The sequence below is a fragment of the Psittacula echo genome, assembly GCF_963264785.1.
Source record: "Psittacula echo genome assembly, chromosome: 1".
NCBI lineage: Eukaryota > Metazoa > Chordata > Aves > Psittaciformes > Psittacidae > Psittacula > Psittacula echo.
In genome coordinates this window covers 45,695,288-45,767,376 of record NC_137735.1, presented here as the reverse complement: position 1 = coordinate 45,767,376, position 72,089 = coordinate 45,695,288, and the positions used below count along the sequence as shown (strand labels likewise).

The 72,089-nt window shown below is 38.7% G+C and overlaps 2 protein-coding genes across 2 annotated transcripts; one reads left to right on the top strand and one right to left on the bottom strand.

Annotated features, from left to right (window-relative positions):
* Positions 1-30,212: 30,212 nt before the first annotated feature.
* On the bottom strand, positions 30,213-43,917 carry GASK1B (golgi associated kinase 1B; the record flags this gene model as incomplete). Its single annotated transcript, XM_080610782.1, has 4 exons — positions 30,213-30,420; positions 30,715-30,941; positions 34,387-34,601; positions 42,924-43,917. 4 exons carry the CDS (start codon positions 43,915-43,917, stop codon positions 30,213-30,215), a joined length of 1,644 nt encoding a protein of 547 aa, XP_080466908.1.
* Positions 43,918-54,634: 10,717 nt separating this feature from the next.
* On the top strand, positions 54,635-66,980 carry TMEM144 (transmembrane protein 144; the record flags this gene model as incomplete). Its single annotated transcript, XM_080626359.1, has 11 exons — positions 54,635-54,773; positions 55,943-56,065; positions 56,456-56,555; positions 57,091-57,171; positions 59,091-59,172; positions 60,272-60,345; positions 61,258-61,376; positions 62,866-62,985; positions 63,477-63,574; positions 65,716-65,769; positions 66,897-66,980. The coding sequence occupies 11 exons, from the start codon at positions 54,635-54,637 to the stop codon at positions 66,978-66,980; spliced, it is 1,074 nt and encodes a 357-aa protein (XP_080482485.1).
* Between the last annotated feature and the right edge of the window lie 5,109 nt (positions 66,981-72,089).

The window sequence follows — 72,089 nt, the reverse complement described above, 5'->3', positions numbered from 1 at the left end:
TAAAAAGGGACCATCAGTACCCTGTGAACTGGGATAAATAGGGAGATTTTGCATAGCTACCTTGTATTTCATGTTAAGATGGTCAAAAAAACCCTATTCTGCAAGCAGAACTTGAGCATCCCTGTAATAACCAACTTTTCAATCTGTACCATTTCTATAATCTCAAGTGTGTTAACATTTGTTGGTAAATTTGTTTTCCACTTGGTAAAAATCAAAGGTAGAAGTAGGTGACAGAACATTACCAATGTCAGAAAGATTCCTCTGTGTCAATTCTGTAGTAGCATTTCTCATTCTTATTCCTCCCTCGTCTTTAAAATTTTTCCACCAAGTAATCAAGCTTCTTAAAAGTGCCAGGAGCTAAGCAGAGATTTGAAAGCCACAAACACAAGGCACCACTGTAGATGTTTGTATAGATTAATGCAGAGGTAGTGACTCTGAATGTTGAAGACATATCTTTCACTATGTGAATATAGATTATATGCATTTTTTGAGAGATCTGAGAGTGCTCAGTTTTTTGTCTTCAACGATTTACGAAACGTGTTCAGCCACATGCAGGAAAAGTTTGACTTGAGGAATGTGTTTGCATTTTGATCTTTTTTTTAATGGTCCATACTTTTGCATTCTGAATATGACCACTGTATGAAGAGTTGCTCATATCTGTCTTTTAAATGCAGTTTTGACTGAAGCTTTCAATACCACAAACCATTATACATTTTGGTAGAATACAAGAACAGCAAAGGAATTACTGGATTTGATGCAGACATTTCAAAGAAAAAAAAATCCTTGTTTGGAGAGGGGACTTGAGGTTAAAGCTACAAGTTTTACATTGTTTTCTGCTCTGCCCTGTCAGCTCTTTGCTCTGCTGACCTAGTGGCAGCCTTCACCCTTTGACATTTACCAAATGCTTGCTAAATTAGCCAAAAATCTTAAAGGCTTCCAACTGGACATCTTCAGAAAACCATCACTGATGTAAATTATAAAGATACACTTGGGGAACATCACTCAAAGTTAAACTTATTTGCTAACAGGAGCTTCAAAAATCTCAGATCAAGGAACTAATAAAACATTTTGATTTCTGTGTAATGTTTGCTCAGATGAAGAACCTTATATTGCATATGCTTAATCCAGCTCTTTAATTAAGGAAAAAATGATACTGTATTTTAACTCATGTTAAAACATCAGTAAATTTCAAAGGTTGAAGTCACAAAAGCCTTAATCTTGTGGTAACCATGGCAACACATGGCTGCAACTAAATGAGTCCTGGACTGCATGAGACCTGAAACCCAGGGCATTTTACACAGGCAGAAACCCTTCCAGGTATCCTAGAGTTCCTGCAATTGTACATTAGAGATCATCAGAAAACAATTTCCCATGCTCAGCAGTTTTCCTTGGTGAGGAGAACAGAAGGTCCATAGGCAGATTACAATGTTACATTAGTGAGGGTTTAGGGAATTAGTGAGAGAATAGAATAGCTGACAAGTCACAGACATAACCTTCAGAAGGTACAAGAACCTCATTATTGTTCACTGTGAGAAAAGAAGTTATTCTTTTTCAGCAGTTACAGGGCGAAACCTGTCTTACTGATCTGGTATCTCCATTTTTTTTTTGGGGTGCCTGAAAGGAACTCTAAGCCACACAAGGTTTGCTTGAGCAAGTTGGGAAAACAAAAACATATATAAGACCTCCAGGCTTTTTCCATGAGATCAATTGTCAGCTAAAGGCAGTCTTCCCTGTGCATGCCATTTTTCAGATTTAAGAACGGCCCTAATTTTCTCTTTTAAACAAACTGTCTTGCTATGCCTTAAGTTGTTTGCTACTGAGGTACTTTTTCTGTGTAGGGTAATCACATGAACTTCCAACACAAAAGGACATCTTCAGCAATATTAGCTGTAACTGCCTACGCTAGAAATATTAAGTGAATGTCATTGTGTTCTACTGCTTTTGTCCCAAGTATATTTCTAAGTCCGTGAGAGACTTTAGCAAAGGGCTGTGCCTGCAATCTTCATAGAAAAGTATCTTTAAGCCTCTTTTTTCCAAGGTTAGGTTTCCTAATGTGCCAGAAGTTCTATTTCTAGCCCCAGGGCAGCACTGGCTTTGTCAGTCAAGTATTAACTGAAAATCTACTAGTGAAGACAGTCGAAATGCAGCACCCTTTTACAGCCATCCAAGTCCTGTTCACAGTTACATCTATTGCTTCAGGACATTTCACTCAAGCCCAGGAGAACAACTGCACAGGTTTACTAGAGACCCCCAGGCATTACAGGCAGACTTACATGATGTGCATATAAATATAAATATATTTTAGAGCGGGCATTGGAGTAAGACATAAGGAATTAACTGAAACTGAGCCAGTGTGTCATGAACATGAATACAGTGCTGTGTCTGATGTGAGGCATGACTGTTGCAGAAGTTCACACACAATCGTTTACTATGTTTCTTAAAGCTTAACATGTTGCCCCATGTCACAACAAGGGAAGAAAATGCATACCACAACTACATCAGACTTTCATTTAAATATCAGTTGACTAACACAAAGAAATCAGTGATGGAGGAATGGCATTATGGAGCATGAAAAAGTCACTGGTGTAGAAGGTGAATATCTATGCATCCTGTCCAGAGAACTGTTTTAGAAATAAAGATATGCTAGAAGCAACAAGAAAGGGAGGTACACATGCAAAAAAGATTCTACACAAAATGTTTCATGGCAGTGACTGAACTAAATAGTTTTAAGAGAAAGATACACTGTGGATTATAATGGTTTGGTTAAAGTAGTAGGTAGAGTTTTTTTCATTACATAACTAAGTAATTTCACACTAAATCTAACAGAGAATGTGAATGTTTGTCACCTCTTTCTGTTTGTATTATACTACCCTGTGCTGTTTATTGTCTTGACACAGGGTGCCTGATACTGAAATGAAGGTGACAAAAGTAAAGCAGAAACACATAGTTTCTCTCCATCTCTCTTTGATATAAGTTCTGTCTTGTGATTCCAATAAAAATAGATTAGAGAATTTAGCACCTATTCAGACAAATACGAAACTAATAAAAAAATCAAAACCAATTAGAAAATCTGATGGGCACATTCACAGGAAAAAGAAGGCTGAAGTGAGAGCAGAGTGGACTAAAAATATTTGTCTTTGATCTGTGTTTTCAAGATGAAGCTCTGATAGGAGTTTGGAAACTTTAATTTTCACCCACTGCGAGTCTGAAAATGACATTACTATTAAATTGCACAGCATATTTCAGGTGTGTTTATTTTGAAGATGCTGGAATTTTCTGTTCTAGCCTTCTTTCGTGGCACATCCTTACATGACTGAGGGAGAAGGGTCCACTCCTTTTCTTTCCCTCTGTCAAAGATAGGAGGTTTTAACCTTCATGAATGGGCGTATGTGCTGACAAATCCTATGCCAAACTGTTCAGCCCTAAATATTGAACCAGTGACATTATGAAAATCGCATAATTTGACTAAACTATTTCTAATTTATATGAGCCACAGACAAGAATTCAGTGTCTTGATTTCACTGTTTCTTTCCTGATTTCAGTTCTCTTGAAGTACAAAAATCCAAGCACAATCAAAGTAATCCTACCCCGACATGTGTCCTATATGTCCACAAGTCTAGATCCTCCTTGTCTATGTGGAAGTGATATAAAAAATCATTATGGTAGAGTAAATCAAGGAATGTAGCACACATAGCAAATGAACTGTACAAAAAAGGACATTAAAAAAAAAATTGCAAGTTTTATTTAGCCAATTATCTGCAGGTCAGTATTGTACTTTGTAAGATTAAGAGAGAGGAGGATGATAGTGGTGAATTCATGCTAACTTTCAGGCTCACTTTAACAGAGTGAGCTGTTCAAAACTAAAAACTGCCTTACTAAATTCAGTATGGATTTAACAGATAGCAAATTCTTACTCCTCCCTCCAGTTTTCTTTTCTCATAGTTAGAAGTGATATTCTGAAGTGTGCTTTCTGCACAGATCATTCCTTTCACACACTGTGACCACTGCCATGCTTATAAAAATATTATCCTTGTGATTTTAGCCTGATAAAGGCTAATGAAGATTTGACATACAATCTCCCTCTGAAAGCATCATAAATTTTTATCTCAGACACTCAATTCTGTTTAATCAAAACCTGGAAAACAAAAGGTTTTTCTCAACTTGAAATTGGCACTTCCTAGTCATTCCTCAAAAATGGCATCATTTTGCCTTTCTTCCTGCAGATTACCTTGAGGTTACATTAGAATGATAACAGAAACAGCTAAGCAGTTTTTTATAAAACAAATAAGATAAATAGGAAGCATATGGCAAGAGTGGCTCTAGATAAAAAAAGCACTAATAAGTGCCTATAAAGTCACTGGATCCTCGCTTGACCTGCTCTAAAAATATTTACTAACATTAAAAGCTATTTCCACTTTTGTAAAGGGACAGCTCAGTGTAACAAAAATAACTTGCTATTCATAGGAGCAGGGCCAGAGAAGTAGCCACTTTGTCCAGTTATATGCAGAACTGAATGGGGAAAAAAGGCTTTTCACACAACAGGTAAAGGTTCTACTAATCTAAATCTGCTAATGTTTTGGATAACCCCATTAGCTCTAGTTTTCCTCATCCCTCCAGTGTTTCTTTACTGGCAGGTATAGACTTTGAGTAACAGGTCATTCTTATTTTCTCTTGGGACTTCTTTGTCTAGGGCTGTTCCTACCGCGGCCAGGGCTGTCTGACAGACAGAGCCCCACCTTCAGCATCTACCATCCAGTTCCATACCAGATCCTTTGGTTCATCTCACTTTATAACTTTTTCAACCAAAAGCAAGATTGCATAGTTCAATGCAGTTAAATTTCAAACTGTCTTTCATAGCATATGATAACACTTGGTTTACTTGAGAAGGCTATCCTTTGTCCAATGTTTACAGCAGTAAATTTATAAAGAAGTATTTAGAAAATGGAATTCTTATATGCAGTCAGATGACGACTTCAGCAAATGCTAGTTTTTTCCACAGAAGAATCCAGAATTAGAATGGAAATAGACATAATCTCCTAATAGGGTCTCATTTCTACATATTCCAGAAGAATTCAGTAAGCTCTTAGCTAGAAGCTTTGAAGAAAACACTGCTAAACACAAATACTTCTATTGTAATATTCCAGCTATTCTAATCGGAGGAACTAACAAAGCTTTTGTGTTTCCTGTGCAACCACCCAGTTCATAGGTTGTGCAGATAATTCACTTTTGGAAATATTGCTTGATTTCAGGAGTTACAAAGATGCACGAAGATCCAAAATTTATTAAGAAATCCTGTCTTCATGGCTGTAAAAGGGTTAACAACATTTAAACACTTGATCTCAAAAAACTAGAAATCTTTCTTAACATAGTCTCAAATGCTTCTCTGTAATAATTAGTACAGTAGGTTTTCTTCTGGGTGTGGATATGGAGCTGAGCCAGCTTTCCTCTTTTGTTAGCTTTTAAGGTCCAGTTATGACTGAACTCATAACCTATATTTAGTGTTCTAATTTAAGAAGTCAGATTTCTGGAACACTGAAAAATATAGAAACTTTTCAGTTCAAGGGAAAAAACCCGAAGAAGGATCAGTGGGAGCTATAGAATGCTTAGAAAAAAAAAAAAAAGAGAAGCCATGTAGCTAGGTGTCTGAAAATAATTTAGGAGACTAACTTAGGCCGCTCAGGTTTTTTAAGTTTATTTTAGGCCTTTTTTAAAAAAAAAAGGCCATAATCATGGCCAATAAATCCCTCAGTCAGGGCAGATATTTCCCAAACATCCAGTCTTATAGCAAGAATATATTTCATTAACCTAACTTCAAAATTTTCTTTTATCCTTAACCTTCATTCAATGTTGATGAGTAATATTTATTGGTTTTTTTAAGATTGTTGTTGTTGCTTTAAGTGACTTTTTAGGATACACTTCTACCAGACATTGCACTCTAAAGCAATGGACTTTAAACTGCTTAAAGAACTGTTGTGGTTTAAGCCCAGCCAGTAACTCAGAACCACGCAGCCGCTCGCTCACTCCCCTCCTTTTTCCTCACCCCACTCTTGATACTATGAAAACCTACCTAACAAGAAGACTGAGACATTTGTGGATGTAGTAAAATAAACCATGAGCAAATAGATTCCCTCTCTGGTTTACATGGTAATTTTTCTCTTAATGAGTAGGAGTTATTTCAGATATATGTTATTCAGAACCTAGGGACTTATAAATTCAAATATCTTAAAAACTGTAGTGACAGAAAAAGCATTGAGACATCTTTCCTCTACACAGAGTGAACAAAAAACAGATTTCTAACTCTGCGGCTTCCTAATATCCCAGGAGATTTTTTCTTCATTAGCAGTGACATTAATTTTCCAGCAGCTGTAGTAGGATAGGTAAAGTGCCCATTTGTCTTCAAAACCTCATCACTGTGGTTCTAGTGAAGCATTCTCTGATGGCCATTTGTTTGAACCTCTAGTACATGATTGGTCATGACAAGTAGCTCTTTAATCAGAAGCAAATTATAACAGTGACACCACTTAGCTCTTGTGTGTCACTGCTGCCCCTTTCACCTCTTCCCACAGCTACCACTATTCCCGTAGTTTTCTTTGGCATTCACAAGAGACATTTCATTACTTTCTGTTCTGTAGTCCCTAGTCTGGGAAACACTTTCTTTTCCGTTGCATGGGTATAGAACAAATTACCAGCAGACAGGCAGGTATCATTAGCAACATTTACAGGTTGAAATTTATACTTTTATATGGATTGTGCAATGGTTTAAGGTCAAAAGAATATTATTTTGGCAATTCTTACTGCCAAGGAAAAGTTTGTATTCTAGATTCTCAGAGCACCTTTCATTAAATCACATAAAAATTCCTTAATTCGGCAAAACTGCAGTTGCTACAATGGTATTTTTTCAATCCAAGAGATGTGTGCAACAAATAGATGAATGAGTTTATAGAAAAAAAAAAGAATTTTTCCTGTTTCTTTTAAGCCTGTTCATTTAATATACGCTAGGTAATTCACATCAGCCATAGACCACACATGCAAAATCTGAGCTGATATGCAGAAATATAGCATATGTATACCAAACTTGGTGATAATCCCTTAAAAATTTATTTGGAAGACAGCTACGTTTTTCAACTAACTATTCTAAGAAATTTAGGGGAGTTACTGTCATTTCAGAAGTTCTTTAAAATATATTCCCTATAAAAACTGCCTTACTGATCCATGATATATATCCACCTAATGTAATGCCACAACTTCACTCGTCTGTACTTGATGTTTGGAGAAAAAGCATAGAAACCCATTATATTTAAAATAATCTTGGTATACCCTTCTGTTTTCAAAATGGCAGCGATTTAAGGGCTTCTTGAGTGAGAGGCAGCATACAGAACACTGTTTCCCAAAGAGCCCACCCTACTACACAAACACATCTAACCCTTCAGCCATTTGTGTCTACCACCCGGGCATAGAAGAGGAGAAGGATAGTGATAGGAAAAGTGAGGGAAACACAGGGCAGCTTCACAGCGAGATAGAGCTGGAGAGACACAGGAGCACTTCACTGATGAGAATCAGCAGCTATGTAAACTCTCCTTAGCCTTTAGTCTTTGCACCCTGCTAGCCTGACTTCACAGCTGGTCTATCTCCTGTACATGTGTGGTATGTTGCGGTCATAGAGGAGCTATCAAAGCCCACTGAGTCAAGGGTTATGCTGCTATAAACACACAAACAACAGGATTTAGGGCTCCTGCTGAGGTGCACACAGGTCAGATGAAAGCATGCAGGAAGAAAAATCCTAATGGAACAGGATGTGGGTGCTAGTTAATCACCAAGTCCCCATGTTACAGTTTATCACTAGACTTTGACCCATTGCTTGTCATTTTTAGGGCTGTGGCATCTTGTTAGAGAGTCTCATTTTCAGGCCCATAAACCTGTAAAAATTTAGACCTTTCTAGTGTCACAAGTAAGCCCAGTCAGTGGCTTGTATCAGTCAGTTGTATCTGAGTCAGCTGATCTAATTATTTCTTGTGGTTTAGCAGGGATTTCAGACATTCATAGTTGCTTAGACAAGGCATCACCTTTTTAGTGTGCTAAAATTTCACATGATTATTACAGCTCAGGCTGAAATGTTGCCGGTTTATATTTGTCATCACATATTTGCGATTCATCTAACACTTCTGTGCTCCTGCCCTCCTCATCCTAATTACTACTTTTATAATTTACGTTACTGTTCTCCCTAAGGCTCAAAACACATCCAGCTCTATGGTCAGTACATCTGTGAGATGACTGTCATGACAGTTAGAGATGAAATATATACACAGTTCATCTATTGTCTTTGACAGTTTTAGATCTGTTTTATGAGAATTTAGGGTTTATTGTGTGCCCACATAACCTGCAGCAGTTACAGAAATGGTGCCCACAGGTTCAACAGCTTCTGTAGTCCCTTCTGACTCTGTCCCTGACCATGTTCTTATGCAGGAAATAAAATGGTGCCTGTTTTTCCCTCCTCTACCGTACAATGTAGAGGTAAGATTTAATACTGTAATGAATAAACACCAATTGGAATTGCTGTCCCATATCTTTCTCAAATGAAATTCTTGCTCTGAACAAAAGTTTTCTGTGATGGAAAGAAAGCAAAGGGAATACTATGGGGTTCACCACGGGTGCCACATGGATGCCACCTGCCTCCACCTGGACATGCATATCATGGGACCCAAAAGCCAGGTCGCAGCTCCCAGCCCTGATGGGGCCTGGAAATATTGTGAATTAGCTCCCAGCCACAATCTTGGCACTTGGCAGAGGCCAGTACTGGCTCCTGCCTCAGCTTTGCTTAGGCAGTGACAGAAACTGGGACCTGGACAAGTTTCTGTCAACTACCAAGCTAACGTGGTAGGTGTGCTGTGATATGAGAAGCACTGTCTTTCACTGTCAGGTATTGTTTTATTTGCTCCACACTACCACTGCTGCCATGCTGTTCTCCCTAGTTACATTCTTATGAGCATACTGGTTCACCATCTCCCAGAGTTCATAGGCTGTGACCAGTTATCCTGTCCTCATTATACTTAGCTAAGGAATGCGCTCTGGGATTTTTTGTTTTTTTCCTTTTAATTTTCTCTTACTTCACATCCTAACCCTCCACTCAGTTTTGCTGCTTCTTCCTGAAACCTTTCCAACTTATCAGTGCCATTCCTCTAATGTAATGCCCTGAACTCCGTGTGATTCTTTAAATTTAAATATAGTCAAATAGATTAACACAGAGAAACGCAGACCCTTTCTTGTTTAATCAGCTGGAATTCTGATATAAGCACCTCAGCAAGGATGTGCAACTATCTTTTGCAGCAGCTGTAGTGTTTTGAAAAATCAGTTCAACTTTGGTATTCTCTCTCAGATTTAGGCTCTGTTCGTCGCTTCTCATTAACATAATTCTTTTCTTGAGAAATCTTAAAATCCATGCAAAACTCCCATTTCTTCTAGAGATTTTGACTTTAAAAATTCATAACTTTCATAAATATGTGGGCCTAATTCTTTTCCATATAGCAGCATTATTTTCTGTGAATGCTTGTTGGTCTTAGATTTTGTGATTTTTCCCTCTCTTCATTTCTATTTCATTGCTTCCAATAGTAATTCACATTTTTATTAATTAGTTTTATTTTATATCTTAATTTAGATCACCCATTACAAAATCCATTCCATGTGAGAATTAACATTAAATTACTGAATAGAAACATCTGGGAAGAATATAAAGCACGTGTAAATTATCTCTTCCTTTGCCTTGCAGTTTTCAAAAGGGAAAAACTGAGGAAGGAATTCTTGAAATAAGGACTTTTAAGAACAGGATTACACTTCACTCTAAATATATTATTTCTGGATTTGTTCTTGAGATATTTAGGATTTGTGAAAAAAAAAAAAAAACCAAACCAGAAGATTAAACAATACAATTATCAGTCTTTCCCTATGCTCCAATAGCAACCAATCAGCTGTTTTTTGAAATTGTAACAACTCTAAAGCCATAGCAGAAAATGGAAGTGAATATTCCAGGTGAGCAGCTAGAAGGGGAATGAGATTCAGTAAAAGATGCTTGCTTTCTTGGCAGCAGCACTGCTCCATGTAAGTACCAGCAGTAGGAAATACAGAATTGAGTACAATGAAAATGGTAGAGATTCATATGTATTTATTGTTTCCCTTGGCTCAAAAGGACACTCAAAGGTGGGGAACCAATGCTGAGATATTCCACCAACTCAGCACCCCAACATTTACATTACAAAAAAAATGCTGAAGTGAGCATGTTATGAACAACTGTAGGTCACTAAAGGCATTAGTAAGTATTGACATATTTATTTTAATTAGAAAATAATGAATAGCTTGGGTATCCCAGCAGAATTTTTCATGTCTTGAATCTATCCATAGAGGTGGAAAAGCTAAAATACATTTGGTCTTGCCTGTGTGGGAAATTTTTTTCAGTGTAAATTATATGACTTTATGTCAAAAATTAAGGCAGAAAAAACATGTGGCTTTAACTGCCATATTTTGTTCTAGCTTACCCTGTGACATTTCAATAGGAGTTTTAGTATGCACAGCTGTGCACCTTGGCTCCAGTGGTAATCATGCTTGTATAATCGACAAACTCTCTCTTGCAGGCAAAACCTTGGTTTGCCTAGATTTGGTGCAAGGCCAATATCCTGAAACCGTGACCCTAACAAATCTTGCCTAAACAGTGTTTTAAACTATCTACTGGGACACATTAAATGACGTGCATTAACACATTAAATAATGGGACATTCTTATCATTCCAATCAAACCAAAATACTTAAGTGACTAGCCTTCCAATTTTGCAGCTGTACCCTTCTTACAAGCACCAAAAGATCCGTGCCTGCTTGAATGAGCAGTGACAAAGAAAAAAACCTCTCTTCATTTTCTCTGGAAAATGAAAGCCTCTATGTACTCTTGCTATAGTTTTGATATACATCCTTCAGCTTATCTGGGATTTCCAGTGTATTATACATATTTCACTAGACCAGCCACTGCCCCATAGCTTTTAAAATTCCATCATAAAGAAAATGTTAATCATCAGTCTTAACTTTCCCATAATTTTTTCTTCCCTGTAAGCAAGCCATTACATTATGTCTGATTATTAGGAACAAGGAACAAACATTTCCTCTCTGTGAAGAACAGGAAACAATGTTTGGAGAACAATCAAGTCAATTCTCAAAGGAAAATAAAATGTAGCAGCAGGGGAGAAGCTTGACCCTTTTACAATTAGAAAAAAGAAATACATTTTCATCTGAAGAAGAAGAAATCAGCTTATGTATTCACCCAATCTGACCTCTTTTCTAAAGACGTATTTAATCGTAAAGTATATTTAAATAATCATGCATAACCATGAAAAGAAGCCAAAACACTAGGAGTTTTAGACTAAGTATTTGCTTTCATCTTGTGAAGTTCTTGTTTGCATCTGCCTGCCATTGTAAATTATGTTTTCAGCTGAACATGAAAAAAAATGCAAGATACATGGAGCACACATGAACATGCACTGCCACCTGCTTGCAGCTGTAGTTTGTATGGGGGAGTTAGCCTGGGAAATAGCATTGGCAAAGGCAAAGCAACTGCTCTGCCTGCAGTCCAGCTGAGGTCTTGTAAACATCAACAGTTCTCTTCTCTGATTGGAGTTTTTGATTTGGTTCTGTATTTTGTCCAATGTTTATTAAAAATCAGGAAAAAAAAAGAAGAAACAAATGTGCATGGTGCTGGCACATGCAGTGGTGCATTGACTTCCTTAATTTGATAACAGTTTAGGTCATACATGTATGCATGCCTCCTATCACCTGTCTCATCCTATCGCATTGCGTACTCCAGATTTCTGCATCATTGTATACTTCTTCTCTTTGGACTAATAATTAATTCTTCAGTGTGGGGCAGTATGTAATTTTGTTGCCACAGCAGCTAAGGCGTCACTATACGGTTCCCAGTTTGGCCCAAAGGGTGGAAGTAATTGATGCCAATTTTTAGCTGATGAACAATACTTGCCTGTGTGTCAGCTCAGACATGTGGTTTGTGCATCTGGGAATTAAACACAAGGTTTAAATGTTCCCATTTGCTCCCCACACAGCAGAAATGCGATGGAAATTTTTCTCCTTGCAGTGCTGTGCAACAGCTGCACCGACTGCCTCAATACTGCCATTAAATCCCTGAGTCGGCACTCCATCTCTGGCCCCACAAGTGTCATGAGAACACTGACACCTCAGTGCAGATTTACCAGTCTTATGCAGCAATGCCACTGCCAGAGATTATGGTTTTAATATTAATTTTGTCCTGTTGAGCAGTATTTCCCAATTTGCTGACCAGCAACAGAACCTCAGGGAAGGAAGACTTTTTTTCCCTCTTTTAAAGCACATTTCTAGATGTTTTGGCTAGCAAAAGAAAAAAAAAAAAGAGCTTGAAAACATGAAAAATACGTAGTTGCTGGGGCACAAAAAACAGAAGGCCAGAGGAAAGAAGCTGATGTTAATTTGTCATATTTTTTAATTCACTGTTTCTCATCAGAACTCATTTCCATAGAAGAAATCACTGTTTTTTAGACACGTTGAGTCCTGTGTCACTGAAATAGCAAATGCTCCTTGCAGTCCCTCTGTGCACTGTAAACTTACACATTTCTACCACCGAGCTCCCAGCCTTCATGTCTAAAGCCAGGACAATGAAAAAGGGCAACAAGATCAGAACTGCTTATCCTAAGGAAGAAAAACACATTGCAAAGGAAAATGCAATGAGTGGTGCCTGTCAGGTACAATTTTCTACTTGGAGTTCTCAGGAGACTGAGGAAACAATGTTCTTTAAAAGGCTGCACACTTAAAAGTTGCCATGAGCTTATAACCTGTGAAACTCATTGCCATTAGACATTACAGAGCTTAGAACACACCAAGAAAAAGACTAGTTCATATAAATGAGTTCAAACACTGACATGCACACAGACATGAAGAAGCTGGGGAGAATTTGACCTAGTGAGCAGGAGCGTATGAAGCAGTACCTGCAGTATGTAATGATTATTGGGGATTTTTCCCACAGAAAATAATGCTCCATTGGTGCTTGCCAAAGCACTCAGCCACCATCTGACATCAGGCTGAGAGCTTGTTAATTAATATGTATAGGATAACCTTTCTGGCACATTTCTTTGAAATTACCAGTTGCATTGTAGTTGTGTTTCAGATTTTACTCCCTCTAGAACCAGTCTGTCAAACACATTCAGCAAATAATATATTTACTGAATTTCGTGATGTATTAGAAAGCTATGATTCAAAAGAATGTTTTCAATGGTTCATTCAGGTCTGGTCAAGGCTCTGCCATATGGGCTGTTGTTGATTGAATTTGCAAATCCTCCTACACATGCAGCAAAATACTAAGGCATCACAAGAACAAGTTAACTTTATAAATCTCAATCACCTTTTCCCCTTGATTAAAACAATGCTTCTATTGTTTTATTTGCAAAATTCCTCATGGTATATAATGATCTTTAGTCCCAACATATCACTGTACTACCACAGAGATCCTAACTTTTGCAGTTCGCTGGCAAAATTAAGCAATTCATCTTGCAAACCCAGAACTTCCCAAAACATTTTTCATCTCAGAAATCTGGTGTCTGGGGGCTACTTTATAAAACATAAAGAGCAAATTCTGTTGGTAGTTGTGTCACATTGAGCACAGAGCAAAAGACTGATAGCCGTATCTTAGAGATTTAGCTATACATTTATTGTAAACTGTGGGAATATTCTGGCAAGTTATAAACAGTATTCATTAATCACAAAACCGGATTAATTTCCCTTTTTGCATTCCATCCAGGTTTTAATGCATATTATGGACTGAATTCCACATACTTTTTTGGTCTTTTCCATTTTAACTCATTCAATTTGTACAGTTAGACTTAAAAAACAAAACACAAGTTGGAAATTGTACACTCCTTCATATCTCTGTACTCATACTAAAGAAATTATATATCATCTTGAAAGTTAACTTTCATTTCCCCCAGTACAGGAAAAGCATTTCTAAATTAGCCTCACAGTAAAATAATCACCGTCACTCTGTTTTATGCTGTGAGGATTTACTGCTGGCTTTGTAACCCCTTCCAAACATTATAAGACTTGAATACTCCTGGTAAGTGTCAAATATATTTTGCCTTTTTGTACATTACAAAATTAGGGCTATCTATGGACCTGTATAAGAGGCAAGCCCCAGCCAAAACAATAGTAAAATGCTTGTGACACCAGTTCTAGTCTGCAATGAGCCTGGCACCACAGGCTGGTCAGAGCCTGTTGAATTTGGCATCAATTCACAACAGAATTTGTCATAGGATCATGCCAGAAAAGTTCTTAAAAGGAGAAACAATGTTTGCATTTGGTGTGCTAGAGAATTGAAGGCCAAGTGACATTAGTAAAATTCAAAAAGAGAGCTGCTTTGGTCACAGCCTTTGCTAGTACTGTTATGAATGGCTGCATATATGGCAACATTGCAATTAGCAAGCATACCCCAGAGACTAGTGCGCTTCAGGACTCCAGGCATAATGTAAAAGCTTGTACAAAACTCTCAGTTGTGGTTGGAGGAGAGAAGGTTGTATTCTACAGAAGCTGCACAGAACTGCAAAGCTGAATTTAACAGCAAAGTCACAGGCCTGAGTGACAAGCTGGCTACTGATGTTGTCCACAGTGACAGAGGAGCTGTCTGGAGCATTTGAGGAAAAAGATTAAAATCTTCATTAAACTTTAGCTGCTGGCAAGAAATCCATGAGATGGTATCAGGCAGAGGCCAGTCAAAACAAACTGGAGGCTTGGTATTTCAAGGCAGTTTAAAAAATACAGACAATGAGGAACTGTTTGAAACAATGGTAATGTTTCAAATTCTTTTTATAGTTTGTCTTGAATTTTTCCCAGAAGAGCACTATCTTGGTGTGAAAAGTGGCATGCAAAAGTGAAAACCTCACACATTTCTGCATTTTCAAAGAATATAAAAGGATACTGAATTAATGTATATTTGGTGCAAACTTCTCAGAATAACCATCTCTATAAGGTTTATATTAAACATATATTGATTGCTTCAGAAATCTATCATTTAAACCATTAAGCTGTTTACTATTTACTCATTGTCATAACTGAAAATCCTTCTATAGCAAGAGCATGACTTCACCTTAAAAGCCTTTTAGTTACAGTTTCTTGTAGTATTTTTTTGGCTTTTCCTGTCTTTCCCCAGTTTAGCTTTACCTCATCCCACATCCCAGCCCTTCAGTGACAGAACATGGGAGGAAAACTTTATACAGGGCGGTTGGAGAGGAAGTGGAGATGGAGACAGTAAGGCGCAACTAAAAGGGTACGAGCAGAAACAGAACTTTGTCTTCTAAACCCTTTTGCCTTAAAAAAATTGCACCTTAGATTTACCTTAAAGGAATTGCACTTCCAAGTCCATAGGTAGCCATGACTGCCAAACACAAGCTGCTGTACCCCCTCTTGCACCAGTGCACACACCCTTGGGCCTCCCGTCTGCTCCTCTTCAATGAACCTTAGTGCCCCTCCATTTTTCTGTCATCTCCCAACAGAAACCTTGAAACAGAAATGTTTTATGTTCTCTCTCCCTTCCATTGGAGAAAATTTGACTTTAAGCTATCCTGTACATATGCTATACTGTATAAATTCTGTGCCTGTCCTTGCACCTGTCTTGTGACCAAGAGGACTTGCCTCATGGTCAGCATGCTGTTGGCTGAAGTTGGTTTCACAGGACCTGTTCTGTCCCTCCTGGCTAGGGATGGGGGGGACTGCACTCACCCCTGGGGCCAGCCTCAGCTGCCAGCTTGCCTCCACTCCCTCAGGCCCCTGAGATAAATGGCTAGGGACAACCTAATCCTCTAGTGTCACTCCTCACCACTTTCCCCACTCTCAGGTAAACAGTTATTTCTCTATGGCTATACTAGGGACCTGACTTTCAACGCGATGCATTCAGCTGTCTTGTGTTGAAATACTCTTAATCTTGTTCCTATCTTTTGTTCCATTTTTGAGCTAGCTCTATGACAAGCAGCCCAGCCTGGATAAACAATCCCATACATCATCTTCATCCTAAAAAAGACAATTGTTTCCCAGTTCCTCTGTTGCTGTATGGTTACACAGATGGTGTGAACACCCTTCTGCATGAAGATTCTGGCTCTGGCATAGTTTGTCTCACAACTGCATGCTCACTGTCCCACGATGTCTCCTTCATTTACACTAAATTGTTCAGTGGCTTCACAAAGTCTTGCCTACAGTGCCTCCTTCAATTCCCAGAAGAGCAAGAGGCTCAGAGGAAGCTTTTTCAAGGAGATGCTTTATGGTACTCATTTTCCAGTGGCAGACTTGGCTTTCCTTCTCCATTAAGACAGCCTTGTATACTAAGAAAGCCTCAGAAATGGAAAATTGTGTCTTACAGTAATTTAGAAACCAGCACCCCCAAAAAACAAGATTAATTCCTATAGGATATGTGCTGGCACAGCTCCAAGCAGCTGGGCTTGCATAAAGCAGCTCTTTTTTCTTTAATAGATTCTGGTGAAGTTTTGTCCCTGTCTGTAAAAATTGCCTGTATTATCCTGAAAAGAGAAGCAATTGAGCTTTCCCTGACTTAGTCTGGAGGAAACATAAAAAAGCTCATTGTGTTACAAAACCTAATTAATTTATTCTCTCAAAGTTCATCAAAAAAACTTCTTTTTTGAAAATAATTTGGGAAAGCAAATGAGCCCGCTGTTACTTAGCATCCATTGCGTGGCTGTCACCCATTCTGCTTCCCAGGGAGTATTCTGGAAGTTTACTACGTGTGACAATTGCACAATAGTATCCAAACCAGACACAGGATTTCCTAATGTTCTCCAGTTTCATACTGGAGAACTACTAAAACCAACTATTTGTATGGCTTTCTGGGGTACAAGGCTAGGTTCCACAGCACCATCACATTGCTTTTGCAACTGCTAGTATATATGCAGGGCTGTCATGTACCCTAAACAGGAATGCTCATCTTGCATGAGAGTTTTATTTTACACCAAGCATTAAAGTGCTCTGTATTTTTCCCATCCATTGTATTTCATAAATTCTGCGCTATGTAACAAAAATGTCTTGGATGTGTGAGAAATTTTACACAATTGAATTTCTGAACTCAATCAAAGCTCCAGGAAACAGGCCCATGTAAAAGGAGATAGTTCTGTGTATCTGTAGATAAACCACCTGACAGAAAAAATGCCTGCAACTATGATGCTGGGCCTTAAAGCTGGAAGTGCTGGCTCCTGAAACACACTTTTGTCTGTTCTCAGAGCTACAATAAAAATAATCACTACAAGAAAGCAGCTGCCCATAGAGATACAGGAGAAGAAACCCACAGAAAAGTAAGAGACAAAGGGAAATGTGTATTAACAAGAGCCAGTGGAAGCACACAGGGCTTCATTAACAGCCTTCTGGTCCCTTAGGGGCACTGCTTTGCAACTCAACACCCATGCCTGAGACAACCAGCTGGCAAGTGTCACCCATTCCAGACTTAGTTCCAAATAAGAATGGCCTAATTAAAGATTGATGCTTTTTAATTAATAACTGCTTTACATATCTGAGAGAATGAATCAAAGTATTTTCATATTTTTACAAGTAAATTAGAGGTGTCTAATTGGATTGAAGTTTCAGGGGTTGCAGGTCTGGACACCCTGTGATGACAGTTTCAAAGCTGATTTGAAGCTGTATTGTCAGACACAGGGCTATTGTCATCACCCAGCTGATCAGCTTTCAAAGCTGTTTTCAGATTCTAAGTCATCTGTAACTCAAAGAAATTTAGGAAATATTTTTCAATAGTAACTTTATGCTTATGCAAAATCTTCCAATTTGAGTTTAAAAAAAATGTATCACCCTCACAAGGTGAGAAGTCAAAGGGAATCCAACTGGTTTAGTATGTCTTACTTTAAAATATATGTAAAATGGTAAGTAATGGATGTTCATTTCAAGAACTGTTTCATTGCAGTATTTTGTAACTAATTCATTAATTTGATGTGGCATCTGAAACTATGTCTTCAATGAAAGAGAAATCAAGCAACTATATGAATGAGCCCAGAAAAAGGTATTATGAGGAGGCAGCATCAGGGTCAGGGCTCACTTTTGCCCCTTGCTACATTTTTCCTCTGTTGTACCAGGCAGAAATAACTCCCATTTTATGACTAAGAGAAGTTCTGCTCTCAGGATTCATTGTGATGCTCACACACACACTCTCAGTATGGCTTTTGTAACAAACAGGAAGATAGCTTTTACTTTTCAGATCCTTTTTGACCACTCTGAAAAATGTTGAGTTCAGAGTTTCCCAACATCTCTGTGTTGTAGGAAAATTCACCCACAGAAAACTGAGCTTTCGCCAAGAAAACTGCCTAGTTTCTAAATCTGTTTTATTCATTCATCTTTTTCATTATTATATTTAGACTCAGTTTGCTGCATTATTTTAAACTTTTTTTGGCTTTGGCTTTGGCTTTGATTGACTGGAGCAAATTTCCTAATGATCTTACTCTACTTTGGAAATCAGAGATCAAACACACTATGCTGGGGAGCACAGATTAGCCTGACTCTCAAGTGAGCATTCGCTATCACAAGTCTGAGCCAATGGTTACCACATTCCCTGGGACTACTGCCATTGGTCTTCAGGGAATGTTCTCCCAGATTTTAAAAGGGGAATGACCTTAAGATAAAATGGCAGCATCCAAAGAGTTTAGATATCCTGTTTTAGCTGGAAATGTATTTTGTATTTCTGACATAAATATTCTGCTATGCTTGATTCATACTATTTCACACCTAAAAACTGCAGCATTATGTGAAATGTAGCACGTACAGTTTAGCAGCTTTTGACTTGATTATGAAACCTGAAAAAGCAGAGACCTTTCCTTAGACAAAAAATTATATTACATATTTATATAAACTCAAAGGTGAATGATTTGCCAGAAAGCATTAATGTCCTTCCTCATGAACCATATTAGCAATTTTTACTTTATCGTATCCTTCTACACAGGAGGCTGCTAAATTGGTTTAGATGAAAAACAATTCCAAATTGTATATGCAAAATGTGTGGAATAATATTTGTATTCTTTGTTAAATGAAAAGTATCATTAATATAACATGAACCACAAGTGAAAACTTCATGTATGGATAAGAATATAAGGTGTTTATTTGCTTGTGTTCTTGCAAGACCCTCAGAGAGCATTCACAGGATGTCTGAGGGGTACATTCTGTATCTGGAGTTAATGGAAAGATGTGTCACACCATGTCAAATCTAGCAATTCACTGTTATCTGTTGTGCTTCTGAGAAATTATTACTTATTTTAGCAAGTATAGAATATATCTTGGGATCATTAAACATGCTGAAAAACCTTACGCTAATGTTACTGTAAAGAACTCTCTACTAAAAAGCACCAGTATAAAAGAGAATCAAAACCCCATTAGGGACACATAAAGAACTAATGTGGATCATTCAAAGTTTCCATTCCTGTGAAGTTATGCCCAGGGGTTTATTTAAATGTTGTTAGTATTTAGGAAGGAGCTGGGTAAACTGAGTGAGAACCTGGATACAACTTCAAATTACCTAATCTTCCATTAGCTATCTTCTTTCCAAATTACACGGCTAGCCTCTTCTTTGTCTGTGATTCACAATGTGAGAAATTGCCACAAAACACAGCATGCTGACTGGGCAATCTCTTAATGTTTCCAGAAGAAAATGCTGAAAGGTGGAGGAAATCACCTGTTTTTATGGGAATTAACAGCTGCAAGCTTGGTCAAAGTGGTCCTTTTCCAAAGGATCCTAATGGTTAGAGCACACTTGTGAATTGAGAAGTACCTGGACTGAAATCCTTCACTGTTAAATAGTGTTTGAATGTAGGTAACCTTTCTACAGGGCAATAAACCGTTACAGTTGGGAAGGAACCATTACAATAGCCTTTTTGAAATGGATATTTCTGAATTTCTTCTGTGGAGCCCATTCCAACTAGCACTCAGAAAATTCAGACTTTTCAGGTCAGAGCAGATCTCTGAAATCTGGAGGAACCAAGCTCTGATATGAGCAATGTTCATCATCCCTAGGAAAGAGGTGCACTACTTTCATTGGGCTTTAAGCACAACTCATTATGAAGAGCAACGGTTTAGGTTTACAAGAATTTCTGTAAATAGGAATAGGTATTTTAATCCAATGAAGTTGTATAATACATGCTTCATTTCTGTCCAGAATGCTTGAACAGATCTTGGTGATATCTGTATGCCAAGTGAGAAACACTTGAAAAGCTTGGGAATATGACATGTAATTACAGAAGTTTCCCTGGAGCTGGAGGTTCAGGTTTGAACCTTACAGGACACAACCTTTGCTTCCATTAATGTCAATAAGGACTTTGTTAAGGAGGTGAAATATACACAGGAGTGGAACAAAATCTAGCAAAACTAACCATAGACTGTGTTGCAACACAATCCTATGGTTGCTTCAAGAACTGAGGCTGCTAGAGTGGCCCTCAGGGAGGTAGTCTGGGGGAGATGAGATTAGAGCTGGCTGAGAAAGTGTGGCCTCCCTTTGTCTAGATCCCACAGTGAAAGTCATCCAAAGTGCAGGACTTTTCCAGGATTTTGTCATCAGACATTGGCAGGGAGGATGGCAACTTACAAAAACCTTCGTTCAAGGAAATTCACTCTCTTAAACACTCATCCAGTCCTTAAAAGTAGGCTAGCCATGATATTGAGCTCCATAAGTTGTTTTTGCAAAACTGAATGAATATCAGATCATTTTTTCAGACCTCCACTTCTGGCATATGCTCTTCTCTGATGATTTGCAGTCCCTCCTTACCAGGCCTATTTACACAGGTTTTGGCAGGACTTCTTCCCCATCCAAGAGGGAAAATGGTTTATTTGTCCCTGCTAATTACACTATTACCTATAGTTAAAATCAGGGAAAGTGCATAGGCTGAAAATTTGACCCTAAACTATACGTAGGAGGCAGGGTGCCAAGAACTACTGAGACACATGTAAGTTCTGTTTTCGTAGCAGGAAAGGCAGCAATTGTGAAAGCTCGAGTAAATCGATACTGGGTGGTAAAGCTGACAGCAGAAAATCAAAGAAATCTTAGCACTAAGGCAACAGTGTAACAAAAAAATATGCATCAGCTCTCCATGGCCATGCAGATTATCACTCAGATAAGACTGACAGAGGTGAAGAATTCTTTTCCAGTATGCTGTTGACACTGCATAAGCTTTACTCTGTTGTTCTTTGCCTTTCGGATCTCTTGCTTCGGAACACAAACACTAACAAGTTGACAAAAGCTGTATTTGCACATTATAGCTACTTGCAAACTAGCATTTCAAGTTCAAGTTTAGACATGAGCATGTAAAGCAAAATGAAGTGGAAAGCTGTGATTTTAATGGGGATTTAATCTCTTGTGTTCTTTGAGCTTTTGTGGCTCTCAGAATACATCAACACTTCTGTCGCATGAGTTGCCTTATTGGCTTAGTTCATGCTGATAACAACCAAGCAAGCATTCAAGTATGACTAGGGCTGGGGCGTCTCTCCTAAGAAGACAGGCTGAGAGAGTTGGGCTTGCTCAACTTGGAGAAGGCTCCAGGGAGTCCAAGGAGCAACCTTCCAGTACCTAAAGGGGGCCTACAAGAAATCTGGAGAGGGACTTTTTACAAGGGATGGAGTAATAAGACAAGGGTGAATGGCTTTAAACTGAAAGATGGAAAATTCAAACTAGATATAAGGACGAACTTCTTTACTGTCAGGGTGGTGAGACATTGAAACAAAATACTCAGAGAAGCTGTGGATGCCCCATCCCTGGAAGTGTTCAAGGCCAGGCTGGATGGGGCTTTGAGCAATCTGGTCTTGTGGAAGGTGTCCCTGCCCATGGCAGAGGATCTTTAAGGTCCCTTTCAACCTCAACCGTTATATGGTTCTATGATTCTATGAGTAGAAGCATAGGTTTTGATGGTATTTTGCAATCCTTCTAGCAGCAAGTACTGTAACACTATGCAACAGGGTATAAATCCTATGAAGCAGCCCAGGCCCCAGCTGCCATCCCAAGTGCAGTGACTTCTGCAGCTGGACAGAAAAATCCTCACACCTCACTTAGAAAGCAGCTCTAGAAAGCAGCTGCTCAGGTAGCTGGCAGTGCACTGAGTATGGAGGAATCACCCAGTCTGCTGAGCATTTTCTCTCAAGAAGGCCAGAAAAAGGCAGAACAGCACTTGAACAGAACTATAACTTCTCATAATCCAACTTTTTCAAGTCTGATTATTAAGAAAATGACACACTGCATTTTTAGTGTATGTAATAGGAATTTTTAATTTCCCCTTCCCTTTTATGCTACAAAGCCTCCTGTAATGGAAGTCTTGTAGTTAAAAGTGAACAGGAACTGAATAACTGCAAAAGAAACAGACAGCAGAAAAGGAACCCACAGCAGGAGGAATGGGCTAGCTGGGGTCCTCTGCAATTGTGATCAGTCAAGATGGAGCCAGCAGTAATTTGTGGATTACCCATGAGATAACAGGTTTCATATTCTCTTACAGCCCACTCACCACAGGTTATCTCTGACCTGTGCTCTCCTTTCAAAAATTCAGCTAGATACACTCTAATAATGATACACATGAAATAAATTAGGAGATTCCCTCCAGGCATTTATGTAGCCAAGCTGCAACTGCAATTCTAGATAGTAGCAGTGTCTGCTATAATAGGAATATTATATGGAAGGAAAAGATACGGAAAGAAAAAAAGATGTTGCTTTCGTATTTGTAATCTGAGAGGCGACTGGTGCTGATGCTTCACATCACTAAAGATCATCAAGAGAAAAAAAAATATTTATTGGCTGTAGAAGAGGCTTGCATCCTGTAGGGACCAGGTGTAAAATAAAAACTGCAGGTGCAGCATTAGCAGTTTTCATCTAAGTGGTTCAGCCCCAGAAGGAGGAAAGGTTAAGCATATTACATCAGCAAGATTTGAGTATCCTGGGTATTCAAACTTAGAGAGCTGTCTTAAGTTCAGTAACCTTCATATTATAGGCCAGTGACACCTGTGATTATAGGATTGTCCATGTGATCATAAAAAAAGGTAGCAGAATGAGTGAATGGGAGTTTGGGGAGAGATCTGTTACAGCTATGCAGGCCTGAGCACCCTATCTAAGATAAAGAATCTCAGATGCTTTTCTCACACAGTGAGGGTTTTTTAAAGCTAGGTCTTGTCATATTTAACAAGATGAATCTTTTTGTCTTCCGTCAGCGTGATGTTTTTTATAAGGCAGGTCTAGCTTCTGTTTGAGTATCAGCTGTTTACTGTGACTATGTCACAGCTGCCTACAGAGTATGCTTCAGTCAGTTTCATCTTTAACATTTTGACTGCACATTTCTTTCTCAGGAGACCTAAGGTAGGAAAAACCCTAGGTTACCAGAAAAGACCATGTCTTAGGTATGTAATATATCCATGTATATCTGAAAATTAAGATGTATGACCTGCAGTTGTTTCAGAATTCCCAGCGCAGAGCATCTCACTGGACTGCCAGCTTTTACCATCTGTCAGACACAGTTCTCACACTTCATAAGGCTGGCTTTCATACTGGTGCTATTTTCCTTAACAGTTAATAAATTCCATCCAAATCTCAAAGTGTTTCACATAGCCAGCTGAAGAATACCTCTGATAAGCCGTGCTTGTACAGCTTAACAGACCTCCATGGAATGCCATGCCAGCTTTTCCATGGAAGGAAATACAGATAATGTTCCTGAACAGTGAACACTGAAACCAAATGATTAAATAAGAAGTTAACGTACTGCAGAAGGCTAAAAGGAAAATAACACAGGAAATAGCTACTGGAACCGAACTAATTTTTAGAGAAAGCCACTTATTTCAAGATCTGATTCAGTTAAATAATGGCATTGGTAAACCCAGTGCCAAATACAGACAGAACAATGCATCGCACTGGACAAAAAATGTTTATGCATTTTGTCTGCATTTTGTCTTTTACAAAAGAACAAAATCCAATTAACTGCTTTTGGAAAACCGTCCTTAGGCATTAGATTGTTGCCATCTGCTTTCTTTATTTTCTTTCATTGATGACAAAGCAGACTCACCATACCAAGCATCTCTGTTCTTACAAGTAATTATATATATTCTTATAACTAGTGAAGAAGTCTAAACAGCTTACAACATTGTAACTGGTTGAACAGCCTTCAGATACAAGAATACATGGAATTCCCCTCTGGGTCTCACCAATGAGCTACTTAGCCAACTAGTACTGTGGCAACTTGAGGTGAGCAGGTGAGCTTGGAGCAACATATGTGGCCCCTTCCCCTTATATTCCCCAGCATCTAGAATTGTTGTACTAAGAATTTTAGAGGATGAAAGCTTACCTAATTCTTACAAAATCCATATGTAAACTTTCTGTCCTTCAATCTAATTCCCTTTGAACCTCCCGGTGCTATCAGTTTCCACAGTTCCTCATGGCAGCAACTTCCAGAAGCTCAATACCTGCTATGTGAAGAACTTTCTTTTATCCGCTTAAAAGTGATACTAGTTTCACTGGGTGCTCCACACCTCTGTTATTGCAGGATTTGCTGAATAACACTTTGTGTATTCACCTCATCCATCATCTTCATGATTTTGTAAACCTAAACTATTGGCCCCTCCAGCTTTCTCACCTTCAGACTGAAGAAATCTCTTCTCAAGACAGCTGTTTCAGAACACTTCAGCTGCTCTTCTCTCTACTGACTCCAGCTTCAGTTCATACGTCTTGAGATGTAGAGACCAGGCTCCACATACAATCCAAGATTTAAAACCTCTCCAAGGTTTTAAACAGCAACAAAGTAAAGCCTTTATATTAATCCATACTGAAGCTCATCTGCTGGGTTGGACCTACTCCGTTTCATGAGGTTCTTGCATGCCAAGTTCTATACCCCTGCTATATCTCAGGCAACTCTTCTTATTTGTCCCTCTCCTAAGGTCACCTTTTGGTCTTAGGGTTCATTCTCTGATCCCTCTGCATATGGATTAACCTAACTGACTTAAACTGTATTATTTGGAAAGGGGATAATTCAGTGGAATTGTAATGAATTTACACAAATATATCTGATAGAATTTAGCCTGAAGTATTCAGTAATGTGCAAAAATAAATAATGTTTTTAATAAAACAAACCAAATTACTTTGTGTGGGAAAAAGAATGTTGAAAAATGTTTCAACATTTCTGTGTTTCCCATTAGTCTCTCTTGGATCATGGAAAAAATGTAAACTTCAGAAACCAAAAGTTCTTGGGCTACTTTAACTCTGTGTTTCTATTTGACGCGGAGTTCAGTGTCATTCTCCTATTTCTGTACTTGCTCATGGTCTAACATTTACCAGTCATTAACCAATACTTCTGTTCTGGCATCATAAATGGGCATGGCCTTTTCTGCTCAATGTTTGTGTAAGCAGGCATTGTCAGAATGGCTAAAGAAGGCAATAAATGCTAGTGCTGCTATAACCAGAAGCTCCATGGCTACAGTGAATCAGTTTAGTAAGAAAGAGTTACAAGTCTTGTGAGTAAACAGCTAGAGAATATTTCCACAGGAAGAGCTTCATAATCTGGTTTGGACTGTGTCTCTGAGAAGCAGTTTCTAGGCCATAGCTCTTTCTAAACAATATCTAATGACTCACATATTACATTAGTATGTATTACAGTTTTATTAAAGCAACTTACAGATCTGAACTGACAATCTGGTGAAGATAACTATTTTATTTTATATATCCCTGGACATTATATGGCAATAGCAGCAGAGATTCGAACAATTAACTACTTGTGATAATACTTTACTGTTACTCGTAAAAAAGACAAATAAATTGACTTCAAAATTCCAAAAGACAGTGGAAATTCAGTATCTAATATAAAAAACAATAAAAATATCTGAGTTGGTATCACTCTGGCAGTTTAACTCAGATAAAAACATATTGCTGTTTTTCTCTACAATCGCTAAGTAGAAAACTTTCAAGATTATATAAATATCTTAGCAAGGAAAGAGTTAATTCTTTCAGAACAAAAGTTTCATTCATAATAATGTTGTGTTTAAACTTCAACTTGTGTACATTCAAAATTGGACTTACAAATACAATTCTACAAGTAAACAGCAAATTGTATGAACAACTTTTTATTAGCTGAACTGACCATTTTATAGAAACAAGCCAAGGTATATATACATATAGATGTATGTTTGTGTTCACATACATGCACTTACATTAAAGTGTTCCCAGAATTGCTACTGGAATCTTGTCCCTTAATGTACCCTAAATCTGTATTTGCTCATTTGAAACCATGGAATTTATCTTTTCTAACATATTGCGTTATAGAACACACACCAAAAAAAAAAAAAAAAAGAAAAAAAGAAACAGAAAAGAATAAAGAAGGAGACTGCTCTCACAGTGCTCCACGAAAGTTTTCATGTCCTCAGCTTCTGAAACATTTAAGATTATTAAATTGTTGGCAGGCTCCTGAGGAATTTTAAAGCATCTGAGCCTGTGCTACTTATTTTAAGTTCTGTCTTCCACTGTTATGAAATCAGCAAACTCTCTTGACTTTCTTAGTAATTCCATTTCATGTGGTTCTGGCTTTCAGGCAGACTCAAGAATGACCTAACTGTCTTTTCCTACCCACAGGTTTTGGGCTGTTGCCGTTGGTTACACCCTTCTGAGTAATATGCAACATGAATCTTTGTCTGATCCCTTATGCCCATAAATGGAAGACAGCCCAGCAAAGATGACTAAAACACAGTTTCTTGGCTTTCTGTCAGTCACCACTATAGGTAGAGTAAGGCTTCTTCAGGTTTTTTTCCTGTCAATTAATATTACTTAGGCTACAGTGCAGGAATGTCAGTCCAACATCACACTGTTTTAAAAGGAAGTGGACTGATTTCCCAATGAACTTTACTCCTGTTACTGCAGGGAGAGCAGATATCTTTAATGTAGTAGCAGCAAAGTGTTTCTTTTGTATTTTTTTCACACTGGAGCATTTATACAAATGCTCTCAAAATTTACAAAATTCTTCATTTTTGTAAAAAACAACAGAACTTGGCTAGTATGAACCCATAAGCACTATCGCAATCACACTGGATTCAAGTACCAAGCTTCACGGCAACAGGATAAACACTATGGAGAAAAGGCACTTTCTGGAGTCTGTTATCAATGCTAGAGAATTAGAAGCAATTTACAGTCCAATTCCACTGCCCAATCTCACAAAGCCTCTCTTGACTTCCCTGAAGACTAAAAGAGTGTTTGTATGCATAAGAAATACAGCACGTTAACACAGCACAGAAAGCAGAGCCTCCAGCTGCACACAGAGCAACACTAAGATGCCATTGTAAGGTGAAAGAAGGATACAGAACTCTCTGCCCTAGACCCAAATTCAGACACTCAGAGAAAGTATTCCCTCACCCTTGGAAAGTGTCATGTGTGCAGCGCAGTCTGCCTTGGCCATTTGCTCTGGACTCACTGGTGCCTGCAGCAGCTCTGAGAAGATGATGCCTTTATGTGCCTTTCTGATCCATATTTGGCAGCACAGGGAAATGCACCTATCCTTCTCCTTGTACTTTTTATGTAAGTCTAGATATTGTTTTGCCCTGTAAATTAGCTTTAACGAGAACTTGATCTGTATGCCTCTGCCACCAAAAATGTCTAGTAAAAATTACCATTCATTCCCTAAGGACATTCATTTGCAGGATTTGTCTCCACAATATCTTCTCTTTACAGTTATGCTTTTCATGCTTGGTCAAATTTTCAAGTACTGCACAGCATCATGGCTATTTGAACCTCTTAAAATCAGGACTACCAGGAGACATTGCTCCAGGTCAGCTTCAGGGCAATTACTTACTAGCTGGCAATTACATTGCTGCTTTAAGAGCTGGCACTGAACTGCCAGGCAAATAAAAAAGGATGTATCATGCTCAAGGAAACAATAGTCCATGTCCAGAAGAAATGGAGAAGAATGCATCAAGTTATCACCATAAAAATAAATTACCTAACCTGAAAAGATAAAAAAGTCCTGATTTCTTTCTCTTCTTGGGCAATGAGTCAATTCTGGAAAAAAATACAACTGGGCAGTGTGAGGCAATGACTTGGCATCAAGATGTGCAGTCTAAAGATAGAAAGGGAGAATCTAGAAGTCAAAGCTCTCATGGCACTTTTTTCATGATCAGGTGCATTCTTGTATCTTCACTTAGCCCTCATCAAAGTTCAAAGCATCTGAGAGTCATGTCTTTCTTTTACTCCCAGCAGCATATAATAATCCATTTGAACAGGTATCTAGCAGGAAGAAAACTGATAGGCTAAAGAATGAGATAAATTGATCATAATGAACATCAAAAAGTGAAATTTACTGAACAGGAATTCCATGTGAAATGGATCCAGCTGATTATTTCATTCTCTAGGCTCTGTTCACAGTGCAAGCTAAAGTAATACTTTTGTTTCTGTGATAGAAATTGCCTGGCTAATAAATTACAATATTTTAAGAAAGGGATAACATGAAAATCCTATAAAATTGTACTTTGGTGCTCTTAAGAAGTCCAAGGACTCTAAAATATGTCCTCTCAAGGCAATAGTTAAGTTCCAGGAATTTTTTACAAATTTATCTGCCTTTGCTGACAGAATAAAACAAAAGATTATTTAGATGGCCATGCTGTTAAAATTTTACCAAATATTTTAACTCTGCTAATACTGAGACCTATTTCTTCTAGTAATGCAATTATTGTTAATAGCTCCTCTGATACTAATAAATAAAATCTATTTCAGCTGCAGTGGAACTGTAGTTACTTAAAACATTAAATTCACCCATCCACATTAACATTGACATAATGCATTTTAGTTTCTCATTAATATCATTACACAAGCACTTTAGAAAGTATTTTAAAATCTAATACACCCTATATTTTTTTACTATATATAAAGAAAAAAGTAGCTATGAAAGTATTCAACTTCTGCCATTATCTTATGGCAAGAAGATAATAGATATTTCTCTAGAAAGAAAGTATGAGTATTTCTAAATAGATAGGTAAAAGGTATATGTCATGAAAGACTATATCAGTTTGCATTTTATTTCTGGAGTAGATGAAGGCTAAGAATCTAAAGTGCTTATTGAACCTTCCCTAACTAGTTTACCTGCAACAATACTTGGGGTGAATCATCAGCTAGAATCATTCCCCTGCAGTAGTCAATCTTAATGGAAAAACAGATCCTGAAGTGCTGGTCTAGAGCTGAGCAAGCAGCACAAATGTTTTCTGTGCTGAGTTTAACAACACTCACATTCTTAGTAGGTCTGCTTTTTGATAATAGTCTAAAAAAATGTTGACAAGAATGTTGCAAAATGTACACTTATTTAGCACCATATTCACAGAAGGCTAAAGCTGAATTTCTTTTTTTAAAACTAATGGTAATAAAGGACAATTCTGTGAGTTAATCAATACACAGTTAATCAAGAGGCAGAACATCCATCCATATAGCCAAACAACCTGTACTGAAAATAGTACACTGTAACAAGCGACTCATGACAAATTGTACTCCACACTGGACAGCTAAAAGCTTTCTCAAATTAATTATTGTTGTTAAAGCCATGTTGTTCTCACTGTTTCAAATTTCTCTCATGTCCAGTGCAAACACTCCTACATTTAAAAGAGCCAAATTCAGTACTCAGATTTCAAAGATCAAAATAAAATAAAACAAAATAAGCCTTCGGAAAGGTTGGCATTTTAATACTTATAATCAAAAAAACCCAAAATAAATTCCTGTACTAGATATGTTTCAGCAAGACGAGATGACAGTTTTCATCAATGTATTAAGTGCTTAAAAATATCTGCTCCCATTCAAATTTGCAATAAAACTTTTACTGACTTGAACGAGGAAAGTAAGAGTAATTCAGCTTAATGTATTGAAAATCCCTTTGCTAATTTTTCAAACAGTTTAACAGAAGTGTTCATGGTACCTACATACTATTACATTATTTATTGTACCAGTTGGTTATTTTTCATTTCATTTCACTGGTGACATAGACTGCACTGAGTTGAGCTGTAGCTGACATTTAGATGTTGCTTTTAAAACCATGTAAGATTTCTTATTTAAAAATAAACTCGAAAGTTTGGGGGAAGAAAAATTAAATAATCCTATGAATTAAATTAATTTTACTGTCAGGTTTTGGTTCATACAATTTTTTTTAAAGACTCTCAGACAGAAACAAAACTGCTTCATTCATTCATGGGCAATACTTTGGCTCCATGTGCATTTATATAAGTAAGAAGAATTTTGGACCTTCTTTCTATTACATCAATAAGTTTTTCAATCCCATTCCTGCCTCCTTGGCTCTCCCAGTATATTTTGTCAAGGAACAAAGACTGTAGCAGCTTCTCACGTAAACGCTGGCTCCTAAGCACTGAAACTGCAGATTCAGGGAATCTGGAAAAACACAAAGAAAGTCATCAGCTTTTCCATCACTCTGAATTGTAATATTTATGTTATGGTTTAGCAATCAACTCTATGAATATAGACTGTGACTCAGCAAAAAAGTGCATGCATGCCTAATGATATAAATGTTAATTGTATCTTTTAGAGCAGTGGGATTACTTATACACTTCTAGACACATTTTGTGAATGTCTTAGGCCAATGATATCTATTTCAGTAACTTAGCGTGTCTCCTGCTCAAACTGGGAAGAAAATATCAATCTTTTTACAAAATTAATAAAACTTACTCATTGATTCCTTGCAGTATTTTGAAGTCAAGATTGTCCTCGTTTCTGTCAAAGAAACCCTTATTGTCTATAAAGACCAAGTGCCTCTGGTCATGGCGTCTCTGAACTATGTGTGTTAGGTGAACAGCATCTTGATCACTACATTTCAGCTTCAGTCCTTGCTGCACGCAGGAATCCTCCCTGAGAGGTCTGAATCCACAGCAGTTTCTATCTAGTCGGCTATAGATCTAAAACAAAGTACAGCAGAGTGCCAAGTGAAAACAGTATCAAAGTATTTGGGGCAAAGTGTCACTGTGAGACATTGCTCACTAACACAGGTGACAGGAAAACAAGCTCAGGATAAGTATAATTAAAGTCAGCAGTGAAATGGCATGAAGACCTGGTCCCCGTACTTCATGTATTGTCAGAAGAAATTTCTCAGACTATATTTCATCTATGCTATAGCCATGATTTCTGTCAGTAGAAATTCTTTGGAAATAGTGGGACAATACCACTGCATAACTGGAATAAAAAGATGGTGAATACAATCCCAATAGCACAGCCTGACACACACACAGAGGGTCTCCATTTTGTGAGACCTAGCAGACTAACAGTATGCAAAATAACTCAAAATATTAGTAAGGGGCACAGCAAACCACCAGAAGCTACAAAACGCAAGAAGAGTACATTTATAGTCACAGAGCAGACTCCCTGAGTTACACTGTGGTATATACTTTAACGACATGACAATCTAGGCTATTTTTTCCTATACGAACTCTCGCTTATTCATTGCACAGCACTTAATGGGAAGGAATACATCTGGTCTAACTTTAGCGGTGTAAATGTTAAGCATCTCTTCTGACTTAGTTGTTTATGTTCCCTTTCATAAACAATGACAAGAGCAAGGCACCCCCAGAGCAAAGGATGCCATTTTAGGATAACCATCTAATACAGGAAGAGTAAATCACTCCTTGAAAGTGCTTCTAGCCTTGTTGACAAGATGGGAGTAAATACAAAACACTGCCAGGCCCTGAGCACACAGATAGGCCTTAAGTGCCCTAATCAGCCTCATCTGGGACCTCCACATGCACCCCCTCTGCCCATGGGCGCAGGAGTCCCATTTAAGCTCAGGACTGGAACTGCAGCCTTCCTCTGAGCCCTTGAGAGAGGTAGTGTCTGCTGCTTGTCTTGCTACCTGATGCTACTGCGTTGCTGCTTGGGATTCCTGTTTCTTCGCATTGGAGTTGGCTTGCTGCTCTGTCTGTGCCTTATGCTTACTGGGCTATCAATGGACCTGCAGCTTTCTTCCCTGTTGGGTTGCCTCTACTGCTGCTGACCCTGCCTGTCCTGCCTGCAATGGGGCTGTTCCAGGCTCCAGCTCCTGCTGGCAGGTGCTTACAAAATGGAAGCCTGGCTAGTGCAACTAAGTCTTAATGAGTAGCTTAGCAAAGGTAAATAATTATTTCTGTTCTTCTTTGTTGTATGCAAACTCTTCAAACTGCTCTAAGCATAAAAGCATTAGTGTTCACATAAGACCGCTAAAATTATACTTTTATGTTTGTGACCAGCAAAGTGTTAGGACTCTTCTGCTGATGTAGAACTATACCGTGTTGAAAAGGCCTCTTAATTTTGTTCATCAAATGAGAGTCTGAGAGTTGTTTTGCTTTTTCTTAAGTATGTAGTGCTATGCCACTAGTCTTGTTAGCAATGTTGGTTTACAGAAGTGAAAATCCTGATGAAACAAACAGATTTCTCTTCCTCTTTCTCCTTTCATGAGCAGTATTCAGCATCTGCAGGTACCAGAGCCCTGCTTGCTTGCAGTGTTCTAGCTCATGTGATCTCATTCAACTCATCTAAAGGCTTTGCCAAAAAGTGAGGCAGAGTTCCTCTAGACACTTTTTTGATGTATAGCCCTAATCCAGTTGCACCACACTTTACATGCATTAAACAGATGAGGAGACCATATTATTACAGCCAGCCGCTTTACAGTATCTTGCATCATTCCTGTGTTAAGACAGAATGATGGGAACTCTGGAATTGATGCTGCAACCTTAATATTTTACCATTGTTTTTTGTCATATACTTATGCACATCAGAGGAGCCATTTTACTTTCAATGACCTTATTTTACTTGAGTTATTGCAGAAGGCAAGTAAAAGTCAGCAATAAGCATTTTTCAGCCTGCTCCCATGTTTTATAGTATTTGAAACCAGAGATTAGGAACACCTATCACAGGTACCAAACTTGTTCTTCTGAGGGAAGTAGATTTAACAGAGAATACTTTTCATCATTCTTATTTCTGAATGGCTCATGAAGCACAGATTTTTTTTTTCCTCAAACTTAGAACCCCTTCTTGGCATTTTTTGGTTTAGAGTCTTCAGGTTCTATTGCTGATAAACTTTAAAGTTAAATCTGAAAGAACCCAGATAAAATTTTAATCTTTAAGAACCATAAGATCCACTTTCACTTTCTCGTATGCATGTTCTTGTCTGGTATGTGGCTGGAGGTATACATTACTCTAATACCAGCTACTATTACAAGTGTAATTTTTTTGTCAGGTAAAGCTCAATCCTGTTGTGTATTATTTTAACTGAATGCTCCTTCTGGATAATAGGAGTTTAATTATGAATAATAAAAACTTGTCTTAGAAGACCCTAAAATTAAAATCAACACAGAAATTGAGAGAATCTTTAAACTGTTCAGCAAGAAGACAATGGCATGAAAACACTGACACAATCTGTATTGTTCCTATAGGGGCATTACTATGTTTAGTATCAGAGTAATCCACATATGACTTTATACTTGTTTCTAAGAATTATTTGCTCATAGTGAGACTAAAGATGGAGTCATTAGATAAGCGATAATCTATTTTTAGAGAAGACCCAAATGTTCTGTTTAAAGTAACAAGTCTGCAGAAATTTAACTAGTGCTAGCTGAAGTTTTAAATAAATCAGCAAGTGCTGCCGGAGGCTCAGTCACCTGGACCTGTCTTAGCAGGTAAGGACAATTGGAAGTAGTGCCATATCTCAGGAAGCCATAAAATTAGCTTCCAACCAGGTGTTCAGTTCAATCCTTATTACCTGGAGTGTATTAATACTCTGCTGTAACTGCAGCCACACATGAACCTACAGGACAGAGCGCTAGTTGGGTGTTATTTGGAGAGCTAATGATTATGTGCAATACCTAAGTAAAGAACAGCAGCCATATCATTCACCAGTTGCTGCTCTATTCTTTCCTAAGTCACTGGCTATATTTTTTAAAGGAAGGAAAATTAGCCACTCTAGCTGTTATCTTGATCCAGATTTCAGCTGACAAAAACCATTTAAATGACCTCAGGGGACTGGGGAGGGGCAGGAAGCACCACTCAGTTGAAAGAGGCTTACAGTGGTGAACATAGTCACAAACTATATTTGGAGAGACAAAGGAGTCAAGAAGAAACAGTATGCCTGCCTCAAGGTGAAGCAAAGTAAAGCAAAGACAAAAGCATTTTCTTCCTTTTTTAAGAAAGTGAGTCAGTCAAGCTCCCGATCTCATTCCCTGATTATAGATCGAATTTTGGATATTTTAATCATAAGAAACAAATGGAATAAAAGTTCAAACTGTACCAATACCTCTCTTCCTCATTGAAAAAGAGTCTCCTATGTGTGCTCATATGACTTTTGCGGCAGATAGTTGCATTCAGTAAATGTTTTACCTGCAGAAGAAAATCAAAGAGTGCCATCTTGGACCATTCATGATGATGGATTTCAGTACAGCCCCATTCAGCTTTTGGAACTTTACCATTCTGCCAGCATTTCTGCTTCAATAGCTGCTGATATTGCCCCCAGGTTAATCCCACTGAAGAGTGGGTACTGTTATCTGTTGGACTAAGTGAGGAATCCCAGAGAATAACAGGACAGGCTTGACCATCTGAAAACAGAAAAACAGACCGTCAGTATAATGCAATACTGTCCATCTTACTTGATTATTCTTTAGATATTGCTCAAGATCAGCAATTATGCTATTTTACAGATGTGGCAGGAAAAATGGCCACAGACTAATAACTTGACATTCTTTGGTTAACATGGTCTTATTCTATATCTAAAAGCAGATACCACAGGAATGGAAAAACCATTGACATTATGAACGCCTTCAGCATTCATATAGGAGGCTTTCTCTGAAGGAAGAGATGAATGTACAAAGTCATATATCAAACCAGACTATTAAAAAGCTTATAGATAAAGAGCCCACTGTGAGATAATGATGTAATTTCTCCCTGCTTCCAGTGAACTGATGATGATTTTCAAGAGTTGAAAACAAATGTCAAAGAATTTTTAATGCATAATGCACAATGCCCACAGAAACACTACAGGAACAAACCTCAGCAAAGAATTTAAAATTGAGCTTTCCCAGTGTAAGAACTGATAAATATATTTCATGCAATATTAAAAAGAAGCACTGAGCACTCCTGAAAACCAGGCTTCTTCCACTGAGGTGCCTTAATAAATATTTAGGAAATTAATTTGTGAAATCTTACCTATTTCCTGACTCTGGCTCCATCACTTACAATGCAGATTACTTTAGCCAAGTCAGGAGAAGTATCAGCTAAGCTACTTTTCCAAGCCAGTTGGAGAAAGTCTACATAAACACTGGGAATTTTCACAAAAAAAGCGACAGCTTTCTACAGGATCAAGTCTGATCTATTATATCTCAAATAACAGCTTATGTAGCTATTCATGAATTCTTCCACAAACCAAATACATAAATGGTCTCCTAACAAAATAAACATCTTCTGTCTACACAAAAGGAACATGATAAACAATAGTAATATAAATACTTGAAAAATATGAATAATATCTTGCCAGTTTCCATTAAGATACAAAAACATTTTTAAAAGACTGAGGTTAAATACAGGAAATGTTTGCATTTCAGAGGAAATGGGAGCAGAAAAGATGAGCCAAAATAAAATCTTTCAACCCTGTAACATAAGCTGAATTACAGGAATATGAAATAGCAGCTTCAGTAAAGAGCAGTGGCTCAAATTTTTGACAGCTGTAGGAAAACATAAAGGTGCTGAACTACAGCAGATAAGAGGTCTGATTTGTAGCTGCATGAATTGGCACGACACCACTGAAATCAGTGGAGCTTTTCTGATTCAAACCTCATGAAGTCACCTGAATAGTAAAAAGTAAGGGCTGGCTAAGAATTAGAGCTTCCAGATTGATACAGCCAAAACTGAGGAGGCTGAGTACCCTTCAGATTAAGTTCATAATAAATGTCCATAATAGATGTATCACAGTATCACAGTATCACAGTATGTTAGAGATTGGAAGGGACCTCAAAAGATCATCTAGTCCAATCCCCCTGCCAGAGCAGGAACACCTAGATAAGGTTACACAGGAATGTGTCCAGGCAGGTTTTGAATGTCTCCAGAGAAGGAGACTCCACAACCTCCCTGGGCAGCCTGTTCCAATGTTCTGTCACCCTCACTGAGAAGAAGTTTCTTCTCAAGTTTAAGTGGAACCTCTTGTGTTCCAGTTTATACCCATTACCCCTTGTCTTATCATTGTTTGCCATTGAGAAGAGCCTGGCTCCATCCTCATGACACTCCCCCTTTATATATTTATATACACTAATAAGGTCCCCCCGCAGTCTCCTCTTCTCCAAACTATAGAGACCCAGCTCCCTCAGCCTTTCCTCATAAGGGAGATGCTCCACTCCCTTAATCATCTTCGTTGCCCTGCGCTGGACTCTCTCCAGCAGGTCCCTGTCCTTCTTGAACTGAGGGGCCCAGAACTGGACACAATATTCCAGATGCGGTCTCACCAGGGCAGAGTAGAGGGGAAGGAGGACCTCTCTCGACCTACTGACCACCCCCCTTCTAATACACCTCAGGATGCCATTGGCCTTCTTGGCCACAAGGGCACAGTGTTGGCTCATGGTCATCCTGACATCCACTAGGACCCCCAGATCCCTCTCCCCTACACTGCTCTCTAACAGGTCGTTCCCCAACCTATATTGGAACCTGGGGTTGTTCCTGCCCAGATGCAGGACTCTACACTTTCCCTTGTTATATTTCATCAAGTTTCTCCCTGCCCAACTCTCCAGCCTGTCCAGGTCCCGCTGGATGGCAGCACAGCCTTCTGGCGTGTCAGCCACTCCTCCCAGCTTAGTGTCATCAGCAAACTTGCTGACAGTACACTCAATTCCCTCATCTAAATCATTGATGAATATATTAAATAATACTGGTCCCAGTACTGACCCTTGAGGCACTCCACTAGATACAGGCCTCCAACTGGACTCCGCCCCATAGACTACAACTCTCTGGATGCTCTCCTTCAGCCAGTTCTCAGTCCATCTCACTACCTGATCATCCAGGCCACACTTCCTCAATTTAGCTATGAGGATGCTGTGGGAGACTGTGTCAAATGCTTTGCTGAAGTCAAGGTAGACCACATCCACCGCTCTGCCATCATCCATCCACAGTGTTATTTCCTCATAAAAGGCTATGAGGTTGGTCAAGCATGACTTCCCCTTGGTAAAGCCATGTTGACTGCCCCTCATAACCCTCTTATCCTTGAAATGCCTTAAGATGGCATCAAGGATAAGGTGTTCCATCACTTTCCCAGGGATGGAGGTGAGGCTGACCGGTCTATAGTTACCCGGGTCCTCCTTCTTGCCCTTTTTGAAGACTGGAGTGACATTTGCTTTCCTCCAGTCCTCAGGCACCTCTCCTGTTTCCCAAGACTTGGTAAAGATGATGGAGAGTGGTCTAGCAATGACTTCCGCCAGTTCCCTCAGCACCCGCGGGTGCATCCCATCTGGACCCATGGATTTATGGATGTCCAGATTGCTCAACTGGTCTCTAACCCATTCCTCATCGACTAAGGCAAACTGCTCCAGTGACCTGACTTCATCTGAGGTCTCAGGAGTACAGGGCTCTTCAGGACTGCCTCCGGCAGAGTAGACTGAGACAAAGAAGGCATTCAATAACTCTGCCATCTCAGTATCTTCTGTCACCAGGGCACCCATCCCATTCACCAGTGGGCCAACCTTGCCTCTGGTGTTAGTTTTATCAGCTATGTATTTGAAAAAGCTCTTTCTGTTGTCCTTGACCCCTCTGGCCAGATTTAATTCTAAGGAGGCCTTAGCCATCCTAGCTGCCTTCCTACATCCTCTAGCAGCAGCCTTATATTCCTCCCGAGTGGCCAGCCCCTCCTTCCATGACCTGTAAACTCTCCTCTTCCACTTGAGCATACCCAGCAGTTCCTTATTTAGCCACGCAGGTCTCCTGGCCCTCTTCCTTGACTTCCTACGTGTCGGGATGCTCTGCTCTTGAGCTTGGAATAAGCAATTCTTGAATGTCAACCAACTATCTTGGGCCCCTTTACCTTCAAGCAGCCTTGACCATGGGATTTCCCCTAGCAATTGCTTGAAAAGGCCAAAGTTTGCCCTGCTAAAGTCCATGGTTGCAATTCTACTTGCTATTGTACTGGTCCTACCACACAAGATCCTGAATTCCACCATCTCGTGGTCGCTGCAACCAAGGCAGAACCTTTACTGCTTCGACCAGCCCCTCCTTGTTAGTGAGGATGAGATCCAGCAGCGCTCCTCTCCTGGTTGGCTCATCCACCATTTGCATGAGGAAGTTATCATCCATGCACTGGAGGAACCTCCTGGACTGTGGCTGGGTTGCTGAGTAGTCCTTCCAGCAAACATCAGGGAAGTTAAAATCCCCCACGATGACCACGGCCTGTGACTGTGAGGCCGCTCTCAGCTGCCTGTAGAAGGCCTCGTCAACTTCCTCACCCTGATCTGGTGGCCTGTAACAGACACCCACAACAGTATCGCCCCTGCCAGCCTGCCCCTTAATTCTCACCCACAGACTCTCAACTCGCTCATCCCCTGTTCCTGGACAGAACTCAGTACATTGCAGCTGCTCTCGCACATAAAGAGCAACCCCACCACCCCGCCTGGCTGGCCTGTCTTTCCTGAAAAGGACATAGCCCTCCATGACTATATTCCAGTCATGTGAGCTGTCCCACCACCTCTCTGTAATTGCCACCAGATCATAATCTCCTGACTTAACACAGGTCTCTAACTCCTCCTGCTTATTTCCCATGCTGCACGCATTGGTGTACAGGCATTTCAAGGAGGGAGCTGAGCTCACCGATTTCACCCTAGGATTATAGGAGGCCTCCCAGTCTTCATCAATCCTAGAGTGCTGCCCCACTGGGGCAAGCCCAGTTACAGATGTATTCTGCATGTATGTTCTGCATGTGCTTCTTTCCTAATCAGCTTTATATATAAACTCAAGGGGCTACTGCCTTTCTGTTGCTGCAGCTGCATTCCACTGAATCTTGCCCTAAGATGACTTACTTCATGTTAATCTGCCATTTTATATCTATATATCTACTTCATTATCTAAAAATGATCTGCAAAATTGTATGAGAAAGATTTTTCAAAACTTGTGTTGGAACCAGCCTCCTAATAATTCATATACATTTTTAAACATCAAAATATTTCTAAAAATGTCTTAGGCCCTTAGGAGCTACTTGCTCGGATATCCTAAGTTGAATAAGGTAACACAAAGCAAGCCTCAGACTGCTGAGACTAGACTGCCTCAAGGTACTCAAACTGCTTCATGTGCAGTTAAGTAATGAATCACTGCATGGTGGCTTCAACGTAAGCATCATGGTAGATATCCACACCTCACATCAGTTTCAAAATGGTCAAAAAAATTTCAAACATGCCCATGAGAATCACTAAAAAGAGCAAATCTTTCATGAGGTACTTTAAGCCCTTTCTCAGACTTCTCATTGTTCACAGTAAAGCAGTACAGCTTACCACTGCCACATTTGAAAGTAGCAGTTTAGTTGCCCATGTATTAGCAGGAGAGGAAAACTTAGTGTGGAAAGATGAGAGGGACTGACATACAGAGGGGGAAGGAAGGTGGTTGCCAGCGTGCAATAGTTGAGGCCCTCAACTGTTGTGGTTTCGCACAAGAAAACTGCACAGCAATGGTATTTTGTACCAAAAGCTGAATGAAAAGCTCAGCCTTGTTGCTATTACACAAGGAGCCAGAGTCCTACCCCTACAGCTGCCTGGTGCAAAACAGACACAAACCTGCTCCAGTCCATGTTACTGCAGTTGTAGCTCAAGCCCTTACACTGGCAGCATCCTACCCTGCAGATGCTGTTGCTGAGCTAGGGGCAATACATGCAAACTAATTCAGGTAAGGCTGTGGCACCAAGCAAGGTCACATATGTCTCTTCTGTTCCTCAGGTTAGGTTGATAAAATAATGAAGATTCTAGGTCCTGTGGTATTAACGTGACCATCCTAAGACTCAAACACACAAGGGTCAGCCTCCATTTTCTCCACATTAAACACAGTTTTATAGATTCATAGAATGGTTAGGGTTGGAAAGGACCTTAAGTTCATCTAGTTCCAAACCCTTTGCCATGGACAGGGATGCCTCACCCTAGACCATGCTGTCCAAGGCCCTGTCCAACCTGGCCTTGAACACTACCAGGGATGGAGCATTCACCACTTCTTTGGACAACCCATTCCAGTGCCTCACCACCCTCACAGTAAAGAACTTCTTCCTTATATCTAACCTGAACTTCTCCTATTTAAGTTTGAACCCATTACCACTCATCCTATACGATTATTTCTTGTTGTTTTACAGGCTTATCTTTCTTTCTTTATCGGTGTTTTGGAGCTCTTGACATTTTTCACACCTTGTAGGTAGCAACTGGCATGACTGCTTGGATATGCCCAAAATCATGCTTTCCTAGAATGTAATACTCCCCAGAGGTTTTATGTTTGGTCAATTCATTTACGTGAGGGAAAAGTTCTTTATAATGATGGTGGTAAAGCACATGCACAGGTTGCCCAGAGAGGAGACTGATGCACCATTTCTGGAGACATTCAAGGCCAGGCTGGATGTGGTTTTGGGCAACCTGATCTAGATGAAGATACCCCTGCTCATTGCAGGGGGGGTTGGGCTAGATGGCCTTTGAAGGTCCCTTCCAACCCAAGCTATTCTATGATTGCAAAAATATGAAAGCATTATACCTGATGGAAAAAAACAAACAAAAAATTTGGTTAGCACTTAAGAGGGTTTGCAGCGAGGGAATGGAAGGGCAGCAGACAGAGGACTTGCACACAGTTATTTTGCTAGACTTCAAAAAAGAAAAAATCAGTGGGGGATTTGTGAGAATAGGGGAAACAGAACCTGCACAGGGATTTGCTAAGCAGTTCTTTGAAACTGCTTTTGACAAAATGAATGACAGTTTTGAAAAGCCCATTTTTTAAGATTTTAATGCTACATCAAACATGTCCTGTTAGATCACATCACAACTGAGGCAAGCTAAAGGGATGTGTAGTGAAGAGAGATGTCAGCCCAGAAATTGTGTACATTCATACACACATGCACAGTCTCTTAATCCTGCATTGCTTTCAATTCCATGTGAATAACCATGATTCACACAAGCTGCCCTGTAAAAAACTTTACAGTGCCCAGCTAATCTTAACTTAAATGCCTGTGGGTTATAAAAATGAGCTCACTAATTGTTCATACTATTTTAAAGAATATATTTTTGCTCATTTGCTCAACACAGATGTTTTTCAGATTATGCCAAACATAAGCATGTAAATAGAAATGAGTGCAAGTAGACATTAGGCATCTGAGCTCCAGCATATTTCCAGGCCAAAGGAATGGTGAGAGACAAGGTACAGTAACTGTTCTGAATGTTCTGCTCACCCTTTAGCTGGAAAAAATGAAGTGAGACCAATATAATATTACTTCTCTTCTCATCACCTAGCAACACTCTTCTTGCTATAGGAACATAGCCAGTTATGAGAAAAAGCAAATTAAAGAGAACACTGTCTCAGACAGTCCAAAGCATACTGTAAGGTGACAGACACTGAGCAACACAATGCACAAGTAGCCTAATAGCAGTTTTCAGAGGCTTGCAGTCTGTCATCTCTGCAGCCACACTCTGCAGAATTCCTCCCACAGAACTATCTTAATGCCTTATGACAGCCCTGTAGCAATAAATCTTGTTCCTAAAAATAAACTATGCATAATGTATCTTCCATTCTCTGGAAGTATGAATAATATTCAGAAGCCTCCAAACTGTTTTCCTAGAGATTCATTCACATTATTGTACAGGCTGCCAAAGGGAAGATCTACAAAGCAGGAAGAAACTGGAGATCACTGGGTTCTCTTCCTGCTGTCAGACTTCAGAAAGGCATTCTTACTTTATTTTTTTTTTAAGCAGACTGATACAAAAGTATTTGGTATAAGCTAGATTCAGCAGCAAGAAATGAACAGCAAAAACATAACCAGCCACTTTAGCAATGATTCATTAAAATGCAACATACTCCTTTTGGATTGTGATCTGTGACTGTACAAAAATAGCAGTTAGGCTGAAGACATGTTTAACAAGATAACAATTTTAGAAGTTACATTACATGTCTGAAATCTACCTTTAATTTCACTAAAGGTTAAAAATCAAATTTCCAACTGAAAACTTTATGTCAATCATGTAACAGGCATACTGAGAGTATTACTGTGTATATTTCTTTGCATAACATATAGATGTGTGTAGTGAATCTCAAAAAGTAGCAGCAGAATTCACTGAAATGTAAGTTTGGTTTAGCGAGAGGGAGGAACTTTTTAAAACTTTTTAAGGTCCCAGAGGCATTAGTATCAACTTTCTGCAGGAAGGTCCCCTACATCTCTGAGTAGGTTATCTGACTAAATACAAACCTCCTTTCCTACGACCTGTTTGAGATGAATTCTTGTGCTCATCTTCAACAATATTTCATTAAAGCCAATTCTAAACAATGAGAAAACTTAAAACCAGAAATACCCACTGAATCACAGGTTTTTCTGGATTATTTTTCACCAATTTCTCTCCAGGCAGTCTGTACAATATCATGCAATCTGCAGATGACTCCCTCTCTTTTTTTTCTCATTCCAGACTCTTGTGGAAGGGAAACTGCTACTGCCCTCAGCAGCTAATGGCATTTGATCTAAACATTGAGGTTCTGCATTCTGTGGACAGAATAACTGCACTGCAGAAATTGCACACAGACACCAGCTTTATTTCCCTGTAATGATGGGGTTAGTTCTCAGGTTCACAGGAGTTAAAGGTCACAGCTGTGGCCCCATGGTTAATGCAAGAGGAGGAAGGAAACCTCAGCACCCAACCTGCAAGCTGAAAACCACAGGAATGTGTTACCTTGGAAGAATTTTGATCTCCTGCTTACAGAAGGTAAGCTCTTGTTTAGTCCCAAGATCCTGTCCAAATGAAAGGCAAACACCTCGCTCATGTCAAGGGGTCTTTTGACGATGCCACAGTGTCCCTGATTACAAGCAGTTCCTGTGGTGCTGGTACCTCCTGCAAATACTACCAGGACTGCTTTGTGAGAAGATACTTCTTGAATGCTTCCTATCTGAGAATCTGCTAGCATGCGCATGTTTAGGATGTCGTCCTTGCTCAGCCAAGGGGGAGAGCTCTCACTGTAAATCCTGATATTGCTTTCCTCAGGCTGGGGTTGTGCCTTTATAGCTCCAGAATTCCCTCTAGGTCTCCAGTGACCTCTCTCCCTGATTGCCATTCCTTTATGCCTATGTTCATCCTTGTGCTTTCTTGTTTCCAGGGCTATTGGTGCTCCCATTGTGCCAGCAGCATACGTGGCCTTCCCTGGCTGTTGAGCAAAGGCCTCTTCCGGGCCAGTAAAAGTGGCTTTTGGAAAGTGCTGCCTGTAGGACAAAGGAGTTGCATGTTTCTTCCTGCGCTTTGGCTTCACTGTGCCTCTGATGTTGGCAGGCTTGCTGCGCTTGGACCGCAAGGTGATATAAACTACATTGGGTGGCAGCAAGGTCCCATTGCCACCCAGCTGGGGTTCCTGGAAATTGGGCGGTGACAGGGTGCCATCCAGTGGGATGCCCAGAAAAGGAGTTTGGGCTGCATCCTGGAGACTTCTGGAACCGATCTTTTGGTGTCTTCCTTTGTGCTGGGGTAAAATGTGACCTACTTGACTGACGAGGAATCCCAGGTAGATCACGCATGCAGTGCCCACTAGCAGGTTCCTCCTTGTCCTTGGGCGCCTGCAAGTCCAGAGCCTCAGCAACCGTGCAGGGCACGGGCAGCAAATAAACAAGTTTTTGATTTTACTTGCCTGATCAAAGGTGGTCATTTCTCTAGTGAATCCACATGGTGAAAACAGCATAAAGTCTTCCATACACTCCAGCCAGAATGATGATGCATGATTTCCCTTCCCCAATTTCTATTTCTCCTTTTCCAAATAGCTTCCAGCATGAGTGATGGACAGAGGCTACTGATATGCCTGGGAAAGTGTTTAGCACTAAGGATGCTGACACTCCACCTTCTCAAGCCGCGGAATTCTTATCAGCCACCACAGGGGAAGTGATTGGCTTCAGAGAATGAATGGAGCTGGCTGCGTAAGCAAAGTTTACTGACTTGTAGCATAAAAGATCTGAACTATCTCCTTTGCAAACTGCAAAAAGAAAACAGCAGTATTTCATTACCCACACATGGCATCTGTGGTTCTGTATTTTTAAGAGGCAGAAGTTTTAAATGAGACAGTATGCATCTAGAAATACGTCAGGATACATCTTTCACTTTCTCATTACAGTATAATTAAACACCAAAATCATTAAATAGAGGCTCAATTTGTAGTCTCAGCTAGCTGTTTTCAAGCGTTAGAAGAAAAGCTTGTCAAAGCCAGATTATCATCTTTTTCTTATAAGACAAAGTCTTCACTAAACCTCAAGTTATGGAAATGCTGTAAATTATACAAGATTAACCACCAGTAACTGTAGTAGTTAAAATATGTGCATAGTAATATAAAAACACATTAGTAGTGCCAAATTTCCCTAGATGAATATTAATATAGTTCACATAATTCATAAACAATTCAAAATTCATTAAAGATGAAAGATGGTTAATTCTCTTCGCTCTTGTGAAGCATAAACAGGATCTAGCTATAGTTTTTTCAAATTAAATGGCAGGAACATATATCCTTTCAAAGAAACAAAGGTAGAATAAGTGCATGTTGTATATATAGCTATAAAAATATAAAATCTCTTACCTATTCAGCTTGACACATCCTTTGTTCTGGAAAACTCCTTAAGTTAATAAAAGTAACTTAGTAAAAGCTGGCGTTCTCAAAGTATTCTAGCACATATTTCAGTTTTAAGTATAGTTCTCATCTAGGTCTTTCATTGCTGCAAGCTACATACCTTTTGGAAGCTAACTGTACTGAGAGGTGGTTTGCATATGAACTGCTATAAACTTATATGAACCCCGTGTTATTTAAAAAAAAAAAAAAAATAAAAAAAAAAGCAACAAACAAAACCAAACCCCAGCAACTTCTATTTTCAATTCTGTAATGAAAAGTCCTGTGAAGTATGTGCCTTCCAAAACTGCATTCCATCCATTTCTAACTCCTGAGGGCCCTCTAGTGCACTACACGCAAATGTACTGCAGAAATTCACACTTTCCACGCCTGGTTGTTTCGGGGTTTTTTTCATTTAAAATAAATCCCCTGCCCCCTGAATTTTAGCACTGTTGGTATTCATATCTTCTTGAGATGAGAAATGAAAAATCGATAGTGGCTTTTAAAATGCTATTAAATATGCTATTAAGCAGCTCAGGAGTGTTTCCTATTTGTGCTTTCCAAAATGAGGCATAGCATAGTCACTACACAGCTGGAAAAGTTGAGGCAGAGAGAAGTTAAGGGCTTGTGCAGAGTTAAGCAGTGAGACACTGGCAAAGCTCAGACTTCTGCCTCCTTGCCTAGTCTTAGTGCAAAATAATATCACAGTATCACAGTATGCTAGAGATTGGAAGGGACCTCAAAAGATCATGCAGTCCAATCCCCCTCTCTGAAATTCAACCTGAAAGAAAGTATTCTCTTCTCAATTAATACTAAAGGGAATAGACAGTTAAAGAGTTGGTTTATGTTTTAGATGGGTCCAATCTGAAATTATAAAACTTTGTGATTGGATTTTTTCACTGGATATCACTTCACTTTTTGTCTAAATATGTACTACTGAGTTCAGACTCCAGCAACTGTGCCTTTCACCAGGAAAAGAGCCTTCATATCTTTATGCTTTTTTTCAAATCTGAGGAATAGAGATTGTAAGAAATCCCTCTGGCCACTTAAGTGGTTTGTTGGGTTTTTTTTCTTAAATCAAATTTGAAGGGACATATCCCAAACAAAGATTAACTGAAAATGCTCCAGACAAGTGTTATCAATAGTCAGTAAAGAAAGATGTGGCTATAGCTGCTTAATGTTTTTTATACTTTAAACAACTTGCCAAAGATGGACATTATTAGATCAGCCTTAGATGCTTGAGGGTTCCTTTGAAAGATGAAGGGTCATATTGAGAGGTACCAAGTTTGCAGCCCAAACAACAGACACTGTACATGACTCTCAGAACAGCCTTCTACATCCTTTTTAATATCAGTGCAAAGTGAGTGCAAAATGCTAGCAAAATCATATGGTTAAACCCAAGGTAAATACAGGTAACTGGTCATTGCAGCCTGAGAGCAGAATTTCATTCACTGCACGGGTTTACGCACACTCATGAAGAAATTGTTTTCAAATGTTCAAAGTAGGCTCCTCTCCTTTAAGGATCAACAATGATTTTGACAGCAAATAATTCAGCATGAAGTTTTTACTCCATGTATTTCTTCTAAGTGTCTTTGAATTGGTTTATTTTTTTATTTTACTTTGTGTTGCTAATGGCACAGACTTGCTCGAGTTGGAAATGTATCACACTGCAGTAGCTGTTTTCAAACATTCAGTTCTTGCATGTAGACTGCACCATGACCTGTCCATTAAAATCAAGCAGTGCCAAAACACAGTCCATTCCAGTCACTAACACCTTTCCTTTGCTACAACATTTTTCTTAAAATAAATTTTGGAACCTATATAATCTTTCTACTGCAACTCTTCACGGATTACCTTTAAATTAGAGGAAATTACAAAAGGATATGGAGAAATCTTATTCACTCCTCGTTTGATTTGTAGCCTTGAAATCAAAATGGGGTGTACCCACTGATGTACAGTGTTGACTGCTCAGGGGGTTTTGAGGCTTTCTAAGTGTGATAATGGCGATGACATTTCCTTTATTTTTTCATGTTCAGAAGGGAGAACTCATTCCTTAAATGCTGCACCACTATATTGTCTGGAATGGATGGTGGTAGGAATTCAACAAAATAGGATTCAGTATCTTCTAATGTAGCAGATATTTGCCTCTAATTTGGATTCTTTAAAAGGTAACATATCAAGAGATGTTCCTTATTTCAGCTCTTGTGGTATACAGCTCCAGTGTCCTACTAGTTTTCACAAAATAATTAAGGCTGGAATGGTTACGGACTTATGTGGAAACCGAACATTTCCTTGTTTTTCAGGAAAGACAAACAAAATGTTTGTTGTTCAGGAGGGCAGTATTCTTTCTGGAACCATTACTAACCCAATGCTGCAGCAGGGCACTAACGGGCATTACTGAGCTGAAAGGGTTTTTCCTCTGTGGTCAGAAATATTTAGGGACCCTTTTTTTAAAAAACAGACTGAAGAACGCTAGTTTTCTGATCAAATTCTGGCCTAGGTTACTGCACTTCGCCTACCTATACTTAAGCCTGTAATGTCAGTCAGATTCTGTATTTATTCCTTGCTCTAAACTCTATCTGTGTTATTGCCATCTGCATCCATTAAACACAACTCATGTTATTTCTTTGTATACGCATATTCTGTGCTCAGTATTACCCTTTCCTTAGGTTAGGAACACGGGAATATCAAGTCCTGTGTTCCTAAACATAAATCATCCTCTTCTGTGCAATCTCCTATAGCCTTTCACCTTTGCATCCTTCTTAATTCTATCAAGTACAGCTTCTTACTTCTTGTCTGAATTATTATTCATACTCCCTGTCCTGGGTTCAGCAGTAGCAGTCAGTTATATTATATCTTATATATATTGTATATATATATTATATATATATATCAGAGATAAGAACAGTTTAATAACTAAGGTATAACACAAATCACTACTGCTACCACCAATAATAATAATGATAAAGGAAATAACAAGGAAGAGAATACAACCGCTCACCAACTGGTACCTCGCCCCCACCCCGCAGTGATCCAGCCCTTCCGGGAACTCTCAGTTCTACATCCTGGGCATGACGTGCTGTGGTATGGAATACCTCTTTGGCTAGTTTGGGTCAGGTGTCCTGTCCCTGCTTCCTCCCGGCTTCTCCTCCTCCCTGGCAGAGCATGAGACTCACAAAGTCCTTGGTCAGTCTAAACATCGGTGTTATCAGCTCCATTCCCAGGCTGAAAGTCAAAAACACAGTGCTGCAACAGCTACTAAGCAGGAGAAAAACTGACTGCTACTGCTGAACCCAGGACACTCCTTTTCTACAACTTTTTTCATTGGTGACCTTCCTTTAATCCAGACTAAGTACAACATTTAGGGACAATGAATACTACACCTGGAGAACTAAAGAAAAACACAGAGAAAACAATTTATAACAACACAGTGATGCATTACTATTAATACAAATATTATTAATACAAAAATATTAATAAATATTAATAAATAATAAATAATCAAATATTATTAATACAAAAAACTACTTTGCTCTCCAAAATGCCAGAATGATGTCAGTTTTTACAAGTATCAGGTTTGTATTCTAAACACATCTCCTATTTCTTCATCTAACCCTTCCTTCTTGCTCCACTCACTCATTTCAGTTTTAAAAGATATGGAATATAAAGATGCTTATTTTTTCTCTTTTAGTTTTCCAAGATGTCTCTGTTTGGTTATTCCCACTGCAGTTTTGTCTGCAGAAGTTGCTGGAATTCAGCAAAGAACAAAATATTGTTTGTGCTGGTTTGCAGAGCATTTTGCAACAAAAGACCCTCTTTAAGTGGACACTTGTTATATTCATAGAAAGCTCTGAAATATGAATGTGGCCATTTTCCATTTTAGTAAATACTGTGCATTCATGGTCCTCCTTTCCCACATACTTTTAAACTTCAGTAACCATGAACATGTTCCGGCAGTGTACGCTCGCAGCCCAGAAAGCCAACTGTATCCTGGGCTGCATCAAAAGGAGTGTGACCAGCAGGTCAGAGGAGGTGATCCTGCCCCTCTACTCGGCTCTCGTGAGACCTCACTTGGAGTATTCTGTACAGTTCTGGTGTCCTCAACATTAAAAGGACATGGAACTGTTGGAACAAGTCCAGAGGAGGGCCACGAGGATGATCAGGGGACTGGAGCACCTCCCATATGAAGACAGGCTGAGAAAGTTGGGGCTGTTCAGTCTGGAGAAGAGAAGGCTGCGTGGAGACCTCATAGCAGCCTTCCAGTATCTGAAGGGGGCCTACAAGGATGCTGGGGAGGGACTCTTCATCAGGGACTGCAGTGACAGGACAAGGGGTAACGGGTTCAAACTTAAACAGGGGAAGTTTAGATTGGATATAAGGAAGAAATTCTTTACTGAGAGAGTGGTGAGGCACTGGAATGGGTTGCCCAGGGAGGTTGTGAATGCTCCATCCTTGGCGGTGTTCAAGGCCAGGTTGGATGAGGCCTTGGGTGGCATGGTTTAGTGTGGGGTGTCCCTGCCCATGGCAGGGGGGTTGGAACTAGATGATCTTAAGGTCCTTTCCAACCCTAACTATTCTATGATTCTATGATTACAATAAAACTGAACAGCACGAATGAGTCAGATTCTGCCTATATTTGAGTTACTTCATTCGAACCGTCAATGTCATGTCAACTGTTGCATTAACGACAAAAACAATGCTCCAAAACCAACATGGTTTGAAGAAATTGCAAGGAATAGATGAACAGTGAGGAATGGGTATTAGTTCAATTGGAGCAGAAACAGTAACTAGAAATCATTGCCGATGACTCCTCTGAGATTCATTCTTCCAAATGAAACCAGAGGCAGGATTTTTGGAAAATGTTTTATTCAATATCAGGATTCTTTAGAAGCCAAAGCTCATCACCCCTCTTTGTCCCTGGACACCTGGAAGGATGTAATTTCAGGTTAGGCTCCTTATTATGCATACTCTTGGTTTCTATGTGTGGGCAGTTCAATGTAAAAAATTAATGTTGGGTTTTTTTTCTGAATAAAATAATGTAACACAAAGACACACATTGCCTTTATAATAAAAAGCACTTCTTTCTTCCCAGGCTACATTTGTGATTATCATATAGGATGTTGTTCCTCTTGGATGCACTACAGCTAAATTGTTTCCATAGAGATGTTCTGCAGTTCATCTCTCTAAATGTCACACAAGCAGACATTTACATTTAAATGATTGATAAATGGTGCACTCCTAGCTTTACTGAGTCCATGGGACTGGGAACTTACACTCTGGAGAAAAAAACATATGTCCTTATTATGGATAATGCAGACTTGATTTGCAAAAGATGAAGCATTACTTTAGAAGGCTTGTGCTGTGTTCATAAGGAGATGAATTTGGGCTGCCATCTGGAAACTGTACACCAAGAAGACAGAGAGAAATGTTTGCTTCCTGACTAAACATGCTGACTAATAGTCTGCGCTTTAACTGGTCTGGGCCAAATCCTTACAGGGAAATCTGCAAAAATCTCTTCTTGACATCATGCAAACCATGAAGGCAGCTTCCAGCGGGCAGGGAGGCCTCCGGGCCGAGGGAGAAGTCCCCCTCGGGCCGCAGTCCCCTCAAACTGTGTCCGTGCTCTTCGGCCAGAAGCAGGGCGCACAGCACGGTACCAGCGACAGCCTGTGAAGTACACAGGTGCACTTCCACTGAGCATAAATAGCGGTCTCATGGGCCGCGTTTCTGCTCGGAGAGGCGTAGAGAAGCTCTTATCACGCCCTATTTGCCCAAATTTAACATTTCTCTTAGTGTTCCACCCTCCGCCAGACGGGCAGACGGTGCCCCGGGAGAGCCCCTGCGCCCGCTGGGCTGTCGCAGCCCGGGATCGCCGCCTCAACAGCTGCCGGCAGCGGACGAGAGACGCGCGGAGGCCCACGTCGCTCTCTGCCCGCTCGCCTCCACCCGCTCCCGGCCCTGGGAGCGATGGGGAAGAGGCGGGCCGAGGCGAGGGGCGGTGCAGCGGGCGGTGAGGCCCGGGCGGGAGGCCGGAGCGCCGGGGAAGGCCTGTGGGCGACTTTGGTGGTAGCGCGGCGGGAGCTGGCACGGAGCGGGGCGGGCAGCAGAGGGGGTCGGGGTTTAGCGGCAGGCTCAGGCAAGGGAACAGGCGGTGCAGGAGCATTGCTGGTCACCTCCCCCCTGGCTGCGGGAGCGGAGCGCTGTGAGACAGGCCGCGGCGGCCAGGGAAAGGTGTCTGCGTTGGGTGGGGGCTCTCGAGTTTCCTGTCAGGGCGCGCTGCCGAGCGGTTGGCCTTCCCAGGACCTGGCGCTGCCTTTAACGGCGGCCTCGGCCTGTCCCGCCTGTGTGTCCTGCTTGCAGCCTGTGCCTGCCCTGCGGAGCCAAGCCCGGGCGCGTTAGCGTCAGTAGAAGCAACATCCGCTTGGCTGCGTGTTTTCCTTGTTTCCTTTACTGAAAATACTGCCCAAAGAATGTCCTTCAGATGCATTCATCTTAGGGAAGCAAAGAAACGTTTCCTGAGCAGCTAGCAAGGGATTGTGGTGTCACTTGAGGATGTCGCTCTGAGCCGTCTGGGACTGATGGAAGTCTGCTAAAATAAGGAGGAAAGTATCCACCCATGATGACAAATAGATGATAGGAGAAACAAATAAATAGTATGACACGCAGCCTCTAAAAATACCTTTCAATTTGTGTAAACAATTTCTTTAGTATCTTGACAACAGCTTGGATCTGTCTTGAGGTGACAGTTCTCAAGGGCAGGCTTCTTGATTTCATGCTCATCTGTGGAGATGGCACCAATGTGTTGCTGTGAGTGTTGTAATTTGTTGTGTCTCTGTGCAAAGGGAGAAAATGGTGTCATATTTCTGAGGAAACAGGGAAAATACAGAGCACAACCTTCCAGTAAGATAAACCAGTGAAGTTAGTAGCATAAGGGCAACGTGTGCCAACCAAATTAGACTGTATTTCCTCTGCAACTTGAATTGCCCTTCAGTAAGGGCTACGTAGCAAAAAGAACTCTTCAATAACAGCAACAATTCCAGTTGTCTCTGCTTGAGTTGCAGATGCAACCACTATGTTTTAGTATCTTGGCAGCTTCAGGAAGTGCTGCTGGTTTGGCATTTGGTAGCTTGTATGCTTTGGATGCATGTATGCTGCAAGTCCACCTGGCAGTAACATAGGATTGTAGAGAAGAGGCTTTTAGTGATCTCTGAAGCTCTGTGATGTGCAAAGTATGTGCAAAGATGAGCAAAAAAAGTCAGTTTAATGCTGTATGCCAATTCATTGTTTGCTCTTGACATAGAAACATACAACTGCAGAATAACTCAGCTTCAGTGAGACCACTGGAGTTCATCTACTTCAACTCCATGCTCAAAGCAGTGCTATCAGCCAAGTTAAAGCAGGTTGCTTCAGGCTTTGTCTGGTTGAGCTCTCTCTTGAAGGAGATGAAAACCGTGTCTGAAGTTTAGACAAATTTGGAGCTAAGTGCCCCAAAGTTTGAAAACTTACAGTTTTAAGCAGTCTGAATGAAGCATGCTCTTCCATGGTTAGTTGGAAGTTGTGTTTCCTTTCTGTTTTTTGGTGTCATGATGTTGGATCTCCATTTGTGCAACAGTCTTCAGTGTGCACAATATAGCGATTTTTGGAAGATAAAGGGCAAGCAGAAAAAGATATTGCCCCTCAGCATCCAGATTTTCTCTTAGTAGTTACAAGACTGAAATATTTTAAAAGTAATATTTCTTTGTCATTAACAAAAGTCAAAAAGGCTGATAAACCACTTTAAATTTGAAAGGTTCTTAGTATCTTGCCTGGATAGTGACTTATTTATTTAAAGGGTAAAGTACTGAGTCCAGTGTTCGTAGAGATGCAGGGTAATCAGATTTATTTCCATGTTCTTAACTGCATGAAGTTCTTCCCATAGAAAACCCAGCTCTTGTGCCTTACTTGTCCTCTAAATGAATTGAATGTATTCCCTCAGTGAAGCAAGGCTGATGGAATGAAGATAGCTGATGTAAACCGTTATCTTTCTTAATCCATTCCTATAGTAATACAGTGTTTCTTAGCCCGTGAAGTCAGTCTTTGAAGAAATCCCAGCATTATTGTTTGCACTGCTTAGTGTCTACAAGTCCTAGATAAAGCGTACTTTATAGAGGAGTCTTAAACACAGTGAAAAATTCTTGGAGAAGCTTATCCTCTAAGTAAGCAAGAAAGATGAAGAGAGAAGGAAAAAAGATAATAAGATAAATGAAAATACCTGTGCCATTGTACTTTACAGATGTGTCTTCTAAATGTCATCTGTGTTTTTCTTAAGTGCTCAAAAATATACTGACATCCTTTAAGAGGAAAAAAAATACAGAAACTAAATGGTTATATTAGTTATGGGATTGAACTTTTCACCTGCTAATGCAAATAAATAATTTCAGCTGGTACTGATGGCCTGTGTACGCTGTAGATAAAAGCACAATGTCAGTAGCTGCACTTCTCAGTGTCCTAAAGACTCCAGAGAAGGTAAGACTGGAGGGTAAAACAAGATGAAAGGATGTGCAGCAGCTCAGCTCTTCCTTTTGTGCCAAGTGTAGTCACAGCATCCTTTACAAGACTTGGCAAAATATCTGCCATCCTATTTCAGTTTTTTTCCTCCAGGCAATAGCTAGTCCACCTACACTGGGGAATGTCAAACTACATTAAGATGTCATTTGAGACAGTATAAATAGCATTACTTCAACAACAGGATTGCATGTGTATCTCTGTAAGTATGCCCCTTTATACTCACAGCATATTAAGTATCCTGCTGCCATTTGAAGGTAAATTTCCAAACACTTTTCTTATATTTAGTCTTTTACGTGTGTCTTAAGAGTGTGTATACAAAGATCATATTGTTATAGGTGTCCTTAGAGCCACTTTTTCTGTGAAAGTCACAATCTGTATCAAAAGTATGTATGTAGTACTTCTGTTGAGTGTAACCTGAAGATGAATCTCCCATTCAAAGAAAAAGAGAGGTATTATGAGATTAAAAAAAGTCTTTGCCTTTCTTATTATAGTGATGTGGAACGAACTAAGAAACTTTAGAGGCAGCTTCTTCCTTTGTTAACCACAGAAAAAAATGAACCTTTATTCACTTTTCATATCAGCTAGAGCAATCCCTGTGGTTCTTACAATCTATTGATCCCACTGTGGCATCTATAGAATCTCTGTGCCTGTTCCTGGCACCCAGGAAGCAGGGCTGCATGTTGCCATAGCTTCTTCTGCCAATTAAGATTTTGTCTAATCCCAGCTTTTTCACTTATCCCAGTGTGACCCCCCACTTTGGCTACAGGAGTAAGGAATATTCTGATACCGTATCTCCCTAAAGGGTCAGGTCTCTCAAATTCAAGTCCTCATAACCTTTGAGTGCATCTGTATGTTGGTATTGTGTGTTTTTAGACATGCTTTTCTGTGAAGCTGATTATGAAACACACAATAGTGATTTGTGTATGTGTGCATCTGTTCTTATGTTACTTCATTCATGGTTTGTGGCAGCTTTCTGTGGTATTCTACAGTATACCTCCCTGTTCCACCCAGCTTCTGAGAGATTGATAAGTAGGATCCTTTAAATTTCAGATTTCTGAACTAGGTTGGTATAATAGAGTGGTTTGGGTTGGAAGGGAACTTAAAGATCATCTAGTTTAGCCCTCCCTGCCATGGGCAAGGACACCTTCCACTAGACCAGGTTGCTTAATACTCCATATGTTTAATTCCACTCTCTGATTTCAGAACCTGCCAGGTCCCTCAGCAAGACAACTTCACAAAAAGAGGCACCTTCAGAACAAAGATGAACATTGGGAAAGCTTACAGTACCTTTAACATCAGCAATGGAACGGATCTAGCTATTGGCTTTACCTCCTCCACAGTAGCTGTCCTTCTATTTGGGACAAACTTTGTGCCTGTTAAAAAATTTGATACCGGTGATGGTAAGCTTACTTATATTCTTTTATTGGTTTTGCTATTTTTGCTAATAGGAATAATATTTTGTCAGCAAATATGAGAGTTTCTATAGTTAGATTTATAAAGAACCTTAATGTTTTAATTTTCTTTGCTATTATTGTGGTATGAAGCAATAGTGTATTGGTTTAGGGTGCGGCAAATCTTTAACAGAGCCTTTTTATGTGTTGTTACTCACTTCAAGAGTGATGATGCGCATTTCATGACCATTTCACAATGAAAATTTAAATTTCATTTTTTCTACCCTTGTGGGGGTTCTCAAATAAATATGTTATTTATATTGTAAAAGTTGTTGAACTTCAGAGTATTGCCTTTCCATTGGGGACCTAACATAAAATCCATCAAAAATTGAATTTTCAATTTGATCTAGTGAGTCAGTGAGAGAAAACAATCACTTCTATTTCCTAATTGTAATTTTAACACTTTACTAGGTTTGTGTCTTATTTACACATTTATGTGATGCATAATCAATTAACAGATCTCTAGATGAATAAATCTGCCATTGTGTTACTGCAATAATAGTATCTGCATTACAGGCTGGATATAACCTCTCTCTCTTCTTTGTGCCAATAGAGTCCTAACAAGGCAAGGCTAGACTTCAAAGCAAAAGTCTTTGCTCAGCTGGTGTAAAGTCAGCTGGTCTGCCTTGCTGACCCTTAGAGAATCTACAAAGGTAGAAGAGATTGGTCCAGAGTTTTTGTCATCCTCAGTGTCCTGGACTAGTGGAAAAGCCTGAGCCCTGAGCTTTGAAAGAGTTTTGTCCTGTGCAGTCATCTGTGTTACTTGCTTCTAGGGTGGTGGGAGAAGTTTGCAGTAACTGAACATCCTCTTTGTCAGAAACCTGTCAAAAGTTTCATGTGTTTGAGAATCAGGGTTTGTTTAAACTTTATCCAGCAAAATATCTTTTGCAGCTGCATATAAAGAATGCATGGTAAGGAAAAGATTGACAGAATTATAACATCGCACCCTAAAATGTATCTTCTGAATATATTGTAACATGGTTCCCTGAAATTCACGAAGGATGTGGGCACCTTTCACATTTTTCTGTACTATTTTATCTAAAGCATAGAATGTTAAGAGATTCACACATGCAGTATTCTACAAGTTCTCTTTTGTGTGCATTTGATTTTTTCCATAGGCATGTTCTTCCAGTGGATTCTCTGTGCCTCTATATGGATAGTTTCTTTGGTGGTCAATTTAATTCAGAATTGCCCACGGTTTTGGCCTCTGGCTATGGTTGGGGGTTTTGTGTGGGCTACAGGTAAGGATAAAGAAGTTCTGTTTCTTGAAACCCTAAGTAATCCTAACTCTTCATTAAAAAACTGATAAAAATTTGTCAGTATATAAGGTAATAGTTACTTGGTAGCTATTTGTCTTTTTAAAGTTTTTCTACTACTGGAGCTGTATCTTTATAGAAAACATTATTTTATTATGCTTATTTTTTACAGCAAATTCACACAAAAATAACTTTTAAAATGGTATTGAGGAAAGAAACATGTTTAATATATTTATTTTTATAAAACACTATTTCCTACCACCTTTGGTTGCCTAAATTTCTTTGCCTTTTGAATAGTCACAGAATCTAAAGCAAAAATATACAAGATTACAGTCTAGTTTTTCACTGATTTGAATTTTGCTTTTTCTATTTCAGGCAATGTTACAGTTGTCCCTATTGTTAAAACTATTGGCTTAGCTCTTGGTCTTTTGATATGGGCTTCTTTTAATTTGCTGACAGGTTGGGCAAGTTCAAGGTAAGTTAGTTTAAATCTCAAGTCATACATAATTAATATTGCCAGTTCATCGTTAATGACTGCAGTGAAAACACTGTCACAAATAAAGAGGATTTATCATACATACAAGATCTTTTTTTCATCTCAATGGAAAGTACGCAGATTAATTATTTTATCTTTTTGTGTTTCCTCTGTCTCATTAAGAAGATGAATGCCCAGTGATGTTCACTAACATAATTGAGGGAATAAATAATGTATTTGTTAAATGTAAAACTAGTACACTGCTTGTATTTTTTGTTCTACAGCACAGACTGATAATTTAAATCAACTTCAATTTTTAAATAGATTTTTAAAAATCAATGTAAATTAAATTTAGTTTAAAGATTATTTTTGTAAAGTAGATGTAGCCAACAAGCCAGCTGAAGCACTGATCTGTTATTGAAAATGTAAACTCAAGCAGAATTATTTATATAAGTAAAGATTTCCAAGACTGGGTTATAATTTAAGTATTTGTATGCAGTCAAGGCAACTAAGTGAAACTGATTAAGTATTTCAGGTTTGGTTGGTTTGGAATTGACCCAGAAGAAGTATCAAGACCAATCTTAAATTATATTGGAGCTGGGCTTTCACTGTTAAGGTAAAAATCTATTCTTATAATAAATACCTGTAATGTAAAATATATATTTAATAACCATGGGGACAATTTACCTAGAGGGTACATGTTTTGAAGTATTTCTTGGAAACTGATTTACTGCAGAATTTATGAGCTATCCATACCTAGCTGTTCAGAATAGAAACATGTATAACACCCAGTACAGTGGTGAAATGGTTGTTCATAAACAGAGAAATATATTTTTATTCTGGTAGGCATGTTCAAGGCAAAGCAGTGATATGCTGATTGTCCCCCTAGCAAAGTAGTTCAAATGGTTCACTTTCCCCAAATTTTGCAAGAGGAAACACTGACTAGAAGAATCTTGGTGAGGAAACTCCTCTGAGATTTCTGATCTGACTTCACTCAGGGGTACAAATCCTTCCCTCTGAACTGTAGAATATGCGACAGGACCCCTTCACAGTTCCTTTAAGTTCCATGAAAAGCCAGAGGCTTTGTATTGTTTCTTGTCCTTAATAACTCCCTGTCTTGTAACTGTTAAACCACACTTACAGCAACCCCCAAACAATGTCATCCTTTAGGATCTTCCGAAAGGCCTTCTACTCTTCTTTTCTGTTTATATTATTTGTATGAGTGCACGTTGGTACAAACACATAGGAAGGATGGTCTTTGATATGTAGCAGTGTTCTTTCTTTCTGACTGGGTGGCCAGGAAGGTCTTTCCAGGAACATAATGGTGGTCCTAAATCCAAGGGGCAATAGGCTTGCCATAAGCATGCTAAGCAGTAGCTGAATGTAATGCCTTTAGGAAAAGAAGTGTGTTAAGAACATGGAGATGATGGAGCCATTCTTGCTTGCTAGGAGAGAGCCAGTGCCTTAGATTAATGAATTTTGCTTCTGCTCTTCCTCTTTTCTAAGAGCCTGCAGCTATTTACCCATTACTGTTATATGTAGCACGTGATTTTGTGAGGTACTTAGAAAATAGTAGCAGTACTGTTATTCCTGCCTGATGAGTTCACTCAGCTCACCACCTGCTTCCTGCCTGTTTCTGAGATATCATGGAGAAGTGATCAACAGGGAAAAAGATCATAACCAAACACGTTTTCCTGGCAAGCTGCACAGTGCCTGTGTATGTTGCTCTGCGGAGTTCAAAAGCATGTATTTCATTTTAGCCTCCTGTGTGGAACCTGTATATGATTTTCTAGTCCCTCTGGAGGAAGCTGACATCTTTTTATACCTACCCTTATTCTTTTAGTAAGAGATGAATCATTCTTCAAATGGAGACATTCTGTTTACAGTTATGAGAAGGAATTCCTATATCATTAAAATATCTTTCATAAAAATAAAAAACAGATCCTGTACATTCTGATTACACTTATTTACCTGCAAGCAGTAAAGTTACCCTTTCTTCTTTATTTTACTCACTTAGTGCACTGGAGCACAACTGGGCAATACCTCTTCTCCTTCCACCTATGCATGAGGCCCTGTAGGAGCAGTATTTCCTCACCCACTTAGGACAGACAACTGAAAACTAACTTTTTTCCTTGAGCACAAAGCCAGTGCTGTGCAGGTTTAACCTGTTCCATACGGAATTTTCAGGCAGATGTTCTATTGTATGTGTGGTTTAGTACAAAAAGACAATGTTAACTAAAGCAACGTTAACATGTGGTTGTAACTACACACTGTAGAAAAGAGACATTTCAATCCTGCTACATGGAAGAGAGATCTGTGAAGTGATACAAAGACTAATTTATTTACTTACTGTCGCTTAAGTTGTTTATTAAGAATATTAAAAGCAATTGCATTTTTAAAATCTATTGAACTGACTCTAAGGCAATAATGAAAATAAAGTAGTGTGCCTCCAAATACAACTTTTGTCTCTGAACGCTACTTGTTATGTCCTTAGGAGCTGACTTGGTATTTATTGGTCTATTTTTCTCTTCTAAGTGCTGTCATATTTCTTTTTATAAAAACTGAAGTCCAGAGTTCTTCGACTTCATTAGAAAGCACACCTTTACTGAGCGAAAGTGTAAGTACTCTACAGTTGTTATTTTACAGCACTGAAAGTACATATCCATTTAAAAACAAAACAAAAAAATGCTTAATGTTAACCAGATTTGCTAGCATTTATGGTAGACTACATAAAACTACATAATTATGTGTTGATTCCAGCCCTAACTATTCTATGATTATATTTAATTTGAAAATCTTGTATATACAACAAAATGTGATCAACAGAAAAGGTTTTTCCAAGTGTTTTTTCTCTATTGTGAGGTGTACTTTCCTATCTGAGAAGAGGAAGCAAGTTTAATTAAAACTTAACTATACAACTGGGAAGGTACTTAGATGGAAAGCAACAATGTATAACTGTTATCCACCAGATCTTTGCCATGTTATTGATCTAGGAGAATGTCTAGGAGAATTCTCAGCATCAGCTGAGATAACAAATCTGTGGCACAGATTGGAGGTCAATGAGGGGTGCCACATTTGCAGCAGAAGGTGGAGAACAATAGGCTCCTACTACCATTGTCCCTTACTTTTGTAGGTCAGTACTCAGTTGCTACCTGAACAGAGAGTCCCTCAAAGTTTTCTAGCTGTGCTCGATGCTCACTAGAGGTTCAAGTCTACCAGACAAATCATAGAAGACAAGCCAATTACAGGATTAGAATAAAGCAATGTTGTAATTTCTTTATGCTGCAGACGGGCCTTAATTTCCCTGTTTGCAAATAGTCCTAATATTCTGATAGTAACGCCAGAGCTATCAACAAAAGGCAAACCCACATTATAAATAAAATCTATAGATAAAATTGTTTATCAAATTTAAGAAAGGGCAAATTCTGAAAGTCAGATCTACCTGCATACAGATTAAAATAAAATGCTAGTGAGTGCTCTATGATGTAGTAAACCCAAAGTGCATATCCAAACTTGCAGACTTCAACATAGGTAGATCTAATTATTAGTTGTTTTATTAAAAGAAAATTATTCTACTTTCTTCAGAGTACTTCTGTTAATTCCTTTGTTTCTCTTTCTGTTTTCTTTTTATTAGAGAAAAACTATTCTGCTTAATACAATGTTTGAGATTATTTGTTTTAAACTAAACTTGTGTGAAAACTCTTGGGTTTTTGCAGTCCATTAATGTTTCTGAAGATACCTCTGATGATTCATGGGTGAACAGACTTTCTCCAGCAAAAAGGAGACTCACGTAAGTTATTAACAGTTCTTTTACTGATACTGATACTGGCCAAGTAGCCAGAGAAAGTAACTGAACACAGTGTTAAGAGCAGAATTTTCATCTTGTGGTTTTTCTAGCGCAGTCATGCGCTAATAAATTACAGGTTTTAAGGTACTAGTATAGTGTACATACCTATATATGAATAGTTGCACAACTAATTAGGTTGTTTGTACTGTTGAGTGTGCTTTACCTTACCAATTAAGTATTAGTTACTACTGTAAAAGAACAAACATTTGGCAAAGTAAATACCAATAGCAACTAAGTAATCATAGGACTGCTTTTTATCACCTGGTTGATTAGCACTCCAGCACAGAAGGAGCCTATACAAATAGCATGATTTCAGGTGTGGTTTCCAAGTGAATATATCTGGAGAAGGCATGGTGGTGTGGTAGAGAGACAGAAGTGCTTTAAGGTAGAAGCAGCAGCTAGCAAGAGGCCACCGTGGGAAATGGAAATAGTCAAGAATGCAATAATCTGGGGATTAAAGAGGCAGTGAACCTCAGGAGAGTTATAAGGAATATATAGACTGCAACAGTGAAGCTAGGGGTGGGAGCATTTTAATTTGTTTGTTTGTTTTCTCCTAGGTTTGCTTTCAGGAAAACCTAGTTAGTTGGTTTTTCTTGTCATTAATCTATAGTGCAGACTTTTGGGGCAGGAATTATCTGTGTTACTTGGCCACAAAGCATAGGAAAACTAAGTTACTGTGTTGAACCATTTCTACACTAGAAAATAAAAATATGCTAAAATGTATTATTTTTATGGTGTTGCTAGCAATGTTTGTATCCTACAGTCTTTAACTGCAATACTGGATTTGTCTTAAATGTGTTACTGACTTTTATAACTAACACTTGGCTTTTTTTCCAAATTTTGCTCTTTTTAAAGAGGATGTAGCCTAGCTGTAGTAGCTGGAATACTCTACGGTTCCAGTTTTGTACCAGTACTTTACATCAAGGATCATGGAAGAAGAAATGAAACTGTATATGCAGGAGCAAGTCAGTTTGGTAAAGGCTAATAGATCACTTCTACTTTATTTTGTCAGTCTGTTATGTTCTCCTGCTTTTTCAAAGGCGTAAAGTGAAAATACTGATAAGCTTCAAAATATGCTATACAGCGTACCAGTTTTGCACTGTTATATGTTGTCATAATCATAGTACTAGCGCTCTCTTTTTCTCAGAGGTGCATTGCACTGTTAAAAGAACAGTGAGAAACAGCCCAGAGGATACCATGCTTCACTCACAGCTATGTTCCAGAAGGTATTAAATACCAGCAATCTCAAAATACAAAGTTTGTATGCCTGGAACATGAGGTAAACAAGGGCACAAGCTTTCCATTTGCCAAATTAGTACATCAGTAAAGGAAGAGAAGAAGGTTGATCATAACTCATGCGGAGAAGAGATATATAACAATATAAGTAATTAAAACCTTGTAGGTTTCAAAACAGAAACCTTTTTACATAAGCTTAATTGCCAATTTCAAACATTTCCACAGAATTTTTTTTCTGAAGATTTAGTGTATAGTCCCATCAGGTAATACCAGCTGCAGTTTAAGAGCAACATATTGCTGAGACGGCATAATACTGCCATTAAGAAATTGTTTGTTATGTCACATACAGTTTCTCTTGAATACTGCAGCCTGTATATTCCCCATCTAGACATAGCAGATGTTAACATTACTATAGCTGCCTGTCCTGTTGAGAATTTACAACTCCAAGGGGACAGCAATCACCTTGCTAAATATAATCATAGAATGGTTTGGGTTGGAAGGGACCTTAACGGTCATCTAGTTCCAACCCCCCTGCCATGGGCAGAAACACCTTCCACTAGACCAGATTGCTCAGAAACAATCTCTTTAACCCATACAAAGTCCATAAAGGATTATTGTTATTGATTATAGTGATAAAAATTGTGATACATTCTTCAAGATAACAAAAGGACAAAACTGTGCTGTGTCTGGCTTCCACAGTATGTACAGTTGTCTTGCTCTTAAATATACAGAAAAGAAATGAGGCTATATACAGGAGTACAAATGTAGATGGTCAGGAGAGGATGCAATTATGTAAAATCCCTCCCCCCAGTTTTCTAGCCTCACCTGAGGATTTTCTTAAGGTTTTAATAAATTATTGTCCCTGCCCATGGCAGGGGGGTTGGAACTAGATGATCTTAAGGTCCTTTCCAACCCTAACTATTTTATGATTCTGTGATTCAGTACTTTGACTAACAGAGTTCCAAAAATAACAACTCATAGAAATATATAAAAGCCTGTAATAAATGCTAAAGTTAACACAGCAGTTAATTCACATTTAATATATATGTAATTGACCACATCCATCCAGTCAGACTCATAGCTATGTTGCTCACAATCACAATTGAATTTGAGTTGTTAGACGTAGCACCATATGGGGTTTTTATCTATGTGGATACTGTCAATGAAATTAGTTAAAATTAATAACTGATGGTTTAGACTAATGTAATTTCATGATTTCTCTTTTAGATTTGGATTATGTTTTTGCACACTTCAGTGGAATATTTCTTACGAGTACTGTCTACTTTTTGATCTACTGTGCAGTCAGGAAAAATAAACCTAATGTTTATCCCCAAGCCATTTTGCCAGGTATGACTGGTTTTCAAATTATAAATTAAGTTCAGTTACTTGTGGCTGTTTTCAGTAATCAGTTTAAGCTATGTGTTGGAATTGTAGTTCACCTTTCAAGTCTCTTCATTTGACCTTTGTCTCTTTTGAAAGATCACTTCTATTTGGTTAATTAATTAACTAGTTAATAATTAATTACGAAACAATGATAAATTTTGTTCTAATCTGAAACTGGATCAAATAACATTGCAGATTTTCAAAAGCTGACTGCCAGAGTGTAGAGCACGTTGCCCAGAAATATGTGAATTTTAATTAATTTGCTACTTCAGTTAATGTAGCTGATTTTGTCCCTTGAGCTTTGAGCTTTGATTTAGATTATCAAAGCCAGCTTGTTAAAGTACTTAAAAAAGTACATACATGCGGTTTCTGTACTATGCTATAAATATAAATGTTCCACAAATTGCTGTCTATACCTTGCTGTGCATGTTTTTTATTGGGATTTATTTTTCTAGGGTTTGTTTCTGGTGTGCTTTGGGCAGTAGCCAATTGCTGCTGGTTCATAGCCAATCACTATCTCAGTGCTGTGGTCAGCTTTCCAATAATTACTGCAGTAAGTATATAAAAATAAAATCTGTGACTAGAATTAAAAGTGAAAGGGTTTCTTTCCATCACATTTGTGGAATTAAGTTGAAATTATGACATGTCTAGAGCATTTTAATCAAGAGTATACATTGCGTGTTTGTGCCAGCCTTTGGGTTTTTAGGAACATACATAGAATCATAGAATAGTTAGGGTTGGAAAGGACCTTAAGATCATCTAGTTCCAACCCCCCTGCCATGGGCAGGGACACCTCACCCAACCTGGCCTTGAACACCACCAAGGATGGAGCATGACTGTGACAAGCACCATCTTGGTTGGTGCCAAGCATAAAAAAACCCAAAAAGAATAGAAAGTGTGAGTCTTCAGCTTATGTAAAAGTCAAAACTGTGAAACCAGAACTATATCAATTCTAAATAGTAAACTGAAATGATATAAAAAAAAAAAATTTATGCTTTCATCCCAAGAAGTAAATTTTTTCTGGATGTTTCAATTTGTGATTATCCTCTAGCAATCATTTTCCTTAATTAAGTCGGCTATTTTTCCTTTTGCAGTTCTTGAACAAACAGAACAGATTATGTATTGCTGAAAATAATGTTATTATGCAAATGAGGGAAAAATAGGTTGGCCCATTTTGTCTGTTTTAATCCTGTGTATGATACTCTACCTTTAAAGCACTGTTAATTTCCAGAGGTTGCATAAATTCCATCACTAGGTAAAAATAAACTTTGTGTTTACTTTCTTGCCAGTCTACTAGATGGTGATGCAGAGAGGGATGACTTCTGGCAAATGAGAGTTCATAAATATCAAAAACAAAGTTTACTGAACAGCAGTTATTTTGGAAGCAAACTAGTGAAACATTAATGGGGATTAAGCTTTGCCTCAAGATGCAGTAAATCAGAATAAACTCTGCAGTATGCAATATAAAAAAGAGACTTGGGATCATTCTAATTAGAAATTGAAGGATTTATGGAAAGCAGCTTAAGTAACTTAGTTATCAGCATGCCTAAAGGGCAAGGATATAAAATCACGAAATGAAAATTTAAGGACGGCACTGATGAGAAGCTGCCTATCTGGACCGCAGGTTCAGAACTGCTGCTTTCCTTCACCCTGGAGAGAATTTCAGACAGCTATTCATCACATGCCTTTAACAGTCTGTTTCATTTTAAAAATGCATTCCTCTTGCAATGTACATTATTTAGGAAATGAAATAACACCTTAGCTATTATTCAAGTACTAGTTGGCAATTTCACTAGGAAACAGCACCCACAAATACATTCAGAATGAGACACTGTTTCCTGCTTGCCTAAATCTGTGTCCTATCAGCTGTACTGAAGACGGAGAGATCACTATCCAAACACCTGTCAAGTGGTTCTGAAAACAGCTCTAATGGGAAGCATTAATAGAGCCAGTTTTTCCTTCATATTAAGATAACATTTTCTCATCAGTCATGAAAATTCCAGTCATTACTCCCACAGGGGAAAACTATATTACCAGGAGTGCTTGGAAATTATCATTGTGTATCACTGTTTGCTATTAGCTGGGAAATCTGTGCAACAGTATCACAGATAATCAGTAGTTTTCCTGACCCATCTATCTGGCTGGCTTTGTGCTTTGTCCAGATGCCTGCTATACAGGAAACACATTTATGTTTCAGTCTCTCGATATCATACTGTGTAATAAAATCAAACTTTGTCCAGCTAGTTACTCATGCTAATAAAGGAAATGTTAGGAATATCCATGGTACCTGCCAATAAACCTGAATGGTCCTCTGAAATGTGGTAACATCATCGTCGACTCTAGTTTGGACTTAAGTGTGTCATATTTGAAGCCTACTAAAAGAGTGTATAACAGCCAGTGCAGACTCGACAGCATAATTTAGAAAGAAATTGTGCCTTCTTGGGGGTGGAGGGAGGGGGAAATATAATAAATAAATAAAGTCTCTTGCCTCTTTAGCCCTTCTTGAAGATTTTACTGTGTCTTACTTCATAGAGATTGCGGTGATACTTATGCTTTTGCTATGAGCGCCACAATTATATGGAATGTAAAGGCCCAAAATTGTTATCCAGACACATTTCAAGCACCCTGAGAACAATAATGAGAAGATGATGCATTTCATGATGCTTTAATGTACAAATGAATCTTATTCTTTAGGGTCCTGGTCTTGTTGCTTCAATGTGGGGAGTCCTTGTATTTAAAGAAATCAAGGTAATCCTACTATGTCTCTTACCTAGTCTTTCTTGCTTGTCTTTATCTCTAGGAACAGTACGAATTGGTATACACCTGTATCTCTTAGATTTCTTCTCTTTACAAGTATTTCAGTATGAAGCTAAAAGTCATATCATGCAATATTAAGGTTTCCAAGAAAGCTAAAAAACTGAACAATCTTTACAGGAATGAAAATTTAAATTCCATAACTATATGAGCTGCAGTGAGAGTAAATGAAGACTGTATCAGGGCCAGGAGGCAGGGTGCCAAGCAAAGCCTGAAAACAGTATTTATATGAGCAGGTTCTTTCGGTGGGGCAGGAGAATGAGCAGTTGTCCTAGTAATTACATAGACAAGTAGATTAGACTTTTCGGGTCAGGTTTAACAAAGGACTAAAAAATGAGGCGAAGGTTAGCTGGCATTGCTAATTACAGTATAATGTAGAGCCCTGAAACCAATACAGCAGTGACTGCATAGAAGAAGCTAATTTACTGGATGTTAACATACATAGCAGATACTATTTTTCTAGTGGAATATGAAGCATTTAATGCTAGCAGTGTAACTCTCGGGTTCCCTTAGCTAATCTGTCCAGGACCCACAGGTACCTAATATGCTGTTAAGAGATCATCTTTCTCAGTATTTTTGGAGACACTGTAAAATATGTTAGGCATCCCTTCATCAAGAGCTAGAAAGTCTCTTTTACTCCCCCACTGCAGATTAATCTTGCACCACAATAGAAGACCATCATGTTCATTTTCTAAATATCTGTGATGCACTAAATCTTTCATCCTTTCCATACATTCTTAGAATAGTGTCTTCATAGCTGCTTACTACTTAAAAATAATCTGAAAATAGGCAAAGCCCTTTAAAAATACTTCTTAAAATTGCTGAGTTAGTTTTGTATTTTATTTTAGTGTATGGCATCATAGATTACTTGTATTAAACTGTTTTGAACAGCAAATATGTTACAAACTTATGAAATTTACCATTTCATGTAATAGATTTATGAATTTTGTCATAAAATGAAACCCTGGTTATTTATTTTACTTGTTTGGGCTTTTTTTTGTGAAGTTGTATCTGTTATAACAGCCTGATATTTTTCTTTTTCTCTCCCTTTGCCTATCCAGGGACTGAAAAACTACATTTTACTCTCAGTAGCATTTTGCATTATTATGGCTGGATCATTCTCCACAGCTTTTTCTAAAGTTTGAAAGGATCTTCTGGACCAGTAGATGGTGCTGCTGTTTAATATGCATAGAAAGAAAGTACTGTTATATAGCAATACATAATTCAAAATGAATGTCCAACATTTACTCAATAACTTACTTCAGGCAAGTGAAAAAGAAAACCTTTGCTCCCATTTGGCATGAATACCTGGAAATGTTTGCTTCTGCATTTATTGGACCAGTAGCAATATCAAAGGATTTTAATAAATAAAGCTAAATGATTTTATAGTTATTAACTTTTTTTCCAGTTCAGCTACCATGTCATCATAAATTGCAGTTCACTGTTGTTATGGTGGATAAATGGATTTTGATTCTTAGTCTGTAATTATGTATTTGCAAGCTGATTTGTTTTATTATAATGTCTGTCTTACTGACTTGAATATAAAATATGTCTTGAAATATTCTTTGTGGAACTGATACACATGAAGATATGAAGCATTTTTTAATTTAGAAGCATTATTCTTTAAAGTCATCGGTTTACATAAAGATGTTACTTCCAATCACTTCAGAATTTTGAATAAAATATAGGAAAAAAAAAAAGGTGCTGTAAAATAAATCACTTGTGTTTGCTACTAAACTGTTTTGCTGCAAGAAATTATGTAGAAGTGAGGACCAGGGTACAAAGTTTGGGTTTATTTTGGTTGCAACTAGACATTGCATTTCTGTGTTGAAATATTAATTATGTGGTCCAAATAACTTTGGGCATTTTGTGAATACTTACTTTTCTATGCAGCATATTGAAATATAAAAAATTATGTATGGCAATATTTATTACATCATAGCATCATGCTAAAACTAGCCAATCTGCCCCATAAAGGAAATTCCCTATGAGGGATGAGGAATGTTGCATACACTGTTCCATGACAACTACTGTTTAGTTTCTTACCCATGGCAGCTAAGATCATATATGCAAAGCATGTTGTCTGAACGTTCCCATAGTCTTTCCTTCAGTATATTAGACAACCCCAGCTCCTGCAGTCTTCCCTTGTTTGTAACATGCTCATCATTTTTCTTGCTCTTTCCTGAACTCTCACTAAGTATCTGTCTAAAAATATTGGACATGGCAGTCAGACTACAGTCTTAGAAATAAAACGAGCAGCAGCAGCAAAATTTTTCATTCTTCATCCAATTTGCAAGCTCTGGTCATGGTTACGCATCATAGTATGACGCCGTCACAGCTTGATATTGTTAATGTGTTCGGATTGCAATTGTAATTTCTCCTCTCTCCCTTACACTCTTCCTTGCCTACTGTTTATCAGTTTTGGTCTCAGAACTGTTACTTAGCCTGATTTTTTTCCTCTCTACAGTTACTCCTACCCAAGTGTCAGAGCTTGCTGCCTGATAGGTTTTTTCCCCCCTTAAGCCATTTCTCTAGTTTTGCTCTGTATGTTAACCCTGTCCTCCAACAAGTTGGCAGCATTTTCCTGCCAGATGTCATCTCAAAATTTAGTAAACATACTCTCTAATTACTGTAAATAATTTATGAAAATGCTGCATGATAGTGGCCTTCTCTTACTTTTTGATACCTAATGTAATACTTCTTTTCACTCTGTCAGGGAACAATTGACTACTCCTTTGAGAACAATTTTCCTATCTTGCAGTGGTTTTATTTACACTGCATTCTCCTAGCTTTTATGGAACAGTTGTTCAAGATACATGACATGTCCTACCTTAATCCCTGATATTGGAAAGAAAACTAATTATTTTTCTTTCCAATATCCAGGTCAGACATAAGTTCTTCCTGACAGATCTTGGACTGTTACTTGCCTAGCCCTTACTCTGTTGACTCAGATATGAGTAATTTGTTCCCATGTTTGTGAAATAACTTGAGTTAAATTGGATATTTATACTTCTCCTGGATCTGTTTCCCTTCCTCCTAAAGATCACAAGAACTTCTATATTCCTGCAATTTACCCCTGCCATAAAATTGCTGATAAGGAAGGATTTGACAAAACCAAAATAATGTTCTCAGGCTCCTCTACTTTACAGGTAGGCTTTAATATGTCAGTTCTTTCCCAGTCAGTTCTTATTCCTGTATCACTGATTGCAGTTTGTTAACACTGACTGTGATCTGTGTAAGACTGAAGGAACTGTAACTCACTGATTTGCTAAAATAATTACAATGCAATGCAGTATTTATAAAGATAGTGTGATTACAGCACCAGTTCACTTTGATACACCAGTCAATTGCTCAGCAAGGATCATCTGTTTAGTTTACTACTGTATGTAAAGTCTGCAAGTACAGTCCACACTATTCAATGAGGTATTCTCTCACTAGTTTATGATAAGCAAATTACTAATGCCTTCATGTTGGAAGATGTTGAGCCAGAACTCAAAGAGGAGAACAATGCCTGAGTGGGCTTGAACAGTGAACTAGCCTGTTCATACTACCAGGGTAGAAAACTAACTTTTAAGGAGCACCACAGGTCTCTCAGGCCACAGAGACCTTCAGAGCACCTTCAAGGGAGACCAGGAATAAGCAGAAACAAAAGGTCAGAGAATGAAAAGATACAAGAATGCATGGCACGAGTAATAACTGAGCTAAAGCATCAGAAAAACAAAGACGCCTTGTCTAGTAGAGCAAAGCCCTGAGAGGAAATTGAAGCAGGGGACCAGACAAAGCCGAGTGAAGATGTTACGAAGTTGGGTGTATCACAGCAAAAATATATATGGTATCTTTTAGTTGTCTTGCACAGCTGGGCAAGCTACTGTACTCACTGAAGAATCAGTGCAGAGGGGCTGTCATGCAATTGCTGATTGCTCTGCAGCAACTGTGATGGTAATTTGCATCTCCAGCTGTGTGAGGAGTAAAGCAGGATAGCTGAAGCCTAAATACTGTGGGACCTAGTTTATCCCTAACCTTGGTCAGCTGCTTCCCATCCTATGCTGCAAGGAAGTGCAATAGGCCTTGTCTACTACTTGTAGTACCTTGAAGCTCTGGGGTTTTTTGGTGCTGTTAGTATCCCAAGTGAGTGCTTCTTGGGTTTTTCAGAATTTTAGTGCACAGCTTATAGTGATAGGACAAGGCCCGGCTGGACAAGTTCCTGTGTGATGTACTCTAGGTTACCCTGCTTTTGCAGGGGGGTTGGACTAGATGATCTTTTGAGGTCCCTTCCAACCTTCGGGATTCTGTGATTCTGTGACAAGCAGGCTACTTGTGCTATAGTGAAAATGCTATATAGAAAAATTTGTCCTGGCAGTACCTGGTTTTACTTCCCTCAGTTCAGATTCTGTCTTGCTCACTGCATTTGTTGTGGTTTGAGATAAATCTGAAAATGGACAATGAAACTGAATTTGCTACACCCATTCCCTATTAAAGGAGTAGCTCTGTCACATGCTGTCATGTGCAAAAAATGAAGTTGATCTCTACCTTGGCAGTAGAGATGCATCTATGTTTCAGGCTTAAACTGTTCCATATGCTTCAGTTTGCTTTAACCAAAGTCTTTTCTAATATCATCTTGAGCTTCTATTATCTGTCTTGAGGGGTGCTCCTAAATTAATGGCTGTTATGGCCCCAACATGATTACAGGGAACCGTTGAATGTTCCAGGGTGGGAGCACATTTACCTTTCCTGTTTTCTTTACAAGGTCATTGGCTTTCTGAAATAAACCGGAACACTAAACTCCTGACCATGGCAATTGCCACATAAATGTGCATAGTTTGATGCAGTTCTCCAGTCTATATTGTAAAGATATCAGATGTGCAAACTCAATTGCTGAATGCTAATTCTTGTTTGTGAAGGCTCAAGTATGACTTGTATTAAATGCTTTCTTAGATAGCTGCTAAGAAAAATCTCAAGACAAAGGATTTGTCTTGAGAACAGAAAAAAAAAAAAAAAAAAAAAAAAAAAAAACAACAAAAAAAACCAAAGCCACCTCTTGCAGCTCTTTTCTGTAAAAAAACCATTGTGGTAATTCATCAGGATATATGGTTTATATGTGTTTCATGTTCAATATGTATTTATCCCAAAATATTTTCTCAATATGTTCATTTGGCATATATTAGATAACTATTCCGCTTATTTCTGAGATTTTCTTATTGTTGAAGTTTTGAGTTTGAAGTAACACTGGTACTGCTTTCATGTTAAAACACTGGATTAACAGATATCTGTTTATAGAGCTGTTTATACAAAACAGTCTGGAAGCCACTGAGTTTAGTTAGAGAAAAATCTACAGCTAATAAATTATCATGGCTCTGTTTATATCAGTGTGGTTTTGTATCATTGTAAGAACTGACCAGAATAATTCTTTTTTTCTGGGGGGAGAAGGTGCAGGAAAGGGGGTTAATTCTTTTTGTATCTATAACTGAAGGAAAAAACAAACATAGGACCAAGGTGAAAGAATCACATTTCTTGGAGAAAATTATACTTCAAAATATTTGATTGTGCCTGTTTAAAAACCTCTAAGAATTTATTTGAGCTTGCTTAAGATTTTTTTTTCTGGCAATACTTAGAGGCAAGCTACCTTTAAAATAGAGGTAGCCTGGGAATTTCCAAGTAAGATTTTTGTGCAGTGTTGGGAACGAGGGAACTGAGTGTCACCTTTTTTAGAGATCCCTTACCTGCTTATTATCAGTTCATTTTCTGAGGCTCACTCAGTGCCCTTCTCCCAGACTTTTATTCCTTCGTGTTCTTAGTAAAAAATATTTTTGTCTGGAAAAATAATTGGAATGCATTCATTCATGTATCTTCAAATCTAAACAGTGAAAACTGGCTTCTTTTAATCCCTATATAAAGTTTTATATTTTACCTATAATATAATGTTCTTCCTCAACTGATACTCAATGTTGATTAAATGCTTGTTCACCAGTCTGACGTGATCCATGAGCTTTCCTGCATCTGGCATGAAAATAAAATGACAGCCAAGATGATGCATGCTAGCAATTACTGTCTTTTTTGTCTTTTATTTGTTTCTATACTTACCTTGCTTTCAAAAAGAAGACCAAAGTTTAATATGTATTCCATAATTAGTGAATGCCTAATGGATTCCATTCTCCTTTAGCTATATATAGTGCTGATAGATAGTGACTGTGTATTTTAGCTGATACACTTGAGGTGATGGTTCTTACATTTTTCATGGTTATCACAAAATATTT